The 60700-nt window shown below is 31.5% G+C and overlaps 5 protein-coding genes and 1 long non-coding RNA gene across 7 annotated transcripts; 2 read left to right on the top strand and 4 right to left on the bottom strand.

The window, feature by feature from the left end:
- Positions 1 to 583: 583 nt before the first annotated feature.
- LOC122586033 lies at positions 584 to 2507 on the bottom strand. Its single transcript, XR_006321853.1, has 4 exons — positions 2359 to 2507; positions 2225 to 2268; positions 1713 to 1782; positions 584 to 1252 (listed from the first exon to the last, which is right to left on the bottom strand). It is a non-coding gene; the product is annotated as an uncharacterized LOC122586033 (long non-coding RNA).
- Positions 2508 to 19539: 17032 nt separating this feature from the next.
- On the top strand, positions 19540 to 21335 carry LOC122585357 (RNA-binding protein cabeza). The gene is made up of 4 exons (XM_043757485.1): positions 19540 to 19623; positions 19775 to 20209; positions 20722 to 20839; positions 20961 to 21335. Exons 2-3 carry the CDS (start codon positions 19797 to 19799, stop codon positions 20810 to 20812), a joined length of 504 nt encoding a protein of 167 aa, XP_043613420.1. The 5' UTR covers positions 19540 to 19623; positions 19775 to 19796; the 3' UTR covers positions 20813 to 20839; positions 20961 to 21335.
- A 1315-nt stretch (positions 21336 to 22650) lies between these two features.
- On the bottom strand, positions 22651 to 25022 carry LOC122585883. Of its 2 annotated transcripts, none has more exons than XM_043757998.1 (2): positions 23505 to 25022; positions 22651 to 22667 (listed from the first exon to the last, which is right to left on the bottom strand). In XM_043757998.1, exon 1 carries the CDS (start codon positions 24804 to 24806, stop codon positions 23553 to 23555), a length of 1254 nt encoding a protein of 417 aa, XP_043613933.1. In that variant the 5' UTR covers positions 24807 to 25022; the 3' UTR covers positions 22651 to 22667; positions 23505 to 23552. The 2 variants fall into 2 exon arrangements, with proteins under 2 accessions (XP_043613933.1, XP_043613932.1); XM_043757997.1 differs by lacking the exon at positions 22651 to 22667 and adding an exon at positions 22787 to 23005.
- A 6771-nt stretch (positions 25023 to 31793) lies between these two features.
- LOC122583103 (transcription factor HY5-like) lies at positions 31794 to 34886 on the top strand. The gene is made up of 4 exons (XM_043755543.1): positions 31794 to 32007; positions 33065 to 33248; positions 34299 to 34455; positions 34640 to 34886. The coding sequence occupies exons 1-4, from the start codon at positions 31905 to 31907 to the stop codon at positions 34679 to 34681; spliced, it is 486 nt and encodes a 161-aa protein (XP_043611478.1). The 5' UTR covers positions 31794 to 31904; the 3' UTR covers positions 34682 to 34886.
- Positions 34887 to 35963: 1077 nt separating this feature from the next.
- LOC122606740 (AFG1-like ATPase) lies at positions 35964 to 42510 on the bottom strand. Its single transcript, XM_043779601.1, has 14 exons — positions 42257 to 42510; positions 41516 to 41652; positions 41109 to 41245; positions 40869 to 41014; positions 40648 to 40727; positions 39993 to 40250; positions 39269 to 39379; positions 38873 to 38995; positions 38550 to 38671; positions 38396 to 38465; positions 38214 to 38306; positions 38014 to 38141; positions 37719 to 37860; positions 35964 to 36348 (listed from the first exon to the last, which is right to left on the bottom strand). Exons 1-14 carry the CDS (start codon positions 42354 to 42356, stop codon positions 36223 to 36225), a joined length of 1773 nt encoding a protein of 590 aa, XP_043635536.1. The 5' UTR covers positions 42357 to 42510; the 3' UTR covers positions 35964 to 36222.
- A 2462-nt stretch (positions 42511 to 44972) lies between these two features.
- On the bottom strand, positions 44973 to 50775 carry LOC122610377 (probable polygalacturonase). The gene is made up of 5 exons (XM_043783372.1): positions 50134 to 50775; positions 48789 to 48909; positions 47172 to 47346; positions 46104 to 46174; positions 44973 to 45969 (listed from the first exon to the last, which is right to left on the bottom strand). Exons 1-5 carry the CDS (start codon positions 50614 to 50616, stop codon positions 45344 to 45346), a joined length of 1476 nt encoding a protein of 491 aa, XP_043639307.1. The 5' UTR covers positions 50617 to 50775; the 3' UTR covers positions 44973 to 45343.
- Between the last annotated feature and the right edge of the window lie 9925 nt (positions 50776 to 60700).

The raw sequence follows: 60700 nt of genomic DNA, 5'->3' as shown, positions 1-60700 counted from the left end.
ACACTCACACACACATATAACTTGAATTGATTCGTTCATAAGTTAACGAGTAGAAGTTACAACCAAACCTGGTGTTGTCAAGATCACCAGCCAGGGCATGTGTATCCCATGGCCCAACCATCAATTATCTCCCTCGTTGATTTGAAGATCCACCAGTAAAGAGAAACATTTTCTTAAGGAGACATTCACATCCAATTCAAAATGGAGGTGGTATGTACTATGTAGCATGTGATCCAACCAGTCCACGGTCCATAAAAAATGCCTTCATTACATTGACCCTGCAAATTTTATGGTTTCTGGCCTACGAAATCAAAAATGATCAAAATGTCTGGATGTGTTGTCATAGATGGTATCCATATAGTTCTCGACTGAGTTTCTAACTTCACCAAACGGAGGTACTGGGAAGACGAGTGAACTAGGCCTTAAACCAAACCATGAGATCAAAAATAAGCTATAAATGAAGAAAAAAATGGGGGAAAAACCAACAGTTGTTTGATGAAACTGGACAATCCCTGTAAATTATCATAAGACTAACCTTGTCAAAAGAGCTCCATATGGCCCCAAACATGGAAAATTGGACAAATTTAAAGAACAAGAAGACATATCGACATTTGATTCCATGAAAATGAAAGTGGTATCCAAGCCGACTAAGCAAGAAACCAAACTAGTCAATGATTCATACATAAAGTCTGACTAACAAATATCATGCCAATATCATCAACTAAATAAGATTATGTCAAAATGGCATTAGTCGCGGTCACACAGTCTGTATTGGAACGATGGATATGAGAGTCACTTTGTATAATAGGTGTGTTGTCTTCATTGGCATGTATAGCCAAACAGAGATATTGGGGTGACCAGTGAAGCAGGCCAATTGTAACTGTCAGAACAATGATTCCCACTAGTTCTTGAATCACTTGGCCAGTCCCACAAGAAGGTTTGTCATGAAAGTGGGATGTCGAACATTTATAACTCCACTGTGTGGAAGTGTGAATTGATGCAGGGATTCAACATTAGAATATGATTGTTGATCCAAAGAAGGAATGTATCTTCCAGTTGTTGAAGTCTCGTTTTCATGCAAGACAAAATAAAATAGTATCATGACACCAAGAAAAAACATTGCAACCAGCTGAATTTATATGACTTTCAAAAGTTCAGGATAAACAACTTACTAGGAAGGTCCAAATGATGCCTAAGAAATCAAATTCTCAGGATTATATATAATTCGGCTGTCACGGCATCGTTTTCATGGCTAGATTTATAAAAATCGTAATCATGACCATAAGAATAAAGATAGTAAGCAATTGAACTATTAAGACTTCAAAAACTTCGTGATAAACAGTTTACACAGTATGTCATAATGGTGTCTAAGGAGTTAAGTTGCAAGGATTATGGAATTCATGTAGAGAATATTTTGTCCCAACAAACTCCATTTCCATCTCAGCAATATGATGGATGGCTTTGCCATACAAGTTGTACCCTTGAAGTCAAAGTATAAATTAGAGTTTAAGATCAAACCAAACTAGTGTTTCAAATCTGGAAATCTGAACATTGGACTTGAATAAAGCACTACCCGTCTAGAAATTTAGATATGGCTTGTAGATTTTGCTACCATGGATATACTAGAATGAATCATCTAAATGAAACATTTCTAACTAGAAATATATCCGCCTTTCAAAAAATAGGACTCGCAATACGCATATCTATCTCACCTTTTCTTTTGCCATTAATATCAGTACAACATCCTTCACATCAGCATTTACCATTGCATCTGACATTAACCTATTGGGATGAACTCATAAAGGTTAATGGAACATGCCAGTATACTCAGTATTGAAGAGAAAAAGTAGCAACGCCTAAATGCTAAATGGGAGTGTTGGTTAATAGATTAAATTGTGGTAATTTTGGTATGGGTCAGGAATGCCCAAAACACTATCTATTGAAGTCTGTTTAGTGCTTCTTTTTCTAATAACAATCAATTGTGATTTCACAAACTATTTATTTGTTTTTTTAACAAACAAGTCAAATGAATTATGCAGTATAAAAGCACTGGCCCGTTTTCTGTCAAGCTAAATATACTGGTTCTGTCTGACCCATTACAGAAAACGTAACCTGGTCCTTCCATCCATAAGTGAATAAGTCAAAACTAAAACCCCCCAAAAACCATAACAAAAATGTTGACAGAAATTGAACCAGAAGCACATTGACTTCATACAGTTACAACCTTTTACAAGTTTTTCTCACACCTGTTATCTAATTTCCATCATCCTGTAAATACCCATCATAACTTAATAACAACCCAGCATTTTATAATCGTTAAACATTAAATACTTAAGTTAAAAAAGGTCATATACATACCACACTGCAGCATTGAACCCTGGTGGAAGCTGCAAGCAGATTTTGTATTTTTGTGAATTTATATGATGGCTGGCGTGTGACATCAACCGTAAGTACGTAATAAGGACTATTGTAACAATCTTGGCAAAAACAAAAATCCTCGCAACATGATGACCTAGCAGCAAAGCACTCGCAATAAGTGCAATAAAACTTTCTCATTGGCATTTATACAAACACCTTGTGATCATACATTTAAATTTACCAATTCTTAAATTGACTTACAGTTTTTTATATACTTTAATTTTGTATATTTGCATCATTTGTTATCACGATTGTTGTTATTTGAATCCATTCTATGGGAATTAAAAAGAAACAAAGAGTATTAACAACATACTGTAATTGACAAAAAAATGTGATAAAATTAATCAAGAATGTGAATCAAATGAGAAAAAAAAAACAACAGAAATGGGATCAACCATAATTAAGGAACCGAGAGATTCCGGTAAAACAGTGCCGCAGTGGTGTGGTGGAATTGACGCAGACACTAAGACCCATAGAATTTGATACAGAGAGTGAAACCCTAAAAATGTTGCTGGGGGGTTGGACTTGGAAGTAACCTAGATTATAATGATAGAAACTGGCGGGAGTTCGGATATATGCAAAACTAAAGGGCCGCGTTTGTTTCGCGGAATGTTTTTGGAAGGAATGGAATCTTCTAAAGAAATTGGAATATGAAGGAATGGAATTTGACGGAATATTTTTAATTTTTTGAACATTCAAGTGAGGGACGGAATGAGATTCCTTCCCCCATCTCCAAGGAATGGAGATTCCATCAAATGAGAGAATGTTAACATTCCAACGGAATGTGATTCCTCCATCTTTAACCAACCAAACACACTAAGGAATGGAATTCAATTCCAATTCCATCAGATTCCATCAAATTCTGTGAACCAAACGCGACCTAAGAGGTGGTTGAATTTCACACTACAAAAATAAAAGTAGTCTTACATTTTTAACACTTTGAAAATAAAAAGAGAAATTTATGATACTTCAGATACCGATACTCGGATATTTTTTGTATATATAAGTAAGACAAGTCTTTAAACTTAGTTTTATTGAAATATTTTAGTGGTAATTTTTGCTCTAGTAATTGTTAGTAAGAAAGAAACTGGTTTTGAGCTTCAATACTTTGACAGTGTATGAGGAATGTTAAGATGTAAGCAGACCTTATCTCAAAGTAGAGAGGTTACTTCTATTATCTACCTAAATGGTAGAAAATGTCATTTTCTTTGCATAGGATGAGGATCGCATCCATGACCTCTGTCTTCTAAGGCCAGAATGGTTACCACTAATACAACCATGTTACTATCAAAGATTGTTGTAAAAACATTAGGTCCATTATAAATTCTAAATATTGAGGTTTAAATAACTTTAAAAGGATTTGGTAACTTGATGTCTTATAGTGTATTTGATGAACTTTAAATTTCTTAAAATATAAAAGTATACATTAATTAATGTCTAATGATGATTTGTATAAAAATAAAGGTTTTGTTAAATGGGGTTTGTGCAATTAAGGTGCGTTAAATGTGTACACTTGCAATAAAATTTAGGGTTACAATAAAATTTAGGGTGTGATTTTGAAATGGAAATTGAGTACAAATTATGTTTATATGTCAAGTAATATTAAATAATTTTAATTAATCAGAGAGTTTCGTTAACATCGTGATAGCTATATGGCAACAAATTTCGGATAAATAGATAAACACTCCAACTATATACATATACATTAATTATAAAAACCACATTTAGTTGAGTGACAGATACAAATTAAACCCTAAACACAACTTTGATCAGAGAAGGATCGAGGTTGGGGAGAGTTTGACGTTCGGTCCAATAATTCGTACATTCATTATGATTTGAAGGTACGTAATATATATGTATGTATGTTTCTTCTCGGTTTAAATTAAGTTTTGTCAAGCAGTTTCGGGTGAGATTAACGCCTTTCTGATCGCCGAGTCATCGTCTCTCAAATGAATATTTATTAACTAAATGATAAACGATATTTGTAACAAGTAGTACGTACCTAATGCATTTTATAAAAATCTGTATATTAGTTAGTTATACTGAATTTTACACACTACGAAAAACATAAATTATGACGTACGTGGTTCACATGACCCTTAGGCCCCCCTCGTACGCCCCTGAATGGAGATTGTCGAGTTAAGTTAGTGTACGTGCTATAATTAATTTGAGATAAGAATATCAAATATTCTTGTAAACTCTAATTAATAATTATAATGCAGTTTTGTTTAATGTACTACTGTATATCGTAAACATGTTAAAATGTAGACTAATAATAGGAAAAAAATAAGACTTTATGAGGGCCTAAGGGGTCAAACTCGATCTGTTTAAAATTTGGAAGATTTTGATGGTGTACTTCAACAGTATCATTATTTATATATAGTTTATTTGTTAGACCTTAATATAATTTTTTTCATAAATTTTTATTGATGTGGATATATATTGCTTTGTTACATTTCTATAGTTATTCCAGCAGGATGATTACAAATTACAAGTTTGGTGATCAAAAACATTGCAGCTGTAAGAGATCCAGGTGCTTGAAACTGTAAGTTACTCTAATTAATAAGTAGAGCACAAATTAATTTTAGTTGTCTTATTTTGACTGGTCTAAGTCTTTTTCTTTTGACTTTGACCATAATTATCTTCGTTTGTGTTATATATTAGTTCATGAAATTATATCGATGAAAAGTACATTTAAAACTTAATCAATTTATATATGTTATAGCAAGTACTGTTATATAACACAAACAAAAATATTTACGGTCAAAATCAAAAGAAATTGACTCAAAATGTCAAACTAAGACACTTAATATAGAACGGAGGGAGTATATGTCATTGAATAACGATATGTCATATACGATTACGTACATACCAGCATATATATATATATATATATCTACATTCAACTAATTAATGATGAAGCTAGGGTGGTTGTTATGGTTAATTGATTTCAGTTATTGCGAGTGTTTTTCGGCTGGATTATATTGTGGCGAAACCTGCTCATGCCAAGAATGCTTCAATAGTCTGGATTACGAGGATACGGTTGATGAGACACGCAGGCAGATAGAACTACGAAATCCACAAGCATTTTCACCTAAGATCCACAATGTATAGTAGTAGTACTTGATAGATTAAGCATATATATATATATTAATTGTACGTAATTGGTTTGTCGATCAACGTACACGCAGGAGCTAGATAGAGCTGATCACCCATTAATGATGCCAAGTAGTATCGGTGGAAAGCACAAAAAGGGTTGTAATTGCAAGAAGTCGATGTGCATGAAAAGGTATTGTGAGTGCTATCAGGCTAACGTCGGATGTAGTGGTGAATGTCGATGTGAAGGATGTAAAAATGTGTTTGGCAACAAAGGAGGTAATTAACTCCGTAACTACTACTAGCTAAATAATTAAGCTAGTTTCTACGTACTATATATACATAATTAGATCTTTTCTTGGTTGTTCTATACTAAACTTAATTTAGCTTAATGATTATATGTTGCATTCCAGATTACAACGTATGTAATCAATCGGCTCCTTGGGCACCATTATTACAACATTCGGGGTAAGATCGATGTTTATCTATATCATCATGAAATTTGCAAGTTAATTAAATATAGTCGTTATGGTGTTAATTGTTAGTCCTTATATATTACTCTTTTTTTTTTTCTTTTTTTTTTTTGTCACTACGTACAGAGAGGAAAAATCAGCAGCTGGTCTTCCTATGAATGGATGTTACATTCCGTCACCTGCAGGATATGCTAATAATTGTGATGAGAATTTTGATGACATGGTTTCTTCTTCGGATCAACAATCAGCATATCCTGGTATTTATGTTGGATCCGCTAATCAATTCACACCACCAGATACTACTAGACATCATCCTGCTTTCATGTCAAACCTTCCTACGACGACGGACATTGCAAGAGCTAACGAGAATAATTTATCATCACCGGTTATAAGTTGGCCCGGTTCATTGGTCACGCCAGCTGTGTCTCTTTTTGGTGGGCCGAAAATTAATGGAAAACCTTGACAAAAGCACACCCATTGCCCGGATTAGCACGAACTCTCAAGTCCACCACAATACATCAGTAGGAGGCAGCATGACTTCTGACCACTAAGATACATAGTGGTCTCAGCTCCTCCTAATTTTCCTTTAACCCCATATGTATATTTAGAAATGGGGTTTATTAGTAGAGGCATGCCCAAGACTATATTTAGAAATTTACGACGTTTGGTCGCCTACTATTATGCACGCACGCTCTTTGGACTTGGTCTTGAGATCATGATATGATGTCACATATTAACATTCAACTTGCCACATGCTTGGTGGCATTAATTAAATTTAGCTACTTAGTTTGGGCCAAATTGGCCACCTTTATTTAGCACCAACAACAAATGCATGTAACTATTGGTCTTTAACTCAAGGTTCTCTGAATTTCTCAAAGCTACAAGTGTAATTAAATGGTTTGGGTCGCAGGGAACAATTTTTTGGGTTTGTGCTTAATTAGTGGCGTAACTATCTAGCCTGTACCTGGGTAGCTCGGGCTACTATACGAGTCTCGACTGACAAAGTATAACTGTTATTCTTTTTGAATGCTATGGGTCTTGGCAAATTAGGCTACGTCTGCTAACAAGGGTCATCATGATTACTGGTTTAGTTTCCTCACTGTTTGTGCTTTTTAACATAGGCAGGTTTTGTTTGTAGCGGTCTCCTACAAGTTGTTTTGTACCAAGGATGATCTTTCATTTAAAAAAAAAATGATCCCTCCACAATTATTTCCTCTCCACAACAATATATGCATTAAATAATTGTTGTATCCTCCTTCAAGTATGCTTGTCTATGGCTTAAGATCCACTACTCGATCGTAAACTAAATTACTTGGTGGTTTGAACATTAGTATTATCCCGTCTCATAATGATTGTCTACCTTATTGTCTTACATTGTCCCAACTTTATTCTTAACTTCTTTTTTTTTTAACAACATAAAGGAATATATATATATATATATATGATCGCTAGCAAAGTTACTAGCGATTAAAGATACATACAATCAAGAAATACAACGATTATAAATTCTCGATTCTAAGCAAATGGTCAATTGCCCGCGTGAAAATATGCAAATGCAACATACATATCACTAGCAGCGTACCTCTTAAGCAAATAAGCATTGATTTTTGAGCCAATCATCCTATCTCATGTGCGCTTTCCTAAATGTTAACTTCTATAATAAACTAGCTAGCTAGGTATATTTGGTTAACTATACTATAACATGTGATGATCAATCATTAAAATTTTTATTAAAATACTCTATATAGTCGACATAACGTACACATGGAGTATTCTTTTTTGTCAATTAAACACAAATTTATATATAAGTCTACAGGAACGTCGTCTATGTATAATACAATACGGGAAAGAATATATGCATGCATGATGGTTAGAAGTTCATGTGAGTCAATTATACAAAAGGTTATTCAAATCCTAGCTAGAAAATCTAAATCAAAAAGGGAAAGTGAGTTTAATAATTATATTTGCATGGAAGCATCTCCCCAAGAGAGAATAGCATCATTCTTTACCCCTCCCCAATAAATTACATATGCGCCTACAATTCTTTGCATCAACTCTTGAATGTAAAGATATGGACTTTTTTTTGTAGAAGAAAACTTTAATTGGATTTGTGTTATATATATAAAGGCTTCCTATAATACATTGATTTAATTATAGGGTGTTTAAGATTGCGTTTAAAAAATAGATAATAAGTTTAAAAATTGTGTTTTAAAATAGCATGTCTTAACGTAGTTTTCAAAACTGCATTTCTTCCTTGTGAAAATTCAGATAATCTATCATACAATTATCTGCATTATGCAAATGTAATATAATCATATAATTAATTTAAAACGTAATCACAAACATCCCATTTATGAAAGGACTTCTTATAATATACCAAATGAAATGGTTTTCATATATTGCTCTAATGCAAATGCAAGTCCAGTTCCAATTTGCATGAAATTTCTATTTGATGATCTTGTTTATAAGTAGTGAACAACATCCTTAGTCCAAAATATTAGTAATAAATCTATCTAACCAACTCTACTTAGGTGGGTTGGTCAGGGGTATATTCTAAATCGCTGGTTAAAATTGCCGTCTGAATTAAAACTAACTTTAAAAAAAAATAATAATAAATCTATCTAAAAAATAAGAATGATTTAGAAAGCTAGCTAGCTTAGGTTGTAAACGTTATATAAGATCTTTTAGTATATCTATATCTATACTATATTATAAAGCAGGTTTTTCCTAAATTTTTAATATTGAACTTGAAATTTTCAATATTGATTTTAAGTACTTCCCCAAAATGTCTCTCCTATCTATTCTATATTTATCTAAAATAACTATAATACCCTTTCTCTCTCCTCAAATTTCAACCAATCATCTTTTTTCTCTCTCCTCTATAAAACATTTATTACTCCAATTCATTCAAAATCTTTTATCTCAAAAACCGTACATCGATAAATTATAAAAATTGTATGGGTGTTCTTAAAATTTCATGCTCTTTCATTAGAGATGTCATTCGATATATTTTCGATAAATTTTTAAATCCGGGGGCGGAGCTCGTACGGCTAAGGCATTTGACTATCATACTCTATGACATATCAACCATATAACCTATCATACTCTATGACCTAGGTATCACCCCACCATCTCACCGCTGTAACATGCGGGTACTTGCTCTAGTTATTGATTAAGCATGATAATTTATACGAAGATAGGTTGATAAATGATACAGAATAACATATATAGGTGGTGAATGAAAAAGAAAGGGGGGAGGGGGAGTGATAGAAGAAAAGGAAAAGAAAAGATTGGTCAAATTAAGCCTCGAAGACTTCTCTTCATCATCATATCAGCCTCGACTCTCTTTATCGATACTCTTACCAATTTAATTCCCTCTTTCACTTTGAGTTTTTATTATCAAAAAACTTAATTCCCATTACTCTTAATTAGTGGTACAAATGTGCGGTACTGGTTTGTTTTTTATGAGTATATACGCCAATGGGTGACAATAGTCGCGGGTTCGCCAACTGCGGCTTTAAATTATCTAACACAAACATATACGAAAACTGCGTTAATATATTGTTATAGAATATTTAAAAATAAAAATTACCAAAAGAGTATAGCTTTTTTTTTGTTTACATAACAATAAACAACTAAAAGGAAATGAAGTAAATATATGTTACATTTTTGGGTATTTGGCAGGGGAGGCCTAGAGGCCGGGGGTAATCTGATTCACCGGATGGACATATTTTCGAAAGGGCCATAAAGTTTTGAAAATTATATATAGGAAACCTTATTTTGGTTAACTCATTCTTTTATAAAAATGTGAGAACTTCTAAATTATGTATTAGATTATATGTATTTTTTTTCATTCACATGTGATAATATAAAACGTTATAAAAATATATGTTGCAGAAGAAAAAGAATTTCAAAACTTTATATATACTCATTTATTCACATGTATACAAAAACGTGAACAAATTCATTTATAGATTCACAAAATGCTATTTTAATTTTAAAGTGTTTATTAAAAAATTTATTCTACAACATATATTTTTATATCATTTCACATGTTAATGAACAAAAAAACATGTGATCCAATACATAATATTAATCTAAGAGTTCTCATGTTCTTTAATTAGTTGTTTTCAAACATTTTGTTTTTTTAGTTTTTTTTATATATAGTAAGGCTTTATTTAGCATTTTCTTTTTTTATAATATAGAGTTAACCATTTTTTAAAATATCTATAAAATTGTAACAAATTAAATATAGAAATAACACTAATTGGTTTAATTTTATCTTTTACATAAATAAATTTGTTACTCGGAATTTATTTAAACATTCACTTGGTTAATTTATGAACTGATGTAAAAGCTAGCATTCGTCAAATAAAGAATCTATATATTTGCCTTTTTCTTTAACTTTTTATTCAATTACGGGTACAAGTTACGTTCCTAGATATTGTAGCCATGCAACTGAAACACACGAGTGCCAGCCCTCCGTAGGCACCCCCTTCTTTTTTATTGCTTGTGAGGTAAGATCAATATATTCACAGTTATTCTTTTTATCCTTTATATACAGAGTAGTAATATTTATGTATGTCTCTCGTATAGACCATCTTTAATCCACCACGTTGATTTTCAGTTTATTGGTGACACGTCAGCAATACACTGACTCACCACACTGAACAATTTTCATTATTAACCCCAATATTAAAATCTCAGTTTATTGGGACCACATCATCATTTTTTATCAATATTAAATATATTAAATTTATAAATTCACAAACATATTTTTATTAATAGGAATACAATTTATATATGCATAAATTTCTAATTTCTAATAAGTATTACCTACGAGTATATTAAAATATAAGGAAGTAGCATTTATAAAAAAATCTTTCAAAACTTTTATATTTATTTTGTATATAGATGAAAGTCCAGGGGCTACATTGAAAAAAAATATTAAATACATACATCGAAATTTGTAGTTAAAGTCGTCTTCTTCGTGAACCCTTTATCTGCAAACTCTCAAACTTAACATATTTCAAACTTAAACAAATTTATTTTTTTATGATTACTGTCATCTATATGTGTATATAAATATAAAATACTCAATACGTCTAACTCATCAGTGTATTCACCTCCACTTTGAGCCAATACGCCGGCGAATACGCCGCCCCCATTAACCCAATACGCCGGGAAGTCGGCGTTTTCATCTCAATACACCGAGAATACACTGGGGGTTAAAGATGGTCTTATACATATATATGTATGTGTATATCATTAACAAAACTACTACGTTTTTAATTAGCCTTGTATATATATATATATATAACAATTTAAAATATATATGAATGGCTAAAATTTATTATTATGGGTCATTATCTACCCCAAATTTAATTAAGAATAGTTCTAACAATTCTTTTGTTTCAATGACACACACAGAGAGAAGAAATTAAACTAGACCACTATCTTGAGCCTATGGATATTTGTAGAGTTGGTACCGGTTGAGTTGAACGCTGAAACATAATAGTTGTCTAAATGCATAATAGTTATCTTATAAAGCTTTTTTTTTTTTTTTTAAATCTCAATTCATGATTTGAAGTACCTAAAATACCTCTTCTTTATTTATTAATTTAAACATCCGTAGCTAATATACCTATAATACCCTTAAATCTCAACTACTTATTTTCTTCTCTCTCCTCAAATCTCAACAACTAATTTTTTTAACTCCTCCATAAATCATTTTATTCATCTAATTTATTTAAAAAAATTTATCTCAAAAACCGTATATCGATAAATTATAAAAATTGTATATGTATTCTTAAAATTTCATGCTCTTTCATTAGAGATGTCATTCGATACACTTTCGACGAATTTTAAAATGTGAGGGTAGAGCCCGTACGGATAAAGCATTTGGCTTTCACACTCTATGACTTATCACCTCTTATTAACTATAACCCCTACCATCTCACCGCCGCAATGCGCGGACACTTTCCCTCATATAATATAAAGCAAATCCACTTTTCAACTTTCAACATTCAATTTCAACAATGTATACATGATAATGCATGATATACCATACATCAATGCATACAATTTTCTCTCTCCTCCAAACATCATTTTACTCCTCTAATTCTTTCAAAATATTTTATCTTAATAACCGTACATCGATAAATTATAAAAATTATATGAGTGTTCTTAAAATTTCATGCTCTTTCATTAGAGATGTCATTCGATATATTTTCGACGAATTTTTAAAACTGAGTACGGAACCCGTACGGCTAAGGCATTTGACTATGACACTCGATGACATATCACCTCCTATGACCTATCATACTCTATGACCTATCACCCTCATCATTTTACCGCCGTAACGCGCAGGTACTTGCTCTCGTGTATATAGTATAGTTTTCCTTTTAATAGTTATGAATGTTCGACTCGTTTTGCAAGCTAGCTAGCAAGAACTGACTCACTTTGTGAGCTCAGAGTCAGCTAGAATATTTTTTTCAAATAACTAAAGATTAAGCTTGTGACCTTTTAAAAAATAACCCTTTTAGAGACACATGTACAACGAGTAATTAATACTAGTATTTATCGGCATCTCTAAATTTATTGTGTTTTCGTATACACTATATATACACTTACGTTTACAACCATGCATTCAAAGGCCATGTTTTTGAAGCACTACTAATGAAGTGGTCTATGGTAAAGCAACTTGATAATGATATATTTTGTTAACCTATATAGTATAAATTAAATTAAGTTATCTAGAAATATATTTTGATAAATATAAAAGAAATTTTGTTGCAGGATGTAATTTAACCAGATATTTTGTTACACTGCATAATATCATATACATGATCATATCTCAAAGCTTTCATTCACTTTTGTAATTTTATTTTTAATATGTTGTGTCATCTCGTGAATTAACTCTTTTTGACTCGATCTTAAAGGAGAATTCCACAAGTACCAAACATGAATATTCAAAAATTTGCAAAAAGAAGGATCAATTTTTGATTTGGGTTTTAGACAACATATTTTTAAAGTAACAAAGGGACCCCTCCATATACATATCGAGGATAACATTTATAAATCGTTTTAGTCATCTAAAAGAAATATATATAATATCGAAATACCCTAGAATATTCTTTTGTCTATCTAATAATATTTAAATCTTTTTCAGAAATACTTGTGGACCCCTTGCCTAATAATCTCTTGTATGAAAACATTTTAACGGGTTTAAATTATAAAATACAAGTACAAAAGATATATAGTCATTATAGATAGGGATATAAGCAAACTGAACACCTCACGAACTATTCATGAACCATTTGACGTTAAGTTCGTTCGTATTCGTTCGTTTAGCTAAATGAACGAACATGAACACAAAAATATGTTCGTTTAGTTAAATGAACGTACATGAACAAAGCTCTTGTTCGTTCATTTATGTTCATGAACGTTTGATAATTTATTCGTGCACGTTCGTTCGTTTATGTCTGTAAACCACGTTCATAAACAATAGTTCGTCTATGTTCGTGAACATTCGTTCATTTATGTTCGTTTACATATATTAATACCTAAGCAACTATAGTTTAAAAATAAATATTTCTTTTGTGGGAAAAACAAATATGTTGCTAGAAGCATGTATCATTCTCCATTCCTCCGCACAGTCTCACCCCCCCCCCCTTTGAAAATCACGTGTGTAAATACAAAATCATTCTTTCTCACAATCTGCTTGAAGTATGTTGCTTCTAGTAGCATACTTAATTGTTAACCCCTTCTTTTATATCATATATAATATATGGATATATCAATACATAATTATCTATATTTTAAGAGAAAAATAAATATATATGCTTCTTTTTATAAATATTCCGTTCGTTTTTTGTTCCTTCATTAGTGTTCGTGAGTTTGTGTTCGTGAACATTTGTTTATAAACACAAATGATTGAACATGGACAAGTTATTGTGTTTATTTATTTGTTCGTGGACCGTTCGTTAAGTTAAACGAACGAACATAAACAAGATCTTGTTTGTATTCGTTCGGTTCGTTGACAGCCGTAATTATATATAGGTATATATTTCTTAAAGTAATTACTCGTGAATAGATATTTATAAATAAAATCAATTAATTTTTCTTTTTAAAACGCCGCAAATTAAAAGAAAGATGCAAGTTTCTATTTTAGATTTATATGGCCAGATTTATGAATACAAGCTCATTTTGAATCAACGAATTTGCTTTCGTCTTTTTAATAATATAATGATGATGTGGTTTCTTAATCTTCTTGAAAGTTAATTTTAATTAATTTCATATATAGTTGTTTGTTTGTATCATACGTGTAAAGTTATATTTAATTAGAGACATTTCATATTATTAAATTTATGTGAATTAATCAAAACTAAAGGTTTTCCACGGGTTTTGACGGTGAATTAATAAAAACTCATAGCTAATATTGATATAAAATATATAATCAATCTATAAGACTGAACAAAAGGGTTACTTTGAATATGTCGTTTGACTGATGAAGTTGGATCTATAAAGATGCAATATCGATAAATCTAAAATCAACGTTTGGAAAAAATTAAATCTTCATATGATTTGTAAAAAAAGTAATAAACTTATGGGTTTTGCTAAAGATGCATAAAATAGCTGTATAATTACCATAAAATTCAGGGGTGAGTTTTTAATATGGATACGTACAACTTTTTTATGCACGTTAAGTGAAGCCCATAGGGTTTCGTTTAACATTTTCCTAGACTTATATACACTACTTTTGAATCATTATTTAATTACAATATTGGGAGTAACTTCTATAATAATAACCGGTGATTTTAACCTAACTTGTGTCATGTCTTCATATATATTATGGATCATGTCTTCATATATATTATGGAATTGAAAACGCCGAAAACCTGTTCATTCATTGCTCTACTCCGCTTACAATATGGAAACGATTACGGAATGGTGGTTTACAGTGTCACAAAACTCGGTCAATTAAGCTGAGAATTTGAAATTAGGCTCAATATCGGCTCCTCCACGAGTCGGTTTCGTCTGGATCAGACTAAAAATCAATAAACATTCAAGACTTGGATCAACTTTAGTCAAACTTGGCTGATTGTGTCAAATCTCGGCCAACTCGGTCAAGACTCGGTCGTCTCGGGTCAAACCCCGGGTTAACCTTGGTTAATTTTTTTCTTATATACCTTTTAATAAAATCATAAATTGGTTTAATTTTATCTTTATAGATAATTAAGTGTGAACTTTGGAATATGGTTTTAATATTTTTAAACATTTATGTTATAAGTTTGAAGTTTATTACATATAATTTTAAAAATTATAATTTTTCAATATAAAAACTCAATGTGAGTTCTCTAGTATTCACATATGAGTTTCCAAAAAATTTCCGACTGCCCTACTTTCCAATCCAATTTAGAGTCACAAAGTCACTCAACCTTGGTGGTATATATGAGTCCAATATGGTGGTGGCGGATGGCGGTAATAGAGGTAACGGGTGGCGGCAACGTTGACGGTGCGATTATTAATGTAAAAGTAATTGATATAAATGAGGGTAGTGTAATTATTTTAAGAGCTGAGAAATTAATGAATCAGCCGAGTTTGACCAAAGTTATAGATAATATTAATGAATCCTCTGTATTATATAGGAGCAAAAATACATTTTAAATAATACACTAAAACATTATCTATCCTTAATTCTTAATAAAACAAACTCACCCATTCCATTTTAGTTTTTTATGTTTAAAATACTTAAAATGCTCGTACCAATATCATTAATATTATCTATAAGTTTATTTAATACTCAATATACCCTTAGTAAAATTATTATAATATATATCCTTTAATTCCCATAATAACCACACTCTTTTTTACATCAAGAACGTACATTTCTCGCGACGTCGCCACCACTATCATTTTAACGCTGCCACCATTGTCACCCCATCGCACGTGCATTTAGTATTATCTAATAAAAAAACAAGAAGTTATTTTTGGAAGTGTTGAAAAATGTGTAATATTTTTATCTATTACCCCTTAAAAAATTCCCATCTACACTATCCACCTAACATTAATGATAAAATTACACTATCAATTATTTATCTTTAAAAATATCTTCATTAACTCTTACCATCAATTATTTTTACATCAATTATCAACACCATCGGACGACGCTTTCAGTACCAACAATCGCCCCCACCACCATACCGTCGTCGCCACGACCGCCACCTCACCGTCGTCGTCACGACCACCACCTCATTGTGCGAATATCGTGCTATACATCTTCTTAAAACTGCCTTCTATCGATTTAATTATAACATATATAGTAAAATCAAAAATTAAACTAATAAAGCTAATTATTTAAAAGATTATATTTTATCATATAATCGAGTTAGTTAAATAAAAACTATTAAGTTGATCTTTTATAAAGTTTTAAATTTTTTTTTATTTTTAATAAAATATGGTCTTTAGCATTCCGAACCTCGAATCTTGAACAATTGACAACATAATTGATGCCCACCACTTTTACTGATTTGATTACTGATTAATTGATTACTTCCTCATCTTTATCTAAATCTATATAGGACATAAGGACAATATGTGAGCTTAAACATCGTGAAATGATCATATCAATTTGGCTCTCAGAAAATATAATACGTACACTTCAGAAAGAAAGAAAAATTCATAAATCAATTTTATTTTAAAAGAGATCAACTAATATCCACTTAAATATAGAAAAATAAACACTCAATTACGTATTCAGTAAATTAAAATTTAGGGTGGATTATGGTGTATGGTCAAAGTGTTTTCTCTCTAAAAGTATTAGATCTTTGAGTCAACAATTATTGCCATGCTTAGAGGTGACATTATATGATCTTTTGCTTTATCGTAGGCCATGTTGGTCTGGTTTACTTAATAAGCTTGCGAAAGACTTGAGATTTTTGTATAATTCAAACTCTTCAAAACTTGATTAGAACCAACTTTTTAGGGGGAATAACTAAATTTAGCCATTTTTTCTTTTTGGCATTTTACGCCCTTCGAAATTGACATAATTGTCACAATGCATCTCATCATGGCACAAATATTGTAGGATGTTGCAGGTGATACCGTTTTATTTTATATGTCATAGTTTTATTTGGTTTGAAATTTTTTCATTTAACTTTTACTGTACATCTTAACGGGAGTTACGACATTTGCAATGGATCCGTGGCCATGCCGTATTACAGGTGGACAAGGTGAGTCATGCTCCTATAGATTTTTAAATTCTGTCTTTTTTTGAAAAATATATTTCATGAATTTTTAAACTTCGTCCTCTTTTAATATTATTTTTTTCATATATCTATGAAAATGTTTTTAAAGACTTACAATTTACAAATGCTTCATAAATGAACCAACTGTCATAGCAGTATAATTTAGTTAGCCATGACATAGCTTAAAAAAGCTTCTTGGAGGTTTATAACCTTCTTCAAGATTTAATATATGGGTTCATTCATTTATGAAGTTTCATAAGATTATGGACAACAACGAAGATAAATTTACATTATGAAAATGTTTAGATTTTGGTGACATATATATATCAAATTAATTTAGCTTATGAAAAGGGAGATCGATGCTGTTATCTATAACTTCAAAAGCAAAACTGATCGAAAGAGAGTACTACATCCCTTATACTCCGTATTAACTAGTGTTTTACAATTTTTAGTAGGAAAAAGATGAAAAGAAATTCTTCTAACGGATACATGACATTATTATGAGAAGCTAGCATTGAATCCGCGTGATGCGGCGGCGGTTTGGTGGTGACGACGGTCATGGTGAACTGTTGTTGGTGGTGGTGTAGATAATTGATTTAATGTAATTGATGTAAAAGGGTAGTGGAGATATTTTAGAAAATAAAAGATTGATGATGTTAATTAATTCATCAAGGGTAAAATGGTAATTTTATGTCTAACACTTTTATGAGAGAGATAATGATAATTATTATAAGATAGTATAGATATATATTTATTACAAGGGTAACTCTAGTATTTAAAAGAGTAAAGGAAAGGGCATTATTGGGAGATGAAAGTAGAATTTTTTGGTTTATGTAGCATTTTGTGTTCATGCACTCTAGAAGCCTTAAAAGAAGCTATACACAACGAGCTTTATCAAACTCCGCAACCAGCATCATCTTTAGAATCCTACCCACCCAACGTCGCAACTAATTAAACAACATCTAACAGAATAAATCAGATCATGAATAATGAATTTATAAACCCTTTCATATAAAAAACATAGTCTTGATAAATACACTCCTAGCTAAATACACTCCCGAGCTGTAGTTATACTTTATAAAATAATTATATATTTATCATAAACTTTTGATATAAAAGATATAAAAAATTTTTGTATACATTAACTACAAACCCTTAAGGTTGTATTTAATATTTTGCTTAAAAAACCCCATAGATTTCCAACTCATATGAAGGAAAAAAAAACAAAAAAAACGATGATATATTCACAACAATAAAACGATCTACCTAGTTGTTTTTTTAAACAGTGTATTTCAAATCATCTCCAACTCATCCAATAAAGTAGAGTCATTCATAGTAAAATACATCGTCTGTTTTGTGTTGCCTCATAGTTGCTCTCTAAGAAAATATATCAGATGCATGTCATTTAAAAGTCGAACCCATGACCTGTGGATAAAATCTCAGATGTATTAATATAGAGTTTAGATTACTAATTACTAAACACTTTCTTAAATGTACACAAAATCATTACCATTTTTGCATCACATTTATTTCATATTATGCTTCTCGTTAATTAGTCATCAATTAATTTTACAATGAAAAATCGGTTAACTAGTGACTTATTCACGAAACAACAAAGATATTGGACCACTTCTATAGAATCTCTACCATTTAACTGAAAGTTCATGAGAGTATCAATTCATAACTTTATTCTAGTTGCAACTTAAATTGGTTGTTACCGGTATAACCTTTTGTCATTGCGTAATGGAAATCTTGAAATAAACCAAAGTCTAATGTGTAGTTAGTAATAAAGAAAATATGTTTGATAACAAATGCTTAAGTTAAATGTTTAGTAATAAAGTGCATATATTAGGATAACAGGGTGATCAATTGTACTGACTTAACCAGTATCTACTTTTATCAAAAACTAGTTTACAAACTATTGAAGATTGACCACCTCGCTGACCATCTCAAGATTGAGAAGACAACGTCATTTTGAAAATTTTCAACTAATATAACAATGTCTTCCTAATTTCACTATGAAGAAATGAAAAAGTATGATGTACGACAGCTTTATTCGTAAGTCGAAAGATATAATTGCTTCCTAATTCTCAACTAATGTAGTGATTTAAAAAAAATAAGAATAATTAGGAATTTAATTTACAGTAGTATAAAACTAAATGTTTTCTTGTAAGTCCCATTGTTCAAGGGAAGAATATTAAAAAGGAAATTAAAGGTGATTTAGCTTCAGCTTGAACTACAGCTGCCCGAATCTAATCAAATTTCGAGGCCTTTTTTGCATGTATATATATACTCACTCATCACCCTCCACCATCACATTCAGGAATCCCTTAAAAGAAACACTCACACTCACACTCACACTATATTCCCCATCACACACAAGCTAGGTAACGTACACTAAAAACCCTAGCTAATAATCACATACACACAGTTTGTAATGTATAGTGTACTTAATTCATATAGTGCATATGCATATATATACTTGACTTGATGTACATTTGTCACTAACATATATTTTGGTTAATTTGCTCTGTGTAGCTAGCTAGAAAGATCATCCATCATGAGTAGGCCAGGAGATTGGAACTGCAGGTCATGCCAGCATTTGAACTTCCAGAGGAGGGACTCTTGCCAAAGATGCGGGGAGGTGAGACTTGGCGGTGGCGGCATAATTGGTAGTTTTGGTGGAAGGGGAATGATCAACCCTGCTGCGTTCAGCTTTACCGGGCCAGATGTTAGGCCAGGTGACTGGTACTGCAATGTTGGCAACTGTGGAGCTCACAACTTTGCGAGCCGCTCAAGCTGTTTCAAATGCGGTGCTTTCAAAGATGACTTGACCTCTAGTGGTGGTGGTGGTGGTGTTTTTGATGGTGATATGTCACGTGGGAGGGGTTTTGGATTTGGTGGAGGAAGTGGTGGCGGCGGCGGTGGCAGCAGCCGCTCAGGATGGAAGTCTGGTGACTGGATATGCACCAGGTACGTAACTTTAATCTGACTTTAATTAACCACACAATTAATTAATTAACTACTTTGACATATGTCTCTCTTTCCTGTTTCTTAGTTCCTAAGAAACCTTCCTTTTGTTCCTCACTGTGCACTTCATGCAACAACAAAAAACATACTGTATGTATCTCTCTTGCATGCAAATTAACAATTTTCTTCTATCATTGTTGAACTTCATACGAGGGTATAGAATATAATTACTACAAAAACAAATTGATCAAGGGATGTTATACAACATTAATTTTTCAAAAATAAGTATATGTATGCGCGTACATAATTACGACTTATATATGGACCTGCGGATACAATCATACAATATAATACAATCAATAAACAAATGAGCTACACTTTCTCTTTCTAGTTACATTGACCTTTGATTTTAACACATGTCCTATCCCACTTATAATTTAGACCTATACGTACTTTTAAGTTCTATTTCTGGCCTACCAATCATTTTTCATACTAAAACTTGTATTTTTAATTAGGCCTGGCTGCAACGAGCATAACTTTGCTAGCAGAATGGAATGCTTTAGATGCAATGCACCTCGGGAAGCCAGCGGGATATCTCCCTATTAAGTCGGTTTGTCGCATTTCCAGTTCCAGGTAATTATTAATTAAGGGCCTGTATTGACTCAATTTCTCGTCGATATTAACTATCTGACGACCAAACTAAATAGCTTGCTATTACACCGTCGTTATAATGTTCATATGGTGCAACTTTCAGGTACCAAGAATTTGAGATAAGAGGAAGAGAGAGATAATGAGTGATTGATCAGACAGAATCAAGAAAAGAAAAGAAGAGAGCAACCAGTTGATAGGATATTCTAAACTGACCCCTTTTTGCCCCAAATCATATGCAATCCTATCTTTTGATTTTATTTCCTTTTTTTTTTATTGTTTCCTTTTTTATTTACTTTTATTTCAATAGTAATGGTCGTTCGCTCTGTTAGGTAGCTTAATTAGGTAAGTTTTATGGTTAATTTGATCTCTAGATCGAACTCATGTTTAATTTAAGGCTGATTGATCCCTCATTTCGTGAGGTTCTTCCTTGAAATCATGTTGTTTGGGGATGGGAATTCAGTACTCTAGTATTATGTTTTCCTTGTGTTCTTCATTTTTCGCTATTACTTAAACTGTTACACAAGTGTAATTCCATTCAAGAATATTGACACCCGTGATTGGAATTACCACATGACAGGTTAATATTTCACTTAATCATAATTAAAAACAAGCCACACTAACGTGCTTGCGGTATCAGTTGTACTTAGTAAGCATTGAGGTTGGGGGTTGAAACCTGATACTAGTCATAATTTCAGTTTATTAATTAGCTTGATCATTGCAAATATATATATATTTTGAAAGGAAAAAAAAAACAAGCTACATTAACTTTCTGAAAACATCAAGAAAAGAAAATGGCTGGCTAGCAAAATCACCATGACAGCATTGGATTCCAAAGCTTTTGAGCTTAACATCTTTATTTATCGCCTAGAAATCTACGATTCTGGTCAAAAAGCTAAGACTCGCATTTTTATTAATTAGTCTCCTGCTACACATTATTGTTTAGCTTTTGCCAAGATTCTTATCATTACAATTTATTAAAAAAGAAGCTTTATGTTTTACCTTAAAATACTACTTGGTCAAGCACTCATATGTCATTATCAACTTAACTTGGGTGCAAATTGCCATAACAATATTCTTTTTCCCAAACAAAGATCTCATATCTTCACCTTCATAATCCTGCAAACTATGAGATGGATTCTTGATTTCGACAGTTGGGATGATCGATTGCCATTATGATAAGATTATTTTCGCTAAACTTATCTCGCCCTCGCAGGCTTGCAATCTATACTCTATAGGATAACTTAATTAGTCCTGAAAATTATATTAACAGCGAAACTCAATCCTACCAAAGCAGGGGGGCTAGACTATATACAAGGTATCTAAATAATGTTTTTCACTCAAAGGTTACTATTCCATTGCAATTGTACATAATCAAGTAGAAAGTTGCAATCTCTGGCAGTAAAAGCTTTGATATACCATTTCGTTCATGAGTATAATCATATAAGTCATCAAAGGACTACAACACAAGCTTTTGCTCTAAAAGAAGAACCAGAGCAACTTTAATCATGATTTGAAATGGTGATAATTCAAGAACTGATGGTCCATTCATTGCCATTAGTTGCTTTATGGGGGGTGAATTTTTATTAAAGGAAGTACTGAAGCATAAAATGATAACAAAGGTAAAGTAGTAATAATGTGGAATCTACATTGCATAAAAGATAAAGAAAAGCTAAGCATTGATAGTTTTCAAAGTTCACTTCCCGAGTTCCTACAGGAAGAAAGTAATTGGAAAAAGGCCTTTGCACTAGTTTCAATTTTGCTCAAGGACTATATCTATCATTGTATATGCATCACTGTAAAACAGGGGAACCTGGCAATTAGAACTATAACATTTTACTACTTACCGATATATAAGTGGCCATCATTAATAATACATACAACTAAGAATTACTTGATGTCAAGTGAAATTAGTGACTCTGAAGACCCCTCACTTATGAATAATTGTTACATGGAAGCAGTAATAGTTTTGTCTTACATAATATTCAGTCACTACAATTTTGTTCTTCTTCAAGTTGTTTCTCTTAAAAATACCATACCCAAGTGATGGGAAAGTAAAGATTTCTAATCTAATTACTCTTAGTAGTACTTCTAGCAACGATATCATCTCCATCAAGTATACTAATTTCAATTTGAATGCTTGATAATGGTCTGCATATCAAAGAAATAATTGTCATGCTACTATCATAATACAGAACAAGTTGCAGTGTAACCATCTCTATATGTAAAAACTCAGCATTAGATAATGGTAATTAGTAGTCAACCTGGTCATATGAATGATTTAATCGACTAACTATTCAGCATTTTATGTGCGTAAAATCAGTATCTTACCTATTACATGCATTAACATGTACTTAAAACATGATTAGTGCTCAAGTTTGTCTTTTATAGTTTCATGCAATCCGACTTGTAACGATAAATATGACAAAAGCCAAGCTAAGCTCTTCAAAAGCAACTAAGGCAAGTACACATAGTGGAATTCTAAGGTAGGACCAAACTGTATCTTTTATCAAAGGAATTGCCTGGTTCAGTAAATGGTAGGACAAAAAAAAGGGTATGCCTTTTAACATATAATATTTCTTAACATATAGCTATATAGTACATATAATAAGAGCTTCAAGTATAACATATTCTTTGAGTAAATAATTACCTTAATGAAGAATTCACTTTGATCTAATGTCTTCGGCTATATCATTTATCAGAGACTAATTTCATGAATGAAAAACTTATGCCCTCTATATGCAATTGATCTGCTCTCCGACCCTATGCACCATATATGACCTTGAAGTTCCAAAACCTCTTTCATTTCCGCAATTTCATACACAAACTTAATAACACCAATGGCCCTATACAACTGCTTGACTGCACGCCTTATCATTTTATCTCCATCGGATGTCAAAATCTTCCCAACACACACATAAAACTTATTCCCGCCAATATCCTCGGAAAACCAACAGCAAATGTCAAACTCAATATCTTGAATAGTACCATACAGATAATACGACAGAAGCGTGAACAAACATCGAGATGAATGACCCAATGATTTAGTCAATTTCTTTTGAACTAAACTTTGTTGGTGTCGAGCATCTTTGTATCCAATATTTTTATCTACCAAAACATCTTTAATCTGCGCCAACCCTTCTTTCATGATTTCAAGCTTTATGAGATAAAAATGAAACTTGTGATCATTCTTTAAACAGGTAATTAAATCATCAAACATTTCAAGCAAATCTGCCCATTTAGCTGAAGGTGGTGACTCTGCACCCTTCTTAGGTGCAATCCGCATCCATGAAGTTGCATCAGGATCATAGGACTCGAAGTCATCCAAGAACCTAAGACAATTAACCACTATTTGTTGAGCCATGTTATCACCTTTAGTACTACGCGCATAATCATTAACACTCATTTCATATTTTAGTTGGTTCAATATTTCCATAAGGGCACCCGTCCATATCTGATATTGTGTGACTTGTGGGCATACTGCAAGCCGCACTAACTTTCTCTGTTGAGCAGATACAACTAAAATATCACATACTTTCTTAAGAGAATTCATAGAAAAAGGTTCTTTATAAATCGGCTTGTTAACACAAAGACTAGGTGTAATAATACCCGTTGTCGATACTGCATCCTGCAAGCAATGGTACCCAATAAAGGCTGTACTAATAGACTTAAAATCATGCATACATTGCATAAGAAACTCGTCATTCAAAACACGTTTATCATTAACACTAATCAATCTTCCACTGATTAAATCCAAACCCTTTAGCAAATGGGTCAACTTAATTAATTTCGGGAAAGCTCTTTCACACCAGTCCGAAGATTGAGGGTCTAATTGTGCTTCACTTAACGAGTTATTCAATATCGTATCTATATGAATAAAGCTAGTTACTTTCTTGATTCTGAGAGGATTTGGAACATGAATCTGGTTATGTACAAGTCTATTTAGTATCATTTTATGGAAATTAACTCACTACACTACTTAACTCTCATTGTGGCATTCCATCGAACAGTTGGGGTGCAAATTTATAAAGTAAACAAGTATAGTTTAAAGTGGTGTTGTGGGTTGTTTAATAATGGAAGAGGGGTTTTCCGATTACTGGCGAGATGCGTATTGACGGATTATGGTGTTGGAGAGTATGGTGGCAATTATACGAGAAACATGTTTTTAGAGGAGGGAAAAATGGTACTTCTTGACTTCTTCAAAAGATGGTTAATAAAAGTAGAAGTGATGAAGCATGAGGTATATTTTGACAACAATTAGAAGTATAGGGGTTTAACTAGATTATTGTATTTTACAGATAGTTATTCATGGGCTATGTATAAACCGAAGCCCATTTTAATGGGCCGTTTATCGCTGGTTGAAATTAACAGCCCACAAGACCCAACATAAGCCATCAGTTCTGACTTCTATCATTTCTCTCACTTCAAAATTCAAAGGCATTTGATAATGGGCCGTTTTCAATTTTTTCGAACTGTTTTTTTTTTTTTAAAAATAATTTGGAGTTTTTTTGTGTTAATTCACCAGATATTATCATTATAAAGGTATTTTAGGTCTTAAGGCTCGGTGTATTAGCAATCATGTGGCCCAAAATCGATTTACGATGGAAAAAAGACCTTTAACGGCCGTTAAATCTGAAAAACACAAATATAAAAATAATAATTAGGAACCGATTCCGGAACCGGTTCGGAACCGAACCAATCCGGAACCTATATTTTCAGTTCCATTAGTTCGGGTTTTCAAGTCCAAGAACTAGTTCCGAACCGGTTCCGATTCTGGTCAAAACTGATTCTTTTTTGTTGACCCAAACCGGTTCCACCAGTTCCAATCCAATGCCCACGTCTATTTGTAACTACTAATTAGTAGTTTTGTGATGATATACCATATTATTTGGTTGTAACTAATGTTGGTAACCTAAAGTGAATGGACTTTATGCGTTATAAAGATAATATTTTGGGTTAAATGCAAATTTCGTCCATGTGGTTGTTTGAAAAACGAGTCTTTAATCCCTTTATCAGTTTTTGATTTTTTTTCATCCTCGTGGTGCGACTTCATCCCTGTCTCCGTTAAATCCCCTCCACGTGCAGGTCACGTGAGAGGCATTTTTGTCCTTTTTTTACTTCCTTTCTTCCCGATAGCCAAAAAACCCTTTCATACTATACATATATTGATATACATATAAACTGGTATGTTACATTACATATTCATTTCAATTTTCCATACCCAAATCAAGAAATATATTACATATTCAGAGTCAAAATTCCATACCCAAATCAAGAAGTCTATTCAGTGTGAAAAGAAATAATCCGTAATAATCTAAACTCGTAATACATATTATTATTCTTTTGATTCAATTAGGTAGGAATGTGTATATATATATATATGATCATCATTACCAGGTTCAAGATATATCATTAATAACAAAATTCATCATCAAATTTCTAATAATATTTACAGACTTATACTTTCATACATCTATATCTACCTTCACATATGCAGATTCGGTCATCACCAACAACATCCGACCATTGCCGTGTCTTTCTTCACCACCGTCTTTGCTCACCCACATACATGCATATATATACTGTGAGATATGATTGGGATGAAATTGAGAAAAGAGGCATCACTCTAAACTCTTACAGGAGGTTCTTGGATATTGCAGCAACATCATAAATCCATCGATCGATTTGGGAGAAAAAATAAATAAATAAAAAGATATCGGGAAACGGAGAAGACATGAACCCAGCAACCGTCACTATAGTGACTGATTTTCTTTTTATGTTCGTGTTTGTATTTTAAGATGAATTTGGTTTTGAAGGAATTTAATTAGGGATATACTTATGATATGAATATTTGATTTGATTTATGTTATTAGATGTTGATAAGAGTAAGCATATGTGTTTTAGGTATTGTTGCATATGATAAAGTTGTGAATTTGGATTTGGATGTGTTGGTATAAAAATCGATATAGATTTAGTTTAGTAATTATATGGATATGGTTTTTTAGAAAAGGGGATAGAGATCTTCTTTCAAGAAGAAAAAGAGCAATGAATCTGGGTTTGGAGGTTGAGAGAACATAGATGAAGTTGTGTAAAAGGACAAAAATGCCCCTCACGTGACTTTCACGTGAGGGAAGTTAACGACAGGGACGAATAAAATTAACGGAAGTCAGACCACATGGATGAAAAAAACTCAAAAACTAACAGAGGGATGAAAAGCCGTTTTTCAAAAACCACAGGGACGAAATCTGCATTTAACCCTAATATTTTTCTAAAAAAAAATTTCATGTGGTTTACGTAAACTCCAAACACCCGAGTCTTTTGCCTAACGCACTTTAATTTCATTTTTGGAAAATAGTTGCTTAATTTGACCATAAAATCACAACTATCTTGATTTAAAAGTAAAAATTAAAATCTTATGATACGTTTAGTTCGAGAAAACAAACCTCGTTTTCTATTTTGTTTTCCAAGACAATATGGAAAACGGAAAACGCGTTCAAATCATATTTTTTCTAAAAATATTTTCCTTGAAAACAGAAAAAACTTTTTTCCACTTTTTTTATGGAAAATTAGAAAACATTTTTTTATTGTTTTTCACTTTTCCTTTTCTATTTTCTAAATTTTGAAAACCTCAAATTGTTTTCCATTTTTTAGTTTTGAGCGTATTTTCAAAATTTTTATTTGTTTTCTATAAATGAAAAACTCCTTTCAGTTTTTAAAAAATTAGAAATGAAAAGTTAAAAAATATTTCCACAACTAAACACACCCTTAAATTCTCACAATTTTGGCAAACTGGGATAAGGAAAAATTAGGCAGCATCAGCCATCAAGTGGACAAGTTAGGCCAATGAGTTTATGAGCCTAAAACCTACCACTTTAAACATTTTTATCGGATGTCACAACCTCCCACTTCATACAAATAGATGAAAAACAGATTCAAATTTAGATAACTATAACTGTAACTTTTTTATCTATATATAGCTACGACTTCATCATGAAAATATCATTCCACATTTCCACCATTAATCTTTAATATCATGTCATTTGTTATGTGCACAAAATATATTTTAATATATTTTTTAATGTTAAGAGGTTTCTATTGCCACCCCTCGATTGGGAGACTTGATAGACACCTATTAATTAAGACAGTGGCAATAACAAACCACATAAGAGATGGAAATGTGTTGAATTTAACAACTTGTGTGACCTAGTACGTCTAATTGTATTTAATGAAAACTAAATTGTAAAAGATCTAAAGTCAGACTACTTTTTTATTTGTCCTAATAAAACGTTTATCAAATTTTTCTTGCACCGATAATGCCACTTCTTCTTTTATTTTATTAGCGATGGAATCACTCATCGCTCTTTCCAATGTCTCATTCAACTTCTTCATAATAAACGGATAAAAGTTTTCTAACGCTTTGCCTATTTGTTCACAAATAAAGTCACGGGTTATATCTTCCTATTCGACTATCACTTCATTCACTATACTCTTGTCTTTATCACGATTTGATCCATCTTCACATTGAGATGAATCCATACTACAAAATTCAAGAGGTTTATAAATATCGCATTTCATTATAACTTAGTCTCTGATACCCCAAACATTCATATTCGATCATTTCCATATTTAGTAAGCTCAATTTAGAACGTAATAGCTTATGACCGATAATAGGCCGGCTCTATTATGATCATAAACTATTTCATTTTAAATCGACTTCGCTAACTACTTCAATTCTCGAACATGAACAACCCAAGTCCTAAGGTCAAAGTCAATTTCCTATGGTTCAAGTCTAGGCATCCTAACTAAAAAGATCGAATACCTAAATCCCTTGAATCATGGCTTTGATACCAAAAATGTAAGAACCAAATTCTTTTAATCGAAAACCGTAAATTTTTTTTTTTTACAGTGGATCCCCACTACGGCGCAGTGGGGTTGACACTTTCCACTGCGGCGCAGTGGAAAGTTGCGGCCCAGATCGACCACAAGTCCCCACTGCAGCGTAGTGGGAGAAATCTACACAACACTTTTCTTCCAAAATCATATTTCAACATATGACTCAGCATATATATCAATTCTACATACATCAAAGCAACCTTTCATTTTACAACCAAATATTTGACATCAAAATTTCTACTCATACACATCTTTGTTACCAAAATCATTGTATGACCCACTAATGGGTTAACCAAGTTACAACGAAATGGGTCGCTTACCCGAATCATTGACTTACTAGTTATTTACATAACCATATATAATTCAAAGAACCCAAAAGTTGGACATTTACAAAAATTTTATACCAAATTGACTTGCTTAACAAAAGAGTAAGTATCAAGAGCCAACATGGTCACATGGTCAAGAAGGGATCATCTACCACAATTATCCAAGATGCCAACCTTTTGAGAGCTAAACCTTCAACTCTAACTTCTTTCAATCACCTCCTTGCTTTTGCTACTACCACTTCCTATAAAATTTAAACAACTAAAATATAAGCCATTGCTTAGTGAATGCATATATGTATGATTAATATAGCTATATCATTTTAAATGCATATAAACAACTTGAGCCATTCATTCAACAACCAAGACAACAACAAACAATTCATGATCATGTATATTCTACTTGGCCAAGGATACATGCTAATATGTATCTCATCATCTACTAGTCTAACACAAAATCAATATATGCTAGTAGATATCTCATCATCTACTAGTCTTACACTCAATATATGCTAGTAGGTACATCATCATCTACTAGTCTTGCACAAAATCAATATATGCTAGTAGATATATCATCATTTACTAGTCTTACACAAAATCAACACACAATTGGGTCATAGGAATCTACCCACCTATGTCCTCCATATAACAACACTATGAACATATAAATATGCACTCACCTTGATTTTGGTTATTAGGCTCTACTTGGCTACTATGCACAATATGGCTACTAGACTTAACAAGATGCTCTTCATCACCTACACAATATATAATGTATAGCTATGAGTTCTATAAACTCATTTAATTCGCAATCATCTAACTAAATTCATCATGACCTCAATCACTATGGTGTTTGGCTACACAAGATCTTTCATCATAAGTTCCATAATAAATTTCATAATTTTATTTTAGCCAAACTCCAAAAATACATAGTTTATTACTATGAAGTCTTACCATAAAGACTTTATTTCCATTACCCCCAAATTCTTCCTTTTTAAATTTTCATTAGGGTTCATCAAAGTCCCCAAATATAACCAAATCCCAATTTCAATATTCAAAAACCCTAATTTCAACAATAAAAACCCTAATTTATAATTCAACAATTATGGGGAATTCCTTACCTCAAAGAGAAATCAAGCAATTATAAAATTTTCAATTCTTCTTCATTTCTTCTTGTAAAAATTCGGCCACCACCAACTAATATAACCCTCAATTTACTTATTTATTATTTGAATTAGTTAATTGAATTTAGGAGGATGAATTTTATCTTAATCTTTGGTAGATTAGAAAAGAATTAGAAGATTTGAAGGAAGGATTGGGAAGAGTTGGAGGATTAGAGATTTTTGAGGGTAATTGGATTAATGACTTATCAAACAAAGGGTAATTTAGAATGGGTATTATATCCGCTAGCCACTAAAGTTCTAACTAAGTTAACCCCTTATCTCAAAACAAAATACTAGGAAATTAATTTAAATGTTAAAACTATAAAAGGGTTAATTTTTCTATTACCTTAAAAATATTGGGGTGTTACATACCCCGTATGCACGTCGAGAGAGATCGATATGGTGCTAAACAATGTCTAATGGCAGCTTATTTTAACGAAAACCCACAGTATTCGTTAAAGAACTTTAGGCGACGATTTTGCTCTCTGTTAATGGCACCTAGTACAAAAAAGGTTACTATATCGCTGACGGCATTTATCTGGAACGGTCGACTTTTGTAAAGTGGTATTCATGCCCTCAAGATGAGAAGCGCAAGAAATTTAAAAAGTATCAAGAAAGTGCACGAAAAGATGTCGAGCGTGCCTTTGGAGGGCTTAAAAATTCATGGCACATTCTAACCTAACCAGCAAGATCAAAAAGCGTGAATCGAATAACTCGAACAATGTACACGTGTGTTATATTGCATAACATGAAGGTTGAAGACGCGGGGTATGCAATAAGCTCACTGGAGGAAGGAGACGACAATGATCCAATCGTCTTGCCTGAACGTACGTTCGAGGAAAGTATGACACTTCATCAACGAACCGGCAAGGAGCTTCGAGATCGACATGTGTGGCGCCTCCCGATTTAATGTGTGTTTTTTATTTTTAAAGTATTGTAATGTTTCTATTTTTTTATGCTTTCGTTATTTCAAGTATTGTGATGTTTTTTTTTGTGTTTTTTTATAAATAAATTGTGTAATGCTTTATTTTTAATGAAGTGTTTTATTTGTGTATATTATAGTTTGTTATAATTTTGAAGGATTAAAAGTGTAAAGTTTTGATAAAATGGTAGAATTAAATAATTAGTGAGTTCAAGACTAATTATTAAGGGATGAGTGTATTAGGTGTGTTTTGAAAGAATTAATCATTAGAGTATTTATTGTTAATATACTAGTCTTTAAAGGATGAGTCCTGAAATTATCTACCCTCTAAGTAAAAGTAGATCATATGTTGCGTCACATATAATGGACCCAAGACATCTCCCATTAAAACCTTTTAAAATCACCACCACTCACCAAACCAATTTTAGCCGTCAGATGATTGCCGCATTTAAACGTCATACTGACCTCCACGTATCCCATCCACCTGCCTTTGGATTAACATATACACATTGTGGCTCATCATTCTTCCACGCTTCCCTGTTCCACACCGTCCGATCAATCATCATCCAACGCTCCATCAAAGATCTTCTTGATGACCAGCATCCCTCCCGCCCTCTTTTCTTTCCACTTTATGACAGTTTTTTTAGTACTGAAAAGAAACAACACTTTTTCCTCTCACTTACCCACACACATAAAATATATAGATATACGTTTTTTTGTATCTATATGATAAAGTTGTTAAGATAAAAATGCAAGACCAAGGGGCAGGGGCAACTAGTTCAATGGCAGCTAGTTTGCCTTCAAGTAGCGAAAGATCTTCAAGTTCTGCTCTTCAAATTAATGTCAAAGAAGGTTGACTTTTTATGATTATTCTAATTTTTTTAGATTTTGTTTTTTTTATGGGTATCATTTGATATATATATATATATATATATTTTGTGTGTGTTAAAGATATGGCTAAGATGTGGTCTTTAACATTATTTGATCAACTTAGATGTATAAGAAAATGTAACTAGAAATCCATGTAAATATGTATGCCTAAAAATGTGTTTTTGTGAATTTTCTTTATTCATTAATTTATTAAGCATGACATTATGTGTACATCTAGTAATGTGTATGGTGTGATTTTGATTTGGATTTTGTTTAGGGAGTTGTTTAGTGCGTTGATGTCATTTTTTTTATATGGATAACAAAGTTAAGAGTAGTGATATATAAGTCTGATATACATAAGCTTAAACATGCTAATTGATTCAACTATTGACACATGAATTACATTCTTTCTTTTCCATTTTCACCTTCAATGTGTCTTAACTCTTAATATCCAACTTAGAGATGTTCAGGCTTATGAATTTTAGTCATGTCTATCATTTTTGCAAGTTAAAATAGGTGTTACTTTGGAATTGTTAGATGTCAATTTATTGTACCTAAATAGCTATCAATAGACATCTCTTATTCAAAGAAATAGAATTTAAATATGGGGGAAGAGAATATGGGGGCTATTTCACACCCAATTTTGGGTGGAAAACATACATAAAAAGCATGGAGGCCCAATCATTTATTCAAAAGCATAAATAAATTAGCATGTGAAGGGTTTTTTAATATATCAATATCTTTAATATTAATATTGATATAAGTTGGGTGTATAACAGCCCGTACTCACTTTTCCTTTTAAATGTATAAACTAACTTTTGTTTTTCGTTAGTTGGAAATTTGACCCAATAAAAAACATTTCATTAACAAACTTATATCAAAATCAATATTAAAGATATTGCACAAACAAGTTGTGAATTTCGATTTGTTTCTAGAGAAATCATAAGTTTATATTTTAGTATTAACTTATTTAATTAATAACACTTAAGAGTTTTTGGGTCATTTTGATATATTTAGGCTATTTTATTTGTAATGATAGGAATGGAGAGTGATGATGAGATCAGAAGGGTGCCGGAGATGGGCGGCGAAGCTGCTGGAGGAGCATCGGGATCTGGCAGAGGAACCGGGTCAGTTGCACATCCAGACCGGGTTCAAGGCTCTGGCGAAGGTACAAGAAGAAAAGGGAAAAACCCGGCTGACAAAGAAAACAAGCGGTTGAAGAGGTATCCATCATCCTAAAAAAATAATACCACTTTTATTCCCAAATGCCCAAAAGTCGACATCTAATTCACTTTGAATATGATATGATAATCTAAAATGCTAACTTCTTGCTTAGCACTTATGTGTAACTATTGCAGCCACTGTTAGATTAATGTTGTATGGATAATGTCAATTTCTTAGGAACAATCTACTAGTTGAAGTTTGGTATACTAACAGTTTGAAATAAAAGAGCTAAATCAGAATAAGAACATAGATGTTCTAATTCAAAAAGGTCAAATCTAAATCTAAGTTCGAAATCTTAGTAACAATATATGGCATAACACTTAACGTCACTCTCATACAAACATTATTATGTGAGTCTGAAACAAAGCATCAAGGGTATATGTGATATTTTAGGTGACCCTTCTGTGTAACTAGGTTGTGATTTCTAGTAATATAATGGACAAATTGTAAATCTGTGTGGATACGTGTAGATACTTGCTTTTAAAAGTAAAAACATTAGCAGATTTTCAACCATAGATAAAGAAGATCAAACTCGAACATGGATTTGTATAGAGCAGCCTAAATGGGAAAATGTTGCCATCACATTCGGATAATGTGGTACTGAGAGTTGCACAGATATACCTACTAGGCCCGGTGGGACCTGTCACTCATTTGTTGGTTCTAGTAAGTCTGCACCTGCATAGTTGGGCTTGGGGACCATTCAAGGCATTGGCTGATTACACACCTCCTCGTATCCCCTGTAGTATCTTTCATGTATTGTCTACAATTTGAATAGTTGTTTGTTATAGTTAAAAGTCTGTTTCAAAGGGCACAAACTGAATAAACAGTAATCAATCAAAGTTAGATCAAGTAACTATATTCTGGTGCACACTAAGTTTAGTTGGTGCACACTATATAAACATTTTTACTAAGTTTATGCATACAATAAACAAAAACGTTAGTTGGTGCACACTATAACTTTTTGGGCATAGTTAGTTGCATTCCATCGCACTAAACCTTTTAATTTATGGGGTATCAAGTAAGGTTTATTTTTTGTATATGGAAAATAGGCTGTTGAGGAATCGCGTTTCAGCTCAACAAGCAAGGGAGAGAAAGAAGGCATACTTGAGTGAATTGGAGGTACGGGTGAAAGACTTGGAGAAGAAAAACTCTGAACTGGAAGAGCGTTTGTCGACACTACAAAATGAGAACCAGATGCTGAGACATGTATTTCTCCCTCCCTCTCCCTCTCTCTCTCTTGTACTTTGCAACCATCAAAAGTTGAAAATGTTGTTACCTTGTGCTTAAAAACGTAGAATTCGTATATTGAATTACCAATATTAAGTATACTCGAGTAGATCTTTTGCATAATGTGGCTAATATTATATTATGTTGAATCAATGTTATGCAGATCCTGAAGAACACAACCGCTGGCATGCAAGAAAGGAAGTAGAAGTAGATTTAGAAGCAGGTACATATTAAATGGTGATTGTAGCTAGGAAAGCTAAGAGAGTTTTGATATGATTAAAAGTGATTGTCCTTTTCGGTTCTGTGTGTTAACAAACATTAATGGTGAAATTTGTGATTGTTGAAACTCTATCTTGAACTTAATTAGTAATTTTTTATGTTGCAAGAAGTAGCTTAAAGTTTTTTTTTTATTTATCTGTATCCTTGACTTGTTTTAGTAAACGTTTGGAATCATCGTTTTATTGTGTCTATGGAACGGTCAAGAAGGATTAAGGCTGGCAAATGGCAATACAGGCAAATGGCAATACATGCAAATGTTGAGTATCAATCTTCCTAAAAAATAGCTTAAAAATATTCCTCATATCATAAACATTTGACATGTATAATCCACTTATACATTTAAATGTCATGTATAATCCACTTATACGTTTAAATGTTCTATGAATCCTTTCGCATCAAATATATCATGATCAATTACCATTTATTTTATTCATTTTACATTTGTTATAAAATAATCGGTCATGTTCCTTAGTAGCTAAAATCCCATGTAAACACAAGATCGAATTTTCAATTTAAACTATCAGTTAATATAGTTATGTTAACTATTTATGACACTTTCTACACAAAGTTATAGATATATACGAGTATGTCATACTTGATTCGAGCAATATGCCTATCGTACAAAAAAAGGAGACCGTAACATGTGACGATTTTAATATTGTTGGCTAAAAGAAATAGCTCTTTATTGATTTCTACATAATATGAAATTCTCTCATAATAATGACTAAAACTTTTTTAAATATAAATAATCACTATTAAAATTTTATACTCTTATTTTCTTGAACTAACTTATTATTCTACTACTTGTCAAAAAACTTATTATTCTACTGCTACTTTTACATTACACGTCAAAAACAAGATATATAAAATATAAATGTATACACTTTTACCTCTTTACAGTTTATAATGAAAACAAAAAAAAAACTGTTTAAAAAAATGCACCCGGCTTATAATTTATAAACATAATAGAGCATTTCAGTAAAATATATACACATGCAAAAGCGATAGAGAAATCTAAGAATAAAGATGATATTTTGCGTGTGCGCATAAACTGATTTTGATTTAGACGAGGAATATAAGCTTTAATCAACTTCAAACAAATTAAGTTATTTAAAGATACTTGGATAAAATGACGGTAGCTAAAATATGTATGAAATATAAGATTAGCAATTATTATACAAAAGTAAAAAGGTGGAAATTTTTGAAGATGTAGGCAATCTGGAAATTTTTTAGACACAAACACATACAAAATGCACAGAATATGAATCCACTCTTTTAATAGAGAGATACAATCTGACAATTTTCTACTTGCGTATAAGGTAGGCTTTGAAATAGGTTCCCTATGTCACTTCATCACCAATATAACATTACGTTTAGCATTCGTAAATATACAACATTATTTCCACTTGTCTTCTTCCTCAAATTTCTATTATCATGCAAAGCAGATCTACCTTATAAGAGCCACTGCTATACTGGTAACATGTTTGACGTATTATTGCTCTCCACGACCTTGCCACCTGCCTGAAAAAGTGGATGATAAAGGCGTACTCTTTCCTGGTAAAATGGTGTTTGCATTTCTATGAGACGTGAAACCTGCACAATCACCATCAATGTCAGAATACCATATAACTACACTATAACCGTTTTAGCACTAATGTGAGAAAATCCGGTGTAGTAATTATTGCTTTCTGACTTCTGAAACCAGGCCACAAAGGACTTCTTTTGCAGGAGCAATGACTTTACAAGCACTATTCATTATGTGGGCTATATGAGGCTTATATGCTAGGAGAGAAGCAGAAACTTGACAAGTTAATATCGGGTTTCAGAAAATAACTCCTTATTCATTATTTAATCTATAACACCACATCATAAACGAGCAAGCATATATGAAGTTTATTAACTTTAGGAAACAACATACCCAATGTTCAAGGACGTAAATGAACAAATGAAACATCATGTTTGGTCATTTAATTAAATTAAATGAGCATAAAATAATTTTCACGTTAGTTCACTTCTCTAATAAATACACAAACATAAACACACTTCCTGCCAAACATTTCAAGAATGGTTCACTAAAAGGTTGGTTAGTTAGAAGCTGTAACTACATGTATACACATGTCAGATATCAATATATGTAAGTATGTAACATATCCAGGCATGCAATTTGAGTCTGCGTCTATAGACTAGTCATAATACGCGTGCGCGATGCACAGTTTGACTTAAGTTATTATATAAAAAAGTTCCTTATTAATTTGTATTAAAGTTGGATTATAGGGGCTTTTAATTGGATTTTGAATATTTACACTTGGTAGAAAATATAGAGAAGAAAGAAAGAAGATGTGAAGATAACAGAATTTGTGAGTGAAGAAAGAATGAAGATGTTGGTGATGAGAGAAGATGAGACAGGATGGTAGAAGACTAGAAGATAAAGAGAATTTAGGGGTTTGGCTGTCTTCCAACTTTAATAATTTCAATACAAAATTTCCATTTTAAACCCCAAAATCTTGATTTTGTTAATTTTGGCTATATTATATTTATTTAACTTTGAGCAAACTTTTTAAATAATTATATATACGTACAAATTTATTATTTTTATAATTACCGTTATACCACCATTATACCACCGCTATAACCGATATCTCAAACATCGACCCCTCGACAGTTATAACCGATATTTGAGTATTAACAACATAGGTCAACAAAAGTAAACTTTGCACTCAAAATTTATGAAAGAAGTGACTTGGTCATTAGATTTTGTGGAGTCAAAAATAAATTGTGTCAATATTTATAACTGTCATGTACTATATAACTTTTGTGTAGTCAAAGTTGGTGTGCATGGCATTCAGAACTTGTCCTACATAACGCTCTAGAACTGCTCCAATCCTTGTTTAGGTATAATATATATATATATATATATATATAAGAGAGAGAGAGAGAGAGAGAGAGAGAGAACAGAGACATACTGCTCGACGAAAAGCAAACATTTCCTCTTTCCCAGAAAGCATAGAAATGATCGCGGCAGTTGCACCTCCTGAACCAGTATTTCCCTCTGCTAAAACGTCTCGACGAAGCTTTGAACCTTCCGTCTCTGTTTCAAACTGGAAACTGAACAAAGAAATGCAAAATATCATATTAACAGAAAGGTAGCCATACAGTTATAGCTTACACAAAACAAACAATAATATATCCAAATATTAACTTAAAACAGACATTATGTTACATATGAATTGAATTAAAGTTAAACTGAAGATGACTCGCCTCTCTATATCAAAAAGAGTCCCCTCTTCTGTTCCCTGAAAGAGTTCGTCAATAGAAGAAGCTGCTGAACAGTATAAGGAACAATGATAATTGTATAGCTCATCAATAAGGATGATAAATCTCCGAGCCTGAAAATAATTAACAATGTGATGCTATAAGAACATAAGTTTTACGTGATAGAGGACCAATAAGTAAAGTACCTTGTCACGAATCCGCATACTCATCATGGGGATATCTGAAATGAAGACTGTATGATAATTTTTGGCCACAGCTATGTAATCTGCTGCCCCCACCTAAATGGTAATGCTAATTATTATCTTGAAAAGCAGAACATTATATAGTTATACATAAGTACTCAAACTAAACAATGAATGAACAATACCGGCCGACCACATAGATATTCAAATGTAAACTTTGCCACACCGTTACAGCTTTCACGAACTTCTAACTTTCTGCATAATGCATGATAACTCATTATTTAGCTGTACAAGGTGAATAAGTGGCAGCATTTTAAAACTTGTTGAGTTAGCACCTACCTGCCAAACATTACTGAGATGGTTTCAGAGATGACTTGTCCGCCAAAATTTTGTATAGTTTCCTCCCACACGGTCTCGAACTTCTTGGTTGCAACACTGTTCAAAGGATAAAAGTAGGTCACCTACATAGAAAAAGTAAGTATTACTTTATTTAAATGCATCAAGATGTTTGATTGTTGGTAAATGTCTACTACAAAATGAAAAGCCTTATAAATCAAAAAGGTACAAGTTACAATTTGACACCTGAACACGAAAAGAAAGCATGACAATCAGTTGTTTAGGACATATACATTAGGGGAATAAATAGCTTATCAGCTTCTCACCCGGTTAATAGATCTTTGCGAAATCAGACGGCGGTAATCTGTTTCACTTCCAATCAAAAGAGTTCCACAGTGGTCTTCCAATTTCGCAAGAAGCTTCAAGAAGAATTCCCATTGCATACCATCCTGAATAAACAAGAGTAAAAAAGAATAACCGAGAGTTCATACCAAGTATACGCATGATACATAACTCCTAACAAAAAGGGAGAAACATGTTGGACAATTGCATACCGACTATTTTACACATTTACTGTATAATAAATCATGAAAAAACACTTCTTTCAATGATTTTGGGTTTATATCTGTATACTTATACACAATCCTGGTTTCAACCTTTGATATGCGGCTCAATGCTAATAGATGGGTCATTGAAAACATGTTAATTAAACTCAAATTCACCTGATTCAAGTCGCTTGGGGCTCTGTTACTCGTGGCAACAAGAACAGTTCCGGTACTTAGCAATCTGCTTATAATTCCAGATAAGGCCACAATAGCGAAAACATCAACAGTCTGTAATATATACCAAGACATTCACATTATGTAGTTGCAAAATGCAATATACCAGTTAGACAGACAGTACATATCCAAGATGTCTTTGTCAAACTCAGACGTTCAGTCAGTTGTTCTAGCTTGAATATTGGGTGAGCTTTTAGTTGAGTGACCCCATTTTCTCCTGTTTATCCACGTTGTAAGAGTACTTCTATAGATGAGGTACATGTGGATAACATAAGGGGGGGGGGGGGGGGGGGGGGGGGGGAATAGAATACTTAAAAGTCTCCGCAATTTGTAGCTATATTTAATGACTACGTGTATCCTTGCAATATAGATTTTAATGGTTCGCCTAGTTCAAGAATCAAGTTACCAGGTGCACTTTTAGATGTGAGGTAACACTGCTTCTTATTTCATATAAGACTGCAATAGCAATAACATATATAGTCCATAACAGAAACCACAATATTCGCATCGTTTAGTTGAAAATTGCAAAATTCAAGCTTGGCAAGTGTGGGACCTTCAAGTTAGACAAAATGAAATATTTTATAAAATAAGTTTCAAGCTTAGTAGATGAAATAACTCTATACAACCACAACAACAACAACAAACTTATTTAACATAGTTGCTTCACCTGTATTTCATCAAAACATAGTATGCTTGCTCCTCTTTTGTCATTGCGCTGGTCAACAAGAAACTTATCAGCTACAACAGGAAGAATATTGTTCATTTGCATCTCCTCCTTGTAACTTTCTTCTGCAGCCACCCATTCCTTAACTTTAGTATCAAAAGGAAGGCTCATTATCCAATTAGCAATGTTTGATTGCATAGACTTTTCATGCACTTGATTCTTCCATACCTTATGCATACGCTCATTTATATCTAGCATAGCCTGTTTATGTAAATATACGAACATAACAGACTGTTACTACCCATGAAAAAGCTTCAAAAACACTCATGATATTGCAAAAGAAAATACGTCCTCATGTGAGATTGGATTCTATTTTACAAACCTATTTAATCTAATCAGGCAAGAGTTTTACTTATTTTGAGTTGTGTTCATGTCTTGTGAGATGTTGTTTTGATTGGGTGAGGGTTTTCAATGACGTAATATTTTGTTCAGTCATGAGGTCCTCTGTTGTGGCTTAGTTTTAACGTTCCACACATGACTTCTAATTGACTACAGAAGAGACCATCAAGAGAAACATTTTTTTTTTCATATAAGAGAAATCCTATTTGCAGAGATAGATGTATGTATCACGCGACACAAAATATTATTGCACACTCACCTCGTGAAAGTGAAATCTTCTTCTGTGTGTTACAATTCCTTTGGTGGAATTATAAAACATATCCATTAGCATCGTCTTACCTACAAGAAGTTCAATAGAACAATAAAATTAAAATGAACCATAGGGATTTACTATACACAAGAAACTAGATATAACATTGAAGAAAAGAATCATAAAGTAATCTTAACAGCCAACTAGTTGAAAGGGATCAGCAAACACACCACTTCCAACATTCCCATAGATATATAACCCTTTAGGAGCTGTAGGTACAGTGGGACGTGTGCCAACTACTGAATCCAACTTCCTTTCTCGATTTAGATATGAAACCCATTTCCCAACTCCAGGTTCTACATTCACGGGTTTTTTCCTGCATGCAACATAACACATCAATCAAAGAAATAAAGAAAACTGAAAGTATATTCCTGTGGAATTTAAGTTGCATTAAGTTTAATTTGCCTTACCTATCGAGCCACTTGCCCAAGAATCTATTGTGTGCCTTGTCTAACGATTCACCTCTTTGCTGTTTACTCTCGGCTTCCTTCAATAACAGCCTACGCCTCTCATTCTCACGATCTTCTTCCCACTTGGCTAGTTTGATCTATACAGATATAATAACAGATTGGGCTTCAGTTCAACTAGTACTTCCCCTGCAAATGTTCATGAGCCCACTGAAGTGACTTTGGGTGGTTAAGAGGTCTCACGTTTGAACCTGGCCTCATGCCCCACTAAGACAGTGGCTGGCGCCAAAGGCACCCGGGATCAGGGTGTCCTTGCCTATCTACATCTTTTAGATGGATATAATAACAAATAAACCACCCAAGTAACTATAAATAAAACAATAATATAAACCCCGGGATTTAAAACCTACATGATATTCTTCCATTTCCTTGTCAAACTGAACCAATCTTTCAAGCAAGTTATCTAATTCCAAAGCAACTTTCTCCTGATACGGATCAAACTGTAGTTGTCCTTCCTTGACAAGATGTTTATACTGTGTAAGCGGTCCTAAATAAAAGCAAACTTTGAATAAAGATAAAACAGCTAGACAAATTCAGAATACAGATAAACAAATGCCCCAAGATCATATAACCTAAATTTCATCCAACCAACACCTATCTACGCAATGAAAGCTGGAAAACTACAAGACTTAATCGCAATCAATATATGCATGACCCAACCCGCTAACATCAATAGTGGACACACATAGCCTGCATTAGACTTATGGGAAATGATTGGTAATTTGGTACACCAGAAAAAGTTATTTGATACACCAACTTTTAAAAACAACAGACTACGCACTACGCTAAGCACAATGTTGATGGTGCATTAATCATATCTACATTTTTAGCTTATGAATTGGAGCATCAACATGTAATAAAAGGTGTGTCGATGTTAATGTTTAGACACCTAATTAGATCAAACACCTAAGCCGAGTTCGAGGAAACGGGGATCATTGGTCTTTCCGCTTCTTTTAAATGTTAAATATAATAACTTATCCGTATTTTTGTTGAAAGGTTAATGTAACTTGTATGTAATGATTTGCTTTTACTTGATAGGAATTTAATAAAATATAATGTAATTAAAAAAGAGAAATGAGGAGATTACCTACCTGGATTAATGGAAGTTGAGAATTGACGGAAAGCGGTGGTAGAGGTCCGGCGACGAAACCCTAAAGAGAGGAAGGATGAAATCAACCGACTCCTCCTCATGGTTTAAAGAAGAAGAAGAAGAAATCGCCATTTGATGGTTTTTGTTTTAACTATATATATGAAAAATAAAATAAAATACTACGGTTGCCGCCAACTCTCTAACGTGGCCGATGCCCGGACCATCCACTAGTTTCTCCCTTTCTTTCACTTTCACAAACACATACTAAATCAGCAACAAAAAGTGATTAATGATTCAAAAATGTGTTTTTTTTTTTTTTAACAAATAGATGTGTATTTGTTACGGTTCAATTTTTTTTTTTTATATGTAAGGGTGTGAGTATTTTTCCTGAAAGGCACAATTTTAATTAGCGAAAATTACACTTTTGGTTCCTGAACTTGACACGTTTTTCACTTTTAGTCACTAAACTTCAAAAATTGCAAATTATACACTGAATTGTCCCACTTTTTTTCACTTTTAGTCACTGCGCCCAGTTTGTTAGTTTTGCTCCGTTAAGTTGCACAGATTCGTTAGTTTTTTTTTCTTTTCGTCCTTCCAATTATTCATAACTAAAATCGATAATCGACAAACTTCAGTAATGAAAAGTGTAATTTACGGTAAAAATTTAAGATATACCTCATTCGTCCAATTTTAAATGTTATTATTTTGATTTTTCTTAATATTTTTACTTTAACTTTGACTCTAAATATTTTTATTATAACATAGTAGTTGGTGTAAGTTTATTAATGAAAAATATATTTAAAAATTAGTTCATTATATATATTGATAACAAATTCATATAACATAGACAAAATATTATGGTTAAAATATAAGGCGTCATAGATTATCAGAAAAACCTACAACACGTTACTTCAGATAAACATAAACAATATCTTATTTTTATTTCGTTTATAATAGTTAATAAAATGAATAAGAAAAACTATATAAGTTTATATAACAAAAAAAAAAATTACGGTTAAAGTAGACATAAGAAGACTCGAAATTCAAACATAGTCAATAAATAATTATCTTTATAAATAAAAATTTCAATAACAATTATTCATCGTCATTAAAAAAAAACAAATTTTATCTAATCAACTACTGTATAACAAATAGATAGTAGTAATATTAAAACATAAAAAATTTGTTTCAAAACATAATAAATGAATATGTATTTCACTAATCGGCCAAAACAATATATAAAACTTGAAGTTGGACCGATTATCGATTTAGTATGGAAATGGGAAGGATGAAAAGTGAATGAAAATTAATGAATCTAGGCAAGTTAACGGAAAAAACTAACAAAGTTGACGAAAGTGACCAAAAGTGAAAAAAAGTGACAAGTTCAGTGTATAATTTGCAATTTTTAAAGTTTAGTGACTAAAAGTGAAAAATGTGTCAAGTTCTGGGACCAAAGGTGTAATTTTCCCTTTTAATTAAGATAAAACCTCGTCCCTTAACCAGACTTATATTTAGATCTTGCTTTGAGAGACTTGCGTGAGATATCTTATACCATTAAGCTATTTGTCCATTGGCTATTACAATTCATATTGAGTGAAAATACTATTACACGTCGTTGAGTATGTTTTAAATATAGGAAATGATATAATATTTATTAAAAAATTCTCAATGTCACGACACACAAGTTTTACTTCATTAATGTTCTTATTAACTTTCTTTTATGATTTTATATATTATATTATTAGAATGGTACTCGTGGGTGGTGGCGGTAGACGGTAATGATGTGTGTATGCGTGAGAAATAGAAGGGATGGAAGAAAGAAATCATTTCGAAATGTCAAACCAATTGAAACTTGAAAGGTGTTTATAACGAGAATAAAAAGTTAAAAACTTATCCCAATTCCGAATTCCCAAGTATCAAATTGAGAATTCTGAGAGAGCCCAAAGTTGTTTGTTTCAACTGCCATTTGGTCCACTCTGATTTTCTTAATAGCCCAAAATGAGACTGAACAACAAAAAATCAATGCAACACAATTACTATCGAAAAAAAAAACAGTTTCAACTATCATTAAACTTTTTTGTAAAATCACTAATTACATAAAAAGGAACATAATCTATATTTTATTTTATTATATTATAAAGCAAATTTACCCTGTTTACATTTTAAGTTTCAACATTTACTTTTCCCAAAATGCCCATATATCAATTCTATATTTATCTAACACCCTTTCTCTCTCCTCAAATCTCAACTAATTTTTTTTTTCTCTCTTCTCCATAAATCATTTATTTCCCCAATTCATTCAAAATCTTTTATCTCAAAAACCGTACATCGATAAATTATAAAAATTATATGGGTGTTCTTAAAATTTAATGCTCTTTCATTAGAGATGTCATCCGATATACTTTCGACAAATTTTTAAATCCAAAGGCGGAGCCCGTACGGTCAAGGCATTTGGCTATCATACTCTATGACCTATCACCCCCACCATCTCACCGCCGCAACGTGCGGATACTTGCTCTCGTTTATTTAAGAAGTAAAAAGGAAAAATGAAAGGATTATTACTTACAAGGAATACCCTTTTTCATGCATAATGCATTAGGTTGGGTACCACAACGGCAGAACCCACAACAATTGGGTTTAATAAATGCTTATTTTTCATGGATTGGGTACAAATCCGTGAAATAACCAACGCATACAGTCCATATTCACAGTAACCATTTCAGTATTTCACCACTTTTCTATTTAAATGAAATAAATAAACAATCAAGTCACCAACAAAAAAGGGGGAAAAAAACTAAAATTTCCTCATAAATACAAGAATTTCATTGTAAAAATAAGTATAAGTTATGTATCAAAACTTGTATCACGCCGCGACTGCCTGTCCAAAATCCGAACTACGAAACCCACTGGACAGTGTACCCAGCTTTCGCAGTGATCCTAGAGCAGCGTCTAGTAAATCGTACCATACAATTTACCAGGGTTCCAATGAATGTGTACTATAATATCAACATGTATTATCACTATAAGCAACAGTAATCAAATGGGAGTTGCTATTGTCAATGCAGACTCTATAATGGCGTAAAATCTTCTATCTACATGTCAATGATGTGTTTCTTTGCAACAATGCACATGGGGATGGTGAAACATCGTTAACAAAACCTGATATGTGTTCACAGTTCCATTGTACGGTTGGCAACAAACCAAGCAAACTAACATTTTGCATACATATTCCGTCAAAAGGGGCACCCTCAATACCTAGAAGCATAGGGGCTTTTCTGGAGTTATAACTCACCACATTAGTTATAAATATCCCCTTTATTTTTGGTAGGGCTTTCGGGTCCCAATCGTTATCAGGGTGGTCATCGGCCCCTCGGCTAAATCTTAAGGGCACCTTAACTTTATCCATTGTAATGTTAGTAATGGTGATGTTTACAATATAACCCCCTCTACCCTTGTCTGTTTTTATTCGTATACCGGCTGCTGAATTTCGAATATCAAGATTTTCCACTCGGATGTTCGAAATGCCACCAGACATTTCACTACCAATCCCAACTCCTGAACATGTGGGGGTCGTACCAGATACTCGTCTTACTAGAATGTTAGAGCTAGGACGGGCCATCGATATGCCGTATTGGTCCCACCCACTCTTTATAGCTACAAGATCATCCCCACTCTCTATATAACAATCTTCAATGCAAACATTTGTACATGAATCTGAAACAGTATCAACAAAGATGTTAACAAATGCAAATTGTAAAATAATAACGTTGATAATTTATGAAAATGCGTTCTTGAAATTATAACACGAAACGACATAACAAACATCACCGGAAAAAAACCAACCATACCTGGGTCTATACCGTCTGTATTTGGGGCATTAAGTGGAGCCAATATCGTCATGTCTTTAATTACAACATTACTGCAAATAATGATACATATATTGAGTTATGCGACGTAGTTGAAAACACCATCACCTAATTCCTTGATGAATTTTACTTCTATCATAGTAGGTTGAAGTCCATACACATCTGCTATTAAGAAGTTTTCTGGAAGGATGGGGGAGACAAAAGAAGTTCAATTTTTAATTTTTAACTTTAAATGTATTAATTGGTGGAAACCCTATGCCACATTGGCCTCGTTATGCTCATTAAAACAACTACAAGATCATGTGCAATTTTTTGTTCATCACTTCCAGCATGTGAAGAATCATGTGCACTGTGTTTCAAGATTCATTACTATTCAATGTTTACGGTGCTAAGACACGCTAAGAAGATATAAATAAATGCATAAAACAGTTCACTTCACAATTCTATATGGAGCCCACGACATACTAACGAAAACGGAATGAAATGGTCTCAAAGAACTGACCTAATAAAAAATTACCTAAATAACTGCCACTTTATACAAGATCAATTACCTTTAGATCCAAATCGGGTCCGAGATCAAATTTAGAAATTCTTTTATGACGGGGCCGTATCACATGAATGATTATGATTAAAAAGCATTCAACACTTATCCAATGCCCTATCACTGGCTTTCCTTTTGTATTCTTTTTCTATTTTTATATGTAACAAAGTGATTCATAGCTATAATAAATTAATGATGACTTTTAGTGGCAAACAGTGGCATAAATTCAAGTCTATTTACAAGTCTTCAATGTACCGGTTGTGCCAATAAAACACTTACCCTGTAACATGTAAAAAATATAACTAACGCCTTTGACTTTAATAGTCAGACAAACTTATTTTAAGCGATTAATCTTCAACTTAGAAGTTGTTATAATCTTGTAGAACAGAGATGAAAACTTTTGTCTCCATATAACACCAAAGGCTAAAGAACTAATCTAACCATATATAAGTCTTGAATTAAATATATACTAGCAATGAGTTTCAAAAGTCAAACAAAAAAGGTCAAACCTGGAGTAAACTGGGTGGATGGTCCAAAAGGGAGAATTGCGAAATGTAAGATTGGAAATGAATATGTTTCTTGAGTTCATGATTTCAACAAGGTGGCCTCTAGTGTGTTCCAAGGTCCTATTCCACCATAGGTCCCACCACATCTTACCATGTCCATCGATAGTTCCGTTTTCCCCTAAAGCCATACAGAAAAATTACATATCAACCACTGCTTTACAAAATTTATATAGCTATTCAACCCAAAGTCTTTATCATGCAACATCATGACTGTAACCCATGTACTTAGTGCAAAGAATCAAAAGTCAACCTTTAGACTTCTATGGTCATTGAATTAATTCCATGATGCAAATTTTTATGGGGATCTACATTTACTTATCTTTCTATTCCAGTGGTGTATCAAGGGTAAAGATGTTACAGTTAGATTTAAGCCCTATTTTTGTACGCATATCTCTATATCAGCGTATGTGTATATAAGACGGTTTTTATGAAAAAGGAAATTGATGACTTCTCTTCTTCTTCTTTTTGTTTTCTTTTGAGTCGAGTTATAAGCAAAATAGCCATAAGTGATAATCGAGTATTTGTATGCAAGATTATTAATCGATAAGACCCCATTTGATAATCTCGCTTTACGACACAAAAGCAGTTGAAACTCCCTTTTTCTATATATTAAACAGTACAGAAGTTTTTGAGGTTGAAGGCAAAAATATATATCATGTTCATATTGGATCCTAAAAAGATTCCCATGGCTGTACAAGACAGACTGTAGCCTGTGTATCTTAAAAATGTGATTATATTCAAATAATATAAAAAGGTGTAACTAATGCCCATCTGTTTAACCTTACCTGGTACATGGAATAGAAGTAAGGATCACATCCAAATCATTATTAAAAAACTCATTGATAAAAATAGTACACGAAAGTATCACAATTATAGGTATGATTCCCTCTTTGATATGTGACGAATACGATTAATACTTTGGCATAAACGATATAGTACAGATTCTCTTATATAAAATAATGCTGAAGGCCATGATTTCCCACCACACATTAGTATTAAACTAACTAAAGAGCCAAACAAGTAATAATGACAATGATTTAGTGGCAACAGCAAGAAAAGGTAACATGATCTGGTATGCTTCCCTACTAATCAAATTATTCATCGTCGTCACCAAGAATATTATTATATGTATTATTAGTTTAGCACCATTTGTTTCATAGTTAACTTATTTTGGATTTTGAATTCAAGCGAGTCACTCAAGGGCCCAGGTCTGATGCAGACACGTAACCACCGATATAGAAGGAAAGCAGAAAAGACTATTAGAATATTAATGAAAAACAACTCACCTAAGCTTAAATTAAGGAGTATAATTATGTTATATTATTTACCGCGAATAAGTCGTTTTATATACAATTTTTGTTGGTTCATAACTAAAAAAAGAAAAGAAAAGCAGTGGATTTGAGTGTTTAACATGGCTCCACCGCTGGTTACTAAAGTGAATTTCTTTAATGAAACTATTCAAATCATGTGTAAAACTTGTTTTTTTGGGTAGTCAAAAGTACCTTTGGTTTACATCATTATTAACAAGTAAAAACAAGAGAGTAAAAGATGAAGGTGTACCTGTAATGACAACATCTGTGAGACCATCACCATGAATTAAGCTCATATGTCTCCCTCCTAATCTCTCTCTCCCTCTTCCATAAGAAGGTAATGGGTCGATAATAGGCCATTCTTTCATATCCTACCATTTGAAAAATAAAATAGCATAAGAATTAACAAATATGCAAACACCGTCTTATTTTTTAAGAGCATTCCGATGAACAAAACTAAACGTGCAAGTCGCAACGACTGATCAAGTGTTTAACTCTTAGTCAATAGTCAAAAACGCGTTACGTGGTGATAGGATAGACAGATGGTAATCAGCATGAAGTATTGATTTCCAAACTAAGCACTTCTTGTTGTCGAAATAATTACTAATTTCACTTTTTTATAGTGAAACAACCGAGCAATAGGTAATATAAACGAACTATGCAACAAAGTAACTTCTCATACCCAAAAAAAATTCTTGAAATTAATAGTTTCTGCATCTCTAGTCACTTCATTTATTTGGCAACCAAACACTTTAAACAAATTAAATTACTCAACCAAAATAGATAGAACGAGTTACCCCCTTTGGACCTTCTGATCAGAACATTGATTGTTAGTAACCAAACTAATTTCAAAAATCCAGGTATTTCCAAACTCTGTCAAAAGCATCTTTTTTAACCGTAAACGAATAGCGTTATAAACTACAGTAAATCTTAGCAACGACAACTATACTTTTGAAGATAATAGCCCTTTTGGAAACGCATATTCAGGAAGTTTCTTGAAATTTAAGTAGCAATTTCTTCAAAAGTTCTTGATTATTCCATCTTTTCAAACGTGCAAAAAGCAAGTATTTTTTTAACAATAAACATTAACTTTAATTCAATAATCACCACCAAATAAGTAATCATCACCAAAGAAAGAAGTATGAAATGCTATAACAATCCATTAACATTTACTAACACTCTATTGTTCTAATCAAGAAACACCGAGTAAAGTGATTAAACAACTATTCATGACCTCTGAAAAGTCAAAACATTTGACTTTTTACCACTTGGCAGGTAACCAATCAATTTCTATTAAACAACCTAACATCATCAGGCATACAAATTCAAACTACTATACAGATTAGCAATTAGTCTAAAAGCCAGTAAAATTATTAACCTATACATACAGAAAAATAATACAATATAATAAATATGAAATATAAGTGCTTTGTGGGGATACTTTGCTAGAAAATGGTCACGAGTTCATGGTCAATTGGGTCGGAAGACCAAATGGTCAGTTTCTATGTCGTCCTAAATCTTTTGCTATGCATGTACGTATAATAATTTATATATATAAATATATATGCAAAGAATCAAAAGACATGTGAAATTACCTGAGAGCCCAAAATTACAGCACCATGTTCAAGAAACAGGGTAAAATTACTAGTAAGGTTAAAACAACCAGTAACCCACTTCCCAGTAGGAACATTCAACTGGGCCCCACCTTTGCTTTCAAACTCCTTCATTTTCTCCATCGCCGCCGTGAACGCCGCCGTGTTCGACGTGACACCGTCACCAACACCACCAAACTCAACTATAGACATCTTCACAGCCCTAACTGGGACCGACACATCACAGGTGTCCGACCCGGGAACAATACCCATGTAGGAAGCGGGTCGGGTCGGGAACCCGGATTCGTTGGTTGTGGTTATTTGGATACTGAGAATTACGATGAGAGTGAAAATAAGGAAGGGAAAAGCCCATGTTGGTTTTTTGAGGGTGGCGGTTAGTTTGGTTAAGATTGGATATTCGTTAACGTCGTCCATAATCATGATGATTGGATTGGATGGGATTATGTTAATGGGAAGACATGGCATGCATGTGTGCTTGGATTTGTGTGTGTGGAAATGGTGATAGATACAGAAGATATGTATGTATGGATGTTTACTTATGGAGAGAAAGAGAGATTGAAAGGAATTTATTTTGTTTTTGGCTTGGTTTGAAGAAGACGAAAACGGAGTATGTTATGCATTGGAGAAAGAGACTTTCGAATTTTGATATAACAAATGGAAAAATGATCGTCAAACCTTACCTAAGGTGTCTTCTTAAAAAAGTTTAAACCTTTAAATTTGATAAATATATATAATTTTTAAATTTTACATAAATCTTTTGAATTTTACATAATTTTTTCGTTTTACTTAAATAGGTACTACATGTTTTACCTAACATTTTCTCATAACAAATTTGTATATACGTTTTGTGTTCCGATTAAATAATTATTACTAGTAGATTTATAATATTTTTCAATTCATTAGATTTATGATACAATCTTTTTGTTACTAATTAGTAATTATTATTCGAGACGCAACAATGATATTCAATTAGGCAAAATGCGAAACTCGAATAACACCTCTGAGATAAAGCTTATGACTCTCAAAAACTCTCTAATAATTCACTCCTACAAAGTAGGAATATAATACGTGAGATTCAAACTTTATTTAATTTTATCATTTCAATCTCCCATAATATTATAATCCTTTTCAATAAGATTTTCACCATCACCACCACAAATAATAACATTATACTATTACAGTCATATTGTGCGAATAACTATATATTAAAACCATCATTCAAATTGTATCTTGTTAACACACTATCGATCTATCACAAACTAGTTTTATTTGTAATGCACATTCAAAACTTAATCATTAGTTTTTTTTTTTTTTTTTTTAAATTAGTGAATATATATATTTATTTAAAAAGGGCTAGCAGGTTGCTAGAACCCAAAATTATAAATATTAGCAAAATATGAAAAATATGTTTGGTAAAAGTAGTCAGAGTTAGGGATTGAGGCTGAAATTTGAGTTTGATGTTGAAATTAAGGGCTAAAGCTTGAAACTGATACTGTAAAACTGAAACCTCTAATTACATAATACTGTTTGGCATACAAGCTTTGAGATGTAGTTAAAATATATATAATTATATTAATGGACATATAATTTTATTTTTGTATAAGTTTTTGAAGGTAGTTGGGTAATCTCAATATATAAATATATAGGGGTTGGGTTTTTTTTTTGCTAAAAGCTTCATCCATAAACTGTTTCTTATAATTCCTTTGGGGCTTTTTTTTTAAAAAAAAATAAATAGTCCAGACTTTGTCTTCTAAACAAGGTTGTAAGAAATTTTCTTTTAAAGTCACATCCTCTGCCTCATAAAAAACTCTTAGAAAGCCTTTGCCAAAAATACACGAAATCTAATATAACACCATGAAGGAACCTTTTAGACTTAATTTTAATGTAATAAACTTGAATATGATCATTAATTATGAAAAATAATTATTACATTTTATAGTTATAGTAATTATTTTAATGATATAATTTTAAAAAATAATTCATAAATTTTATATTATACTTTTTGAAATCACTTTTTTGATTTTTTTTTTTTACATTATACAATTTTCTTTTGTTTTATATCATACATTTATCAAATTATGAATTTATATTAGATTTTTATCATATAAGTAATATATATTGGCTATAGGTATTTAGTTTAACATCGTTAGTATTTGATGTTATTAAAATAAAATCTATTGTCAAGTGTATATGGTGCCTAAAATACAAAAAAAAATAAAAGATTGCAAAAATGACAACATCATCAATTTTTAACATCTTTTATTTATGTTTATTAAATTATGATATTATAAAAATTTAGTATGTCATTAAGTGTTTATAATATATAAAAATTTTAGCAGGTCATACCTACATTTAACTTTATACTGTCACAAAAGATATACAATTAACATACATATCCTATTAATAACTTTTGATACAAAACATCTTTTAAAATAGTAATATCATCAAATTTCAATATGTCTTATTTATAACTGTTAATTATACTATGAGTCATAACGATATTTTAATATGTTTATTACGCATATTATGTGAGAAATCTAGTTTTCTATTATAACTTTTTTTTATGATCAATCAATCTATCTATTATATAAAACTTGAGTATGGACGGCGAGATAGGCGGATCACGGGAGTTGAAAAGGAAAAACAGGTGGAAAGTGGAAACAGCGATTCAATTTGTACGGGTGCGCACGAGATTCCGTGATGGATGTAAACTTACGCGACCATACCATATCTACTTGTTTCATTGGTCGACCTTCATACGCGTATTTTCTTATATTTTTTCATATCAGTTTCTACATATTTTATAGTGATATATTTATTTTTCATTTTTACATTGGACTATTAAAATTGTTGCACAATGGAGTAGATTATAGTCTTATACGAAGTTGAAATATTTATGGAATTATGGATGAGTTTATGGTTTTAAGTTTGTTGGCCCGTGGCCGTGGTGCTTGCATCGTGCCTTGACCCCCGAGGTACGTGCATTGACCCTGCAGTTTGCACACATTTGTTTCCCCATGTACAGGTGTCACAATCCGATTCTTTCACATAAGTAATCGTAGTCATTACAACTTTACAACCTTTTGCGTGTAATTTGACCATTGTAAGAAGCGAAAACAAGATTATGAGCCTGTTGTAGTGCATAACCTAACCTATCCCCATAACTTTTTTTTATAAAGTTAGTTTCGATTCAGGCGTATTGTAGGAAATTTTGATCACCAATTTGTTGGATTTCCAACTATCTCCTCATGGAAAATATCTTGAGATGAAAAACCCAAGACTCGAACCCGAGATCTTGAGAAAAATTCACATCCTATGCTTACATAGTGAATTTAAAAGATATCCCCATAACTTAATGGTCTTAATAAAAAGGTATTTTGTCTTTTATGTCAATTAAAATTGTTTGTTTATGAATTAATAAACAAAAAACTATTGGATTGATTTAATTATATACCCAATATTAAATTAAATGGACTGATGAACAGTAATGGCAGATAAACAGTAATGGCGGGTGAACAGTATCAACCCATAAATTAATATAGATAATACATGTAGAATATTAATATGCGCAATATAGTTGCTTTCGTATTTGTATTTGTATTTGTATTGTCAAACATGTTTCTAAGATATCGGTAGGACGCATGAGTGATAGACGTTCGACCCGCATAGTAGCCGGACCCAGCAGACAGACCCAGCAGACAGGTATTTCTTCTTTTCAGATTCTCGGCAGACAGGTATGATTTTCTAAACATTGCTCATTTTCCGTCTTGCACTCCTTTGTGGCCGGAGGTCCCTATGGAAGCAGTCTCTCTACCTTTGTGTAGAGGTAAGACTGTCTACAGCTTACCTCCCCCATACCCCGCGCAGGGATTGGGTCCTGTTATTGTTGTTGTTGATGTAGAATATTAAGATCAAAAGCATCTTTGGAAGGAGTGGTGGTGACTGGTGACATTGAGTTCGTAGACGGAGCTCCTTGATTCGAGTTGTAGCTCTTTATTTTATTTTTTTGCTATTTTCTTTTAAGGTCTTTAATATTCAATATCCAAGTCAAATAAGTTGTTCCTCAAAAATTAAGCTTCGCTTGGATTGGGCTTATTTGTTTTTTAAATTTTGACATTGAAGTTGGTAATGATTTCCAATTTGATACTTTACATATCATAAGATGTTATTCTAATTATTTTGGGAGAAATATTTATAGCATTTGTCCATTGCCTTAGTTGACTGCAACTTCTATCACTTCTATCAATATTTTGTGAAGTTTTTTTGTTTTAAAGCTACTGTAACAATTCGTAGATTTATATATTGATTAGTTTGGAGCTCATCATTATCCCTAATGTTAATGATGTTCTGGTCGATTCATATAGATAAAGTTCAGTCAGATTCATTGTTTTCTTTTATAATTGTTGACTGCTAACGAGGTCCCATATATTCGTTAATGAATGGTACATTTTCGTTCCAACTGTGTCAGTGTACAAGAAACAAAGACAATATTAAAGATTACTCACATTTTGGAATAGTGATGACCAATGAATGATGATCAATAAAAGGTTCTTATGATGTAGCAAAGGCACTAGATTAGAGAATTTAGCATTACACTTACATGCTTTAGTCGTTTTAAACATGGCGATATCAAAACATGTTTTAAAGCTGGCTTGGAATTAAGTAGTTTAAAAATAACTATTTGCAGATAATAGTCGAAACAACAATCCAAAATACATCTAATTAGCTCTGCAGTAACAAACTTTATACTTGAAACATGATAGCTTTGTTAAAAGAGTCACAATCGACGTCAACAAGTATATTACTAGTCAATATAAATTATGGTCTGTGTTTTTTAAATCATTAAATTCTGAATGTATTAAGTGATTAAATACATTTATGATATATGCATGTATTATGTAAAATGAAAGTAATTGATTTTTTTTATTAAGCAAAAACAAACATAAAATTTGAGTTAATAATTCAGTTATATAGTTTTGGTTTACCATTCCCATCAATTCTCCACCTAACTAACTCGCCTGGATGGCCTTCTTCCCTATCATGTCAAAACTGGGTATAAATCTCCTCAAGTTATCCCAACTTGAGGGTTAAAATTGGGATGATCTTGACCCTTGATTCAAAATCAAGGGTTAAGGTTAGAATATGAATATTAAATCTTGACCTTTGATTTTAATTTAAGGGTCATGATTTTCTCAACTTTACCCCTCACGTTAGTAGTAACTTGAGGGAATCTCCACCCGTCAAAACTACCTCAATCGACTTTTCTTCAACTTATTGCGTTCAAGTTATATCTGTAGCATAAATATTATTATTGTCGAATTGAAGTTTCGTTTTTTGTATTAATAATATATCATTATCATAATATTTTTTATACTACTGCTACATATTATGTTCATATTATTGTTGTGAAAGTGACATTTGGATATTAATATAATTATCGCTATGTATATAATTTATTATTTGTGTATATAATTTATTATTTGTGTTAATACAATTATTATTTAGCTCCTAATTTGCCATGACGTAATCATTACTAGATTTTTAGGCTCGTGTCTAATATACGGGGCTTACGACGTTATCAATTGGATGTTAATTTATTATAGTTTAACATTTAATATACTATTTTGAGTAATAAAAAATGATCTATATATCAACACTTTGAGCTTTCTATTGAAATATTTTTTTAAAATGTGTTTATCGAATTTGTTTAATTTTAAAATCTTAACATATTTATATTAAATTTTATTTATTTTTAGTTAATTAATTTTATATTTATATGATAGAACATTTATAGTATATATATTAGTTATTATTTTATTGGAAAATATTTGTTATAATTCTATTAGATATATTTTAACTATTACGAGTATTATTTATTTATTATATTAAATTTTTTGGATAAAAAGTATAAATTTGTGATGAAAAACAAAAAAGTGTAAATTAAAGTCAAAATTGAAAACAAAAGTCAACTTTAAGAATTCAAGAGCTGTGATTGGTCGATAAGTTATTAAATCAACTGTGTTTTAGTATAATAAAAGATTGTTATGGGTTTGAATGATATTAAAACTTTGAATCTACCAATATATATATAACAAGGTCCTAAATTTTTTTATGGAGAAACAAAGACTGTTAGATGAGTTCCAACTTTTGATTACAACCCTTAAGTCTAACTAATAGTACCATTACCAAATTTAATATTAAGTAAACACAACATTAGTCCATCTAATTTAAATAATTTACACTTTTTTGTTTTCCATCACTAATTTACACTTTCCACCATTAATATTCAATCACTAATATTAAGAAAACATAATATTAGTCCTTGTATTTTAAATAATTAAATAGTGTATATTTAATAAAGTATATATATACGTAGGAAGCCACAGATCGATCGATCAGTGTAATATGTAAACATAATAAACTAATATATATATATAGATAGATGGGGGACAACCCCATACTTACTTTTCCCATATATATATATATACATAATAAAATAATAGTTATCCTGTCTTTTTAAAGTCATCCACCTCAAATTAAAATTATTTCTAAACATGCCACATAGGATTTATCCTACATGGCACCTCCATATTTTTTTCACACTAATAGATTTTCATTAAATAATACAATATAATTATACATATATTTTAAATATGGCATATAAAAAAGCATATATATATAATTTATATTTATATAAATCAAACATATATAAAAAATCACGACTAACATTGCATGACATTTTTTTTTTTTTTAACTATAAACACTTCATAATTCATGACTCATAATCCATGATATTTTATTACCTTTTCTTTCCTTTTTTTTCATTTTCTATTTACTATATACACTTCATAATCAAACTATATATATTACGTTCAACATGTACACCTCAAATTACATAGCCTTTTATAATAATCTATCTATACATATATTATGTTTCACAGTTTTCTTCATTGTTAATTTATCATAATCATGAAGTATTTTTCAATTTGGTTTTTAATTTATAAAGTTATTCTTAATAATCTATCTATACATATATTATGTTTCAAAGTTTTCTTCGTTGTTTAATTTATCATAATCATGAAGTATTTTTCAATTGGTTTTTAATTTATAAAGTTATTCTTCTGCCGTATACCAATCTATATATATATATATATATTAAAACAGTAAAAATCCTAGCATTTTAAACCCTTCTTTCAACTTAAAGCTAGCTTTAAATATTGCCACGTAGGATTGTATCCTACGTGGCATCTCTATACTTTTTTTACAATATTTATCTTATAACCTCTATTTATTCTCAAACCAATGTAATTTTATTTTATTAAATATAACATAAAATATTAAATCAAAACTATATACACAAAATTAAAAAAAAATCAAAACCCATATTAAGATATAAGAAGACGTCCAATACATCTATTAATTTGGCAATGATATTTGACATAAATAATATTATTTATTAAAATATATACAACTTTGAAGACTATATCAAATTTTAAAATTTATTTAAAAATATTATTAGGTTATACACGACCAAACAATTTGTTGTTTCTCCTTCGTTCTCTTGGCCGAAACCTTAACCAAAATTGGTTATTCTAGCCACAAAAAAATGTCTATTTTATAATGATAATAGTAGTTATTTTGAGTTTTACAAATGAATTTCTTGATTGTTGGAGATAAAATACTTTATTTCCTAATTGTGTTTAGGATTATTTTTTTTCGTCACTACATAAGGTATTTTCTCCATCTTTTCAGCATAACTGAAAGCAAAAACTATAATGATTTTCTTTTATTTATCTTATTATTTTTTTACTTATTCGTATTGTATTTATGTGTATTTTATATGACTAAATTTTTGTCATGTTTAATTTTTTTACTTTGTATATATTATTTCGTTTGATGAATAAATAGATATCATGCTATATTATCGATTTACGTTTGATTTGTTAATGATATCAAAATATCTTATGTTAAATGTTGGTGTGTAATCACTATAGTATGTTTAGTGACTGTGATATCGACATGTCAGAAAATACAAAAGATGACCAAAATAATATGAGAATTAACCATTAACTATAACATAATCAATTTCAACATAATAAGCCTATAGAATAGCTATTTACTAATGCATAAAATAACCTTTTTAACTAGCCGCGCATCGCGCGGGGTAAAATATCTAATATATATATATATATATATTGATGCATTTATAAGTTCATATTGTAACTGTACTATTAAGTTATCAAATTGTTTACAATTATATTATATACATTAAAGTCTTTTAGATTATCTGATTATTATTTAACCAACATAGATAACTATTAATTTATTAATTACAGAAAAAACATGTCATTCACTATATATATTAGATACTAGATTAAACTTGTACGTTGTACGAGATAATTGATAACATAAATATAAAAACAATAATTGATAGTTACATTATTATTCATAGTTATGGTAATATAAAGAACTGTCAGATTACAACTGATAGAAACAATTAAATTATATTTTATGAATATATGATATACGCCAAGTATATATAAAAGCAAGACTAATGAAACATAAATATTTATAAATCATAAAAAATTTTCTCATGATATATAATTATTAAATATAATATAATAAATACTTTTCAAAAAAATTAATAAACATAATATAATAAACAATCTTATTTGATAAAAGATAACTATCAGTGAATTAATAAAAAATAAAGTAGTATCATGTATATAATCTTTGTACCTATATAGAAAATGAAAAATTAAATATTAATGATTAGGATTATAATTAATGATTATGATCAAAATTGATTATAAAGATCATACATGGCAACATAGATATAACATAAGGTAGATCGATGAGAACCCTTTGATCCCGTGTACCGAATTGGTACCTACGAAACCTCAATGTTGAGTTTTTTTGCATCGATGATTAACTATAATTATCAGTCTTATCCATGGCAAGAATTGAATATGCATCCCTCAAGATAACCGACTCTCAATGATGTCATGGTGGCCAAACCACCTAAATGAGTTGGTTTGAAATTTAATCATTATAGTAAATAAAGTGTTTTGTTTATATTTACTTTTATATCGTCATTATACAAATATATAACAACCATATTATAAAAACTAACTACACTAAAGAGCAATTTTGAATATTATTATCTTTACCAGTATTAGATGTATTTAACATTACATTGTCATTATACAAAATTTATATATCTTACTAGCCATATTTAATGCAAATAAAACTTTAAATAACAATACAATTGTATTTTAACATGTTTTATCTATAATTAATAATTATGTTATTCTTAAAACTTATTATGTTTATCTCGCGTATTTATATTGTCTCGCGTAATATGCGAGAAAATATAATTTAACTTTTATATATACAAAAATACGATTTTCTTAAATAATTATTAACCAATTGAAATATTTTATTTCACTTAATCAACATTTGCTTATGTTGTTGATCCTATCAAATTGAAAAACTTATCACTTGACACTTTTAAATAAGTTATTTATTATATGTTTTTCTTAATAAATTTAAATGTTGAAATTTAGGATCTCTTATAAGATTATATTATGAACTTTCAAATCTTGATTATTGTATTATAATTTGCTTTTACATAAGTGATGTTAATTAAAGTACATATTAAAAGTTTAAGATTTTAATTTCCTAAATATTTTAGTTTTTTAAATTTCTTACATAAACCCAATATTTGTTTCAAATATTATTACTATATAAGTACATAATCCAAAACTCTTAATATATTAATGTAAAATTAATTTTAAAAATTCAAAAGGTTAACTATAAACACAAAAAGTAAACTTTCAAGAGGTGAGCAATTGGCAAGATCTTAAACCTTTGGGAAATCCATTAGGGTATAAATTACACTTTCAAAATTTGTAGGAGTGGATAATTAAGAGGGTTTTCGATATTACTGGGTTTCATTCCAAACATACGTAGTTCAAATGCCAACTACTTTTGTTTTGTTAAATTTTATTTATATGTGTATCTGTATATACATTAAACTATGTGAAAATTGTAAAAAATGACTAATATAGTTACACTAATTAAAGAGAAGTCAAATCCATATATAACTCTTATTTATATTCCGCTAAACAAATATATTTATATTGAATTTTAAACTATCACTTGATACAATAATTTGAAGTGTTACTAATTGTTTATACAAACATACATTAACTTTGATCGTAAATGCGATAGTTTTCAATGAAAATTTGCTTATATGCATATTAACTCATTACAGCAAGATACTAATTAATTTACATCTTTGGCATCATGATACTAATTAATCTATTTTCAACATCTTTTTTTTTGTAGTTGTCGATGTATGATATTGTGAAACGATAACTTGTCACTAATTAAATACGTTATCTCGCGTATTACGCGGGACAATAATCTAGTTTTATACTATAATTTAATCCTTGAAACTTGGGGTTAATCTCCTCGTTATTTATAGGATAAAATATAGCCTCTCTGTATTTACATTGTATATATATACTAGGTTTTTTACCCGCAC

The sequence above is a fragment of the Erigeron canadensis genome, chromosome 1, assembly GCF_010389155.1.
Source record: "Erigeron canadensis isolate Cc75 chromosome 1, C_canadensis_v1, whole genome shotgun sequence".
Taxonomy (NCBI): domain Eukaryota; kingdom Viridiplantae; phylum Streptophyta; class Magnoliopsida; order Asterales; family Asteraceae; genus Erigeron; species Erigeron canadensis.
The sequence above is the reverse complement of the archived record's forward strand: the minus strand, read 5'-3'. Positions and strand labels throughout refer to the sequence as shown.

What these genes read in the sequence shown, in the direction of transcription:
- LOC122585357 (XM_043757485.1), top strand. Translation starts at nt 19,797, where the DNA reads ATGAGTAGGCCAGGAGATTGGAACTGCAGGTCATGCCAGCATTTGAAC. An exon ending in GGTGACTGGATATGCACCAG is followed by an intron (nt 20,210 to 20,721) that starts GTACGTAACTTT and finishes ATTTTTAATTAG; the next exon opens with GCCTGGCTGCAACGAGCATA.
- LOC122585883 (XM_043757998.1), bottom strand. Translation starts at nt 24,806, where the DNA reads ATGATACTAAATAGACTTGTACATAACCAGATTCATGTTCCAAATCCT.
- LOC122583103 (XM_043755543.1), top strand. Translation starts at nt 31,905, where the DNA reads ATGCAAGACCAAGGGGCAGGGGCAACTAGTTCAATGGCAGCTAGTTTG. An exon ending in TCAAATTAATGTCAAAGAAG is followed by an intron (nt 32,008 to 33,064) that starts GTTGACTTTTTA and finishes TTGTAATGATAG; the next exon opens with GAATGGAGAGTGATGATGAG. An exon ending in AGAACCAGATGCTGAGACAT is followed by an intron (nt 34,456 to 34,639) that starts GTATTTCTCCCT and finishes AATGTTATGCAG; the next exon opens with ATCCTGAAGAACACAACCGC.
- LOC122606740 (XM_043779601.1), bottom strand. Translation starts at nt 42,356, where the DNA reads ATGAGGAGGAGTCGGTTGATTTCATCCTTCCTCTCTTTAGGGTTTCGT. An exon ending in TATGTTTTGATGAAATACAG is followed by an intron (nt 39,380 to 39,992) that starts GTGAAGCAACTA and finishes TATATATTACAG; the next exon opens with ACTGTTGATGTTTTCGCTAT. An exon ending in TGTTTGCTTTTCGTCGAGCA is followed by an intron (nt 36,349 to 37,718) that starts GTATGTCTCTGT and finishes GTGATTGTGCAG; the next exon opens with GTTTCACGTCTCATAGAAAT.
- LOC122610377 (XM_043783372.1), bottom strand. Translation starts at nt 50,616, where the DNA reads ATGCCATGTCTTCCCATTAACATAATCCCATCCAATCCAATCATCATG. An exon ending in CTGTAATTTTGGGCTCTCAG is followed by an intron (nt 48,910 to 50,133) that starts GTAATTTCACAT and finishes TTCAAATGGTAG; the next exon opens with GATATGAAAGAATGGCCTAT. An exon ending in ATCCACCCAGTTTACTCCAG is followed by an intron (nt 46,175 to 47,171) that starts GTTTGACCTTTT and finishes CATTATTTGCAG; the next exon opens with TAATGTTGTAATTAAAGACA.